At 48.8% G+C, this 58153-nt stretch overlaps 2 protein-coding genes across 8 annotated transcripts; one reads left to right on the top strand and one right to left on the bottom strand.

The window, feature by feature from the left end:
* Nucleotides 1-5212: 5212 nt before the first annotated feature.
* Nucleotides 5213-26124, top strand: RAB3IL1 (RAB3A interacting protein like 1). Of its 7 annotated transcripts, none has more exons than XM_076343731.1 (11): nucleotides 5213-5526; nucleotides 11978-12212; nucleotides 12729-12824; nucleotides 14404-14481; nucleotides 15118-15333; nucleotides 17356-17475; nucleotides 18724-18852; nucleotides 18966-19078; nucleotides 21813-21912; nucleotides 22937-23003; nucleotides 23427-26124. In XM_076343731.1, exons 1-11 carry the CDS (start codon nucleotides 5384-5386, stop codon nucleotides 23507-23509), a joined length of 1380 nt encoding a protein of 459 aa, XP_076199846.1. In that variant the 5' UTR covers nucleotides 5213-5383; the 3' UTR covers nucleotides 23510-26124. The 7 variants fall into 7 exon arrangements, with proteins under 7 accessions (XP_076199846.1, XP_076199847.1, XP_076199852.1 ...); XM_076343734.1 differs by lacking the exon at nucleotides 5213-5526 and adding an exon at nucleotides 7349-7420; XM_076343733.1 differs by lacking the exon at nucleotides 5213-5526 and adding an exon at nucleotides 7708-9355.
* Nucleotides 26125-38587: 12463 nt separating this feature from the next.
* On the bottom strand, nucleotides 38588-53898 carry LOC143163077 (acyl-CoA 6-desaturase-like; the record flags this gene model as incomplete). The annotated part of the gene is given in 11 exon segments (XM_076343740.1): nucleotides 38588-41212; nucleotides 42608-42733; nucleotides 43573-43652; nucleotides 45224-45320; nucleotides 47338-47435; nucleotides 47631-47707; nucleotides 48192-48252; nucleotides 50512-50637; nucleotides 51587-51688; nucleotides 52155-52352; nucleotides 53788-53898. Coding segments are annotated over 11 exon segments (1128 nt in total), but the record flags the coding sequence as incomplete, so codon positions are not given.
* Between the last annotated feature and the right edge of the window lie 4255 nt (nucleotides 53899-58153).

The following is a 58153-nucleotide window of genomic DNA, read 5'->3' on the forward strand; positions in this document are numbered from 1 at the left end:
GTTATGGGGCTGGGCTTGCTACGAGGTCCCTGAAACTTTGCTCCTAGGTTGCAGCTGCTCCCAAAGGGCCTTTTTATGGCCAGGATCACAGGGTTGGGACAGGGTCTCCAAAGGACTCAGGATCATGACAACGTCTCGAAACGCCAAAGAGCCCTGTGAATGGGGGTAAAGCTGGGAGAGCACAGGGATGGACCCTCTCTGAAGGCAAGGTGGTCCACGCAAGGCGCCTGCTCCACGGTTTGGTCCTCCCCTTTGGGGAGGTATCCAGAGAGAAGGAATTAGTGGACAAGCAGGCTGAGACAGTTCTTAAGGGTCTCGGTGCCTGAGCCCTCATCCCCATACGTGGCAGGGGGAGAAAAATGGTTCAGGTGAGACATTTGCTGGAGCTGTTCAGGTACCCCTGGAGACTAACACGAAACAGCAAAACCTCAAGTGTTTTGCTCTTTGTGGAGGGATGTGCTGGCATGCGGGGGACTCTGCTGCCCTCCTCTGAGAGTAGCTCAGCTGGCAGCTCGTGTGGTTCAGAGCTGCTGTTAGGACAGCATGAAATATTTGTGGAATTTAATATGAAAGTAAATAACTCAGGGGCTACCAGCGTGGCAGCGCTGCTTGGATCTCTTTTCACGTCCCCTGTGGCCTCAGTCCTTGCAGGCCTTGAGGAAGATGCCGGTCTGAAAGCCTGCCTTGCACAGAAGCAGAGGAGGAAGCAAGGAGGTGCTGACATCCATCCTCAGTCTCACAGCCCTGGAATCATTCTCATTTTCTCCATTTTACAGATGCAGAGATTGAGTTACTGTGATGGGAAGTGAATCCCCGCTTTCGGAACCCCAAAGGGCCACTCTCTGGGCTGAGTTAACTGCAGCTGTCTCTGGGAAAGGCATGGTGCCCTCCTTGCAGTCTCCCAGGGAATAACAAGTGCTTTTCTCAGAAGGACGCCGTGGGTCCCAAAGCTTGGTGAAATCCCTTTCCCTTCTCCAGTTTCAGTGCTGAGATAGACACAGAGGCAGCTGGCATGAGGGGTGTCTCTCAAGCTGACACTCTTCCCTGGAATCTGATGTAATAAAAAAAAAAATTAAAAAGAAAAAAAAAGTGGAAAGTATCTGAGGAGGTGCTGTTTTGCACAGACAGGATTTACTCTGAGGTTTGAGCTGGCCATGAATGTTTGAAGAGGATGCAGTGACCATCAGTGCTTTTGTGAGGACCCCCAGACTTCTTCCCCACGTGTTGCAGGATTCATCACTAATTCTGCACCATCCTGGGTGGGGGCCCTGAGAGCTGGGGGCATGCTAAGGGTGCTGCCTGCCCCCCCCCCCCCCCCATAGCACTCGACTCAGTGTGGTAATTTCTTTCCTCGTGGACTATGACATAGGGAGGGGGTAACTTGCTGCTCTAGTGGAAGAAGCCGTGTCCCTGCCAGCTCTACTGCTTCTTACAAGTGTCTTTGTATTTTTTCCAGCTCTGTGGCAAATCAAGAGCCATCTGGTAGCACTAGGCTTCCAAATCCTGTGAGGCAGAGTTGGCGTGTGTGTGTATAAGCAGCCATTTGGGATGGGACGGACCAAGCTGCAGGACGCCTGGGAATCCTGGACAAACAGCTCAGTACACAACAACCCCATGCAGCGCTACAGGCTTGGGGAAGAGTGGCTGGAAAGCTGCCTGTCGGAAAAGGACCTGGGGGTGCTGGTCGACAGCCGGCTGAACATGAGCCGGCAGTGTGCCCAGGCGGCCAAGAAGGCCAATGGCATCCCGGCCTGTATCAGAAATTGTGTGGCCAGCAGGAGCAGGGAAGTGATCGTGCCCCTGTACTCGGCCCTGGTGAGGCTGCACCTCCAATACTGTGTTCAGTTTTGGGCCCCTCACTACAAGAAGGACGTCGAGGTGCTGGAGCGTGTCCAGAGAAGGGCAACGAGGCTGGTGAGGGGTCTGGAGAACAAGTCTGATGAGGAGCGGCTGAGGGAACTGGGGTTGTTCAGCCTGGAGAAAAGGAGGCTGAGGGGAGACCTCATCGCTCTCTACAACTCCCTGAAAGGAGGTTGTAGCGAGGTGGGGGTCGGTCTCTTCTCCCAAGTAACAAGCGATAGGACGAGAGGAAATGGCCTCAAGTTGCGGCAGGGGAGGTTTAGATTGGACGTGAGGAAAAATGTCTTTACTGAAAGAGTGGTGAAACATTGGGACAGGCTGCCCAGGGAAGTGGTTGAGTGACCATCCCTGGAAGTATTTAAAAGACGTGTAGATGCGGCACTTAGGGACATGGTTTAGTGGGCATGGTGGTGTTGGGTCGACGGTTGGACTCGATGATCTTAGAGGTCTTTTCCAACCTCAGTGATTCTATGATTCTATGATTCTACACGGACAGACTGACTGTACCTCATAGCCTTTTTTTTGCCATCCCTCCCTGACACATCTAGATATGTCTTTGCCCAGGAGAGATCAGCAGTATATGAGCACGACATCTCTCTATTGCTTTGAGGTTTCAGTGCCAAGCTCTGTATCTCCCTGCAAATGCGAGTGCCAATCTCCGTCTGACCTGCTGCATTTTATTTTCAGGGGCCTGGAGGGTGACAAATCTCTCCCTCTTCCTCTGATGTTGCATAGCTCAGTTTGTACAGACATGAAAAGGAGGGAAGAGTCCTTAGCGAGGTCTCCCTTTTCTTGCCTTAGCCACCACGGTGGGGATTAGGTTCCAAAGGGAGGACCAAATGTGTTGGTCCCGGACGTCACTTCTAGGGACTGCCTGCTACCTCCTTGCAGATGTTGTGGGAAGGATGCAGGACTGAGAAGTTTCTGGTTGGATAAACAGTGACCAAATCAGCCAGCAGAAAGGAAGACCTTCCTAAAAAGCTGAGGCACAGCCCTCCTTCTGGTCTGAGTTTCCCAGCCGCTCCTCTTCCTTTTCCGTCTGGTGTCTCTTCCCCTGGGTTCAGGCTGAACTCTTCCTTCAAAGGATGTTGCTGAGCGTGAGGTTGCTCTCCGTCAGCTGTCTGCAGCTGAGAACTGGCAGGAACAGCAGCGTCTCTGGTGGGTCTCTGCTCCGTGCCACAGTGTGACTGCTCTTAGCAGCATCCGTCCGAGCAATACGGCACTGCTGCCCCAGCAGGCTAGCCCCCCCTGCTCTTCTGGCTCTCAGTCAGGAGCTGAGCATTACGCTTTTTCAGTCTTTTCCTTTTTACCCTGTTGCCCTGGAACAGGGGCTGCACTTTGTTGGGTGGTCAAGGCAGATCCCCTCCATGAAATCAGAGGTCTTAGACCCGGAGATCCCAGAGGACCCTTGCTGAAGCCCTTCCAGCCAGTTGAGCAAACATGCTGCACAGCTGGCCAAGACAGGCGAAAGGGAGGGGAGCGAGTGGGTGGATGAAGCCTGGAGTTTTAGGCCGTTTGTTTTCATTCTCATTTTCATGGCAATAACATCCAGTCTGGGTTTGCTGGGTCAGGGGTGTAGTCCTGCTTTCCAGGCTCTAAGGTAATCCCTGTTTCTCCTTCCCTTCCCAGCCTGGGCCTGTTTTTTTCTTTTTTTTTTCTTTTTTTCTTTTTTTTTCTTTTTTTATTGCAGTAGGATCTGAATCCATGAGCAGACAAGGCAGCCCAGAGGAGGCTTGAGCCCCCTCCCATGACTGGGAAGCATCTGTGCTGGGCAGGGTGTCCTAGCTGAGAGCTGCTTTTGCTCTGCAGGGTGGTTTTGAACTTTGTTTGAACCAAACTCAGGATTTTGAGTCTTGCTCTTCATTTATGACCCATTCAGAGGAAGATGTGGGCACTTTGGGAGGGAATATGAAGGATCAGGATGATGCGGCGGCAGAGAGCTTGCCGCCTACAGGAGGCAATTAGGACCACCAGAAAGAGATCCCACCAAATGTCTCTGCTTTGCTCTGGTGGTTCCCCAGTTGCTCAGTACATGTGCATTAGCGTCTGCCTCCACATAGCCTGGGCTGAGAGGAGGTCACTGGGGAATGGTGTGGAAGGACTCCAGAAGTGACGGGGCCTCCTCAGGATGCCGGAGGAGGTGTTGAGGCTGGAGATGCAGAGCTGGGTCAGAGGACCCCATGGGGTGCCACAAGTGTATCCCTCCATCTGAGAAACCCAGAGGGTTTCCTTTGTGAAAGAGCTGGGGGGAGCAAGGGATCTGACTGGACCTGACCCTCAAGAAGACACAGAAAGCATTAGCAAGATGCTGCTTTGCCTGGAGGAGATGGGAGGATGAGAAACAAAAGGTGAAGAGTCAGGGAGGTCAGTAGCTTGGCAAGGTGGATCTGCGGGAGGGATGTGAGAGCGGGGAAGGCGAGTGGGTACAAGTGACAGAGCAAAGGCAGTGGAAGTGGGGAAGATACGGGGGGGAAAGGGTGACTAAAAATGCCTGTGGCAGTGGGGAGGTACCACGTCAGGGCCTTCACAACAGGCGTGTGCCATGCTGGGAGACTTGCAGGAGGCAAAGTGGATTTTATGACACTTCATTACCCAGAGGTCAGTGATTTTTTCAGCTTCCATGAAATGTAAATGGGAAATAATGTGGGAGAGAGCAAGGTGCTTCCATGGTGTGAGACGAGGGTGCTGGGTTAGAGCTTCCAACTGCACTGAGACTTTAAGGTTGTCTGGTGGTTTGTTGTCTCTTTAAACCAGAGGTGGGAGATGGGTCTGAGTCTCACCAGCTGCTGGGATGGACGCTTTGGGACACTTCACAACACGGCCTGGGGGACAGCTAGCCGTGTGCAGAGGGCATGGAGAAGGCAGCAGTTTTTCCTGCCACAAGGCAGCTTGCATGATAACCCTCAGCTTGGGAGTGACATGTGCCGAGTTTTGTTCTGCTGGGCCAGCCCATTCATCTGGTTATGGAGAAATCTCAGGGTCTGTCCAGGCTTCCTCACTAGCTCTGCCTGTCCTTTGGGGCTGGGAGTGAGGGGGAGCACGTGCCACTCTCCCCCTGTGACAAGTTGTTTTTGCAAGTGGCTGGGATTCAGCATCTCCAGCACATCCCCTCTTAATGCTGCCTGTCTGCACTATCAATTCTCGTTCTTCCTGCCTTTGCTGGACCCTGGGAGCAGTTCTACCTTTCGAACCTGAGGACCCTCCGTCCCTGCCAGCCAGGCCTTGGGAGTTAATAATTTCAAAGACTAATTACTTCTGGTGCTGCCTTGCAAAGCTGAAGATCTTTCCCCTCCTCCCAAAAGTTCCTTGAAGATAACAAAGGTTACAGCCATCGACACAAACCTCTCGGACACTTCGCTCCGAGACTTCAGAGCATGGGGTTGGCCTCTGTTGTCACCGTGGATCCTGGCCATGAGGCAGGGCAGGGCTGCAGATGACATGGACACCCAGGAGAAGCTGGGACAGGGAATTGCTCCCCGTGTAGTATCTACAGCGGCGCTCTGCCGTGGATACAAGGATCACCATGTCTAACTCGCCTGCCTTTGGTGTTGTGTCTGGCAGCGAGGCAGAGGATGGGGCAGCTGAGACCAGGGGGGGAGCTGCCCCTGTGTGCGAAGGCTCGGAGGGGATACCACCGCTTAGAGGAAAGCCCAGGGCAATGGCAAGGTAAGGCGCAATGGGAAATGTTGGGGAAGGACCGACGTGGAAAACATACTCTGAGGGTGGCCTGCGAGGGCAGGGGCAGTTTTTGGTCCAACGGAGGCACTGTCGCCAAAATTGCAGTTGCTGTCAATCCAGAGGTGGTTGTGGGATCCGCTGTGGGACTGGGGTGACAGCAGGAGCGTTTTGTCCTTTTTGTCCCAGCGGGTAGACATGCCCCAGGGACAGGGAAAACGGGCTGTGCATTCCCTGGAGCACTTTCTGGGGAGGTGGGAACCCCACAGAGCTGTGAGTGGCAGTTGTCTCTCTGCCTGTAGGTAATGCCCCAGTGAGAGGATGAACTCCCCAGAACTGTAGCTCCTCTTGATTTCAGTGGTGGGCTGTGGAGCGGACTGGTCATTTCCAAATGCCCCAGGAATCACCTGGGGCTGACCCTTTTTGCCCCTCTGTGCTAGCAGAGCAGAGCAAGCAAGGAAAAAGCTTTCAGGATGAGTATGCTCCGGGCAAAGGGGCTCCTCCATGCACGGGTGGTGATGCAGAGGGGGAGGAGAATGGGTGGACAGAAAACTGCGTGTTCCCGCTGCTTTGCAGGGAGATTGTAAATCAGCACGGCCACATGACTGCTCTCATCTAACTGGGAGAGCCGCCCCACTCCCTCAGCCTCCTGGAGACAGCGAATGCAAGGATGAGCCAGCTAAAAATTGGAGCCACAAGCATCCAAAGTCCAAAGCTCAGTAACAACGAGACTGCCTTATCTCATTCATGTAAGGGTATGGAAAGCCCAGTGCTTTCCCTGAATGCCGAGTTTAAAAATCCCGGTCCAGTCCCACTGTTGCCCACCACTAACAAGGACAGTCATTTCTCCCACCGGCCAGATTTTCCCCATCCTTTCACTTTCCTGTATAATATCACTTCTTTACATCCCAGGCTTCCCACAGAGCTGTTTCAGCGGCAGCCTGAGGGCATGCTGCATGCCAGGGAGGGATGATGCGTTTACGGGGAGCGTAAGGGTGTCACCAGTTGCTGGTATCAGTTTGAATCCCTGGCTGGGCATACATCTTCTCCCAGGGCCCCTCCAGCTATGCAGGCTGTAAATCGTAGTGACCTCTACTTGCATAGAACTGCTTCCCCTGTACCAGGCTCACGGCGGGGGTTGTCTCTCTGCAACCTCAGCTTCGTAGGAAGGCTTTTCGCTCACCCCAGCAGCGCGCATCTCAGACATCGTGAGTCAGGAGCCCCAAATCAGGACACCGACAGTAATTCTGAGGTTTGTGTTTCTAACGTCTATCCCCTAGGCCTTTCACGGGGCTTGCGAACTCTTCCATGCATCACAGGTCTGGAAACGTCCCTGGTTTTACCGCTAAGAGGCGAGACCGGTGTGATTTCCAGTTCGGGCAGCCGCAGCTCCAAGGAAAACACAAAGTACCGTGAGGCTGATAAAACCCTCACACCTGGCGACACGCCGAGGGGACGGGACGCCGGGCCCCAGCTCAGCACCACCCGCCGGAACGGATCCGGGGGTCCCGGGCGGCCCCGCGGGTACGGCCCCTTCCGTCGGCCTCCCAGCGCCGGGCTGCCGGAGAGGCCTGCCGGCCGCGAGGCCGCGAAGGGGCCGGGCTTGGCTCCCCGCCCCGGGACACGGCGGTGGCAAGCGACACGCGTGGCGGAGCCTGCCTGCCGCCCGCCCGCCCCCGGCCCCTGCCGCCGCGCCGGGATCACGTGGTGCCCCCGCCGTTCCTCCCCCGCGGGCGGCGGGAGCGCGTCCTTCAGGCGGTGCCGCAGCGCCGGGCACGGCTCCGGCTCCGGCTCCGGGCATGGGGGAGGCGGCGGCGGCGGCGGCGGCGGGTGCTCCTCTGCCTCCGCCGTGAGCGGCGGCGTCGGGACCCAGCATGAGGCGGGGGTAGGTCCGGGAGCCCGGCCCCGCGGGCTGGGAGGCTCTGGGCGGCGGGGCAGCCGTTAGCGGCGGGGCTGGGACCGGGACCGGGACCAGGACCGGGACGCGGGGCCTGGCCGGTGGCGGGGGGGGGGGGGGGGGGCGGTTAGGCAGGCGGCCGGGCTCTGCGGTCCCGCCGCGTCTGGCGCCCGGACCTACCCCCCCGCCCCGCTCCCGCTCCCGCCCCGAGCAGGCAGGGGTGGGAGCCGGCGGCTCCGCGGGGGCCGGGCCGCCCCCGAGCCTCGCCGCCTGCGGGTGTTGGGACAAGGGCGTCTCGCCGGGACGAAGCCGGGCTGAGTTTCCCCTTGGGTTCCCGTTGGGGTTGCTTGTTGTGTTGTTAACGCCTCGCGTCCTGGCGGCCCAAAGCCTCCCGGCTCGGTCTGGTCTCAAGGCTCCGCAGGCGTGTGTTTGTGCGTGCGGTTGTATGGAAGTCAAGGAGACGGCTAAGGAGATACCGTGTCCACCAGCGACATAAGGACACGGTGGGTGATTGCTGTCTGCTGAGGCAAATACAAGAAGTACAAATTGCATGTTACGCTGTAATAAAATGCTACCGTATGCTTTGCCCAAAGCTTTTGAGAGGCATGTCACCGAGCGCCTGGTGGGGCGGCGAGCGGGTTGTGGACCGATGCCGCTTCATGGCGGCGCGGAACGGCGGCAGCAGTCGGGCTTGTGTCCGGATCGGGATGGAAAAGTCGGGTCCTCTTCGCAAGCCTGAGGGCAAGAGTTTAACCTGGAGGGACCCACAGAGCTGTTCGTATGGGAAATAACCCTGTCAGATCAGCACTGCAGGAAACATGTGGGGCCCGCTGGAAAAAGTGCAGAGCCTGCACATTTATTTGCTTTTTCTACAGAATCCAACTTTAGAAGGTTGTGGCGTGTTGGTTTTTGGTGGGGTTTTTTTTGTATAAGTTTGCATTTCTTGTGTCAGTGTGGGACCTTTAGGATATCATACATTTTTCCGAGAAAGCCACCAGTCAGACCAGCGACAGCAAGAGAGAGTGAGTGTACGTGGTGGTCCTTTGGTCTCGGGGGGGGGTGGTATTTCAAAGCTCCAGCTGGACACTGGAGATTGGGGCTGGGCTGGGCAGAAGCCAGCATAGCCAAGGCTTTTGTGGGGGTTCTGTCTGCACGGCGTGGAGAATGCGCTATTCCGTCGTAGAAGATGGGATGATTTTTCAGGATAGGTTTTTAGGTTCTTTGGCATTACGGCGTGTGGGTGGGACTGTTCCATTCCTACGTGTCCTCCGGTTTTCTTCCGTAGCGCGTGGAAATACACTGGAATACCTATCTCCCGAGACAACCTTCATCTGAGAACTTGAGAGTCATAAAGAAACAACATTTTTTTTTTTTTTGTCTTCCTGTTACGTATGGGTTACATTGGCTGTCTTAGTAGTTTAGTGGGCTGTTGAAATGTCCCTTTTGCTTGCTTGCTTTATTTTTTTTTGCTAGCTGCTTGGTTTTGAATCTAGCTTTCCCTCTATGCTCTGGTTTTGGTTTTTTTCCTTTCTGATCACAGAAGCTGGAGGTGCTGGGGCTGGCTGGGACCCTTCTGGTGTGTTTCTGCTCTAATGCAGGAGAACCTGGAAAAATATGTTCTCCGCACCTTACCCTGTCTAATCTCAAAAGTCCACAGCAGAGAGGGCTTCCACTATGCCACCTGAGAAATGGTTTAACTGTTGAACAGACCTCTCTGTTTGGCATGCTTCCTCTGCTCCCTGGCAAATCCATTGCAGAGAACCTCCCCTGATCTCGGGGATGAATTGGTCTCATTACGTCCCCACCTTCCTGTAATGGATTTAATTCCTTCCTTTGAGTCACTCTCTTGCTCGATCCCTCCCCTTCCTTAGTGTTTGGAGCCTTTGGAGACCTCCTCATCCCGTTAGCGATGTCACTGTTTAGGTAAGTGATCCGTGTTAGCTAGTCTTGACCTTTCTAAACCATTTTATTTCTTCTGTGCAGTTCTGCCTTTCCTCTGATTAACCAAATGTGCCAGCAGAGCAGCCTAACTGGATGGAGCAGGCACTGCACGCTCTGGACACCATGTAGTTCGCACTTGCGCGTTCTCTCGCACCTCAAACTGGAGATGCCTGCCCAGTCTGGGAGTTCCCGTTGGTTGTGGCTCGCTCAGTCAGGCGTATCCCTCCGTGTTTGTGCATACCGCTTTTTATCAAGCAGTCCCAGCATGCTGAATAGCTCAAGATGAATTATCTTTGCTTGGAGGCACTGTCTGTCCTTTTTCCTCCGGCCAAAACTAATTTTATTTTCTTGCCCTTTCCCCAAGGCACCCTTTTATGTTATTTTTCACACTTCCAAATTTAGTAGTATCACCAGGATGAGCCTCCTTTTCTAGATCTTCCCAGTGAATGTTCAGTAAAACCAGGTGAAGTCAATGGGACACAAAGGATAGTTTCTATCCTTTCCTGCCTTCTTAGCACTGCTGTGTGACCGTCCTTCTGGTGCTTTCACTTGTTCTTGCTCAACAGAGAGGTCAGCAAAATCTGTGATACCGACTGCATGTCCCCCTCCCCCAGTTCTGTAGTCAAAAAGCTGTCGGCGTGGCGTGGCGTGGCGTGGTGTGGCATGGCGTGGCAGCAGGGATGAGCCTGTGCTCTTCGTCTGCCAAGGGTTCAGAGAGTTTTCCAGGTGTGCTTTTCCACATGCTTTCCTGTGGTACCTGAGCTGAATTAGCTGGTAGCTGCTGCTTCTTTCCCTCTTCGGAAGATGACTGTGGGCAACTGTTGCTCATGGACAGCTTTGGGGGGGGGGGGACGGGACAGAAAGGGAGCAATTTGAGTAGAAAAGGTGGTAGCACCACGCTGTTGCCAGGTGGCATAGCCTAGGAGAAAAAAAGGCCTGTCAGTAGCTGGGCCTCATGGTTTGACTGCCTTTTGTGTTTGGGTGAGATGAGGGAGAGCAAGGCTCTTCGGAGCTGCAGATGGCTGAGGAGATAAGCCCAGTCTGTGCTCTGTCGTGCAGCATGGGGCTGGAGTCAGAGCGAGGGGCAAGAGTGTGGCCTGGCTGGAGTACAGGAGGTAGGGCAAGTTCAGGAGAGGAAAGGACAGCGATTGGGAACAGGGAAGAAGAGAAAGTGAACCTAACCAAAAGAAGGTGATAGCTTCGCTGCAGGAGGAGGTAGTGGGCAAGAAGCAGTAGCCAGAAGGAGCGTGCGGGAGGAGGGATTGGCGCTGTGCGTGGAAGAGAACAGCACCACAGCTCAGCTAAGGCTTGTGACCCAGAGATAGCTGGCAGCAGGTTAATCTGTGGTGCAGTGCGTGTGTCCTGCTGAGTGGCTGGACATGATAGAAAGCTTCCACGTGTGCAAGGCTTGATCGCGCTCCCGTGGACTTCAAATGGCAAGTGACCACGTGAGGACAGTTCAATGCATGAAGAAGGGGTGATGCGTGTGCTCTAGGCAACGCTGTGGTTGCAGTGCCCCGTCATGCAGGCACTCAAGCCTACGTTTTCCTCTCGTAAGACCCCAGCAGCTGCAAAGCCTACTAAATTCATCAGCCTCTTCCAGGGTCTGTGTTAGTCTGTTGACAGTTGACAAAGTCCTGCTGAGCACTGGGGAACAGTGTCCTGGGTGACTCTTCTGGTTTCCTCTTTCTAGTACATCGCTACTTGCCAGCCACTGAAACTAAAAAATAGGGCTTCATCTCAGCTCAGTGGGAATACAGTGTTTTAGACAGCTCTGTGGAGGACTTTGGTGGGAAACCAGTAGGTTAAAAATAGATCCTTCCCCTCTGAAGCAGGGGTGGGGAGGAGAGGAAGGCTGGGTTTGCAGTGGAGGGGATTAGGGTCTGTATATTGCTGGGCAATAGGAGAGCTGTGCTTGCTTTTTCTTGCTACTTTCCTTCAGTTGGGGAAGCAGTGTCTCTGAACTTAGGTCTACTGGGTGTATACCGGAGTCCGGAACAAGCCAGCTGCCGTCTGTTTCTCTCTGAAAGCAGGCAAGAATGGGATTCCTGGAGCAGCTGTCTTTAGTTCTCCTGCTTTATCTTGAGTTAATAGTATCTGGGATATGCTGGTTGAGAAGGGTAAAACCAGGAGTTACTAATAGCATTGCTCTGCCTACTAAGCTTTGTGTGCTCAGAATTATCTGTGAGGGACTACTCAATGTTGAGAAACCAACCCTTCTTAAAAGCAGTGCAGGCTGGGCATCTCAAACTAGACTTGGTGTGATTCTTAAAGATCCCAGGATAGGAGTGGAGGTTTCCCCCAAAGTCTTTATTTTAGACCGTCATCTCCTCTTCTGTTGCCGGCCTGGAAGCAATCCGTGCCAAAAGGGTGAAGTACTTCAGTAGGGAGGCAGTGCCTGCATGCAGGGTAAAGGAACCGGTGCTGCTGCTGCTGCTGGACACAAAGCAGGTCCTCTAAGCCAATCTTGGCCTCTTCACGCACCATCACCCTCCCTGCCTCACTTCAGTGCCCGTGAGAGGCTGGAGGTGGATGTGTCGCGAGTGTTAGAGGAAGGCTGTGCATTGCCCCCATATAAAGTTTCACTGCGCTGGTACCCCGCAGCCAGGCCAATTTTGAGGAAGACAGCCAGAAGCAACCAGCTGTGGGACGCTGGAAGACACTAATGCCATCCAAAGGCAGCAGGGAGGAGTCAGAGACTGGGTGCCAGGATGCTGGAGGTGTGGATGAGACCCAGTCCACTGAGCAGCTCAACGTGTCACGTCTACGCAGCTCTTCAGTGGAGATCCGTGAAAAGGGGTCTGAATTCCTGAAGGAAGAGCTGCACAAAGCACAAAAGGTAAGGCCCGGAGTTTGTGAGAACACCTGAGGGTGGCGGCACAGATTTGAGCAGTGGGGGTTTTCCTAGAGGTGGTGCTGAGGGGATCAGGGTCTGAATGTGGCTGTGCTGCAGTCTGGAGCAGGCAGAAGAGGAGAGAGATTGAGCTGAGGTGGCCATAAAGTGCTTTGGAGCAGGACATCAGTTGCTAGGTTGACCCAAAGCCTCCATGCCAACATCCAAATTAGTCCTGGAAACCTGCTGCAGAAAGCAGCTTGAGGCAGGCTGTGCTTACTATGGAGCCTCCTTGCTAATGGCAAATGAGCAATTCCAGCCTGAAAAGCCTGCTACAACTTGTGGAAGGATGCCTTTGGTGACGCGGAGCGTGGTACGGAGTTTAGCGACAGGAGTCTTGGGCCGGGGATCCATGCCGTGGTGGGGAGGAAATGTTGTGATTGACAGGTGGGGGGCCAGGCAGGCATCAGCACTACTGGGGCCCGCTATGAGCTCACGCGTTCCTCTCCATTTCCGCAACAGGAGCTGAAGCTGAAGGACAAAGAATGTGAGAGATTGTCAAAAGTCAGAGAACAACTGGAGCAGGAACTAGAGGAGTTAACAGCTAGCCTATTTGAGGTACCACCCTCTTCCTTTTCCCATCATTTCTTAAGCTAAGCTTACATCCAACTCCTTTAAGACAGGCTTTCCCTGAACTTCAAGCCATCTCCTCCCACAGTTTCCTCCTTTCCCCTGTTCTTTCCCACTTGGAGAAGCAGAGCTGGGCAGTGCTGCAGGTGGAGCCTCAGAGCAGGGGCTTGTACCTGCTCCCGGGGAGCGTTTGCATGCATTTCTTTCCCCTTCTAGCAGCTGTGGGGTGGCATAAAGAGCACAGTAGTTATGGGTCTGTACATCTGGTAGCAAAACCAGGTGTGGGGGTGCCCGTAGCTGGAGGTAAGCATGGCTCCCTGTCCCTCTCCCGTGCCTGCTCTGTAGTCTGGGCAGCAGCTGCTGTGTAATAGAGACGATTCCCTGGCTCGTGTCAGCCCTTGCTTGGGGTGGGAGCAAGCTGGATGTCCTCATATACTCTGCTCCAGTGAGTGTTCAGAAGGCCTGTTGGTTGTTGTGGTTTTTTTTTTTTTTCTTTTGTAACGTGATTCTTGCCAAGCTCTATCCTGGCAAAATCCCATTTACCAGCAGCTCTAATATCTGGATCTGGCTGGGCTGTGAGGAAAGCCAGAGCCCATCTGTACCTTTGAAACACAGGCTGGTGCTGAGTGTGAGGGCCAAGAGAGCATCCCCCTCCTGGAGGTTTGGCTGCTTGGGCTCAGGGCAAACTTAGAGATAATGTAGCTGAGGGCTGTCCCCTTCCTTTGGTGGCCTTGGACAGACTGCTTCCAGACAGTGCTGCGGGGAGGCCCTGGCTGGGAGTCACACCGCTCCCCTCTTCCCGTGGGAGATGCTTTTAAGCTAGCCTTTACCATTTGGCCCCCACCTGAGCTACAGCTCTTGCTGTCTTGCAGCCATGCCCAGAGCAGTGAGGGCTGGCTGCTCTGCAAGGGAAGCGGGGAGCAAAGTGCAATAACAAGTCAGGCGAGAGCAGTGACCTCACCAGCGAGGAGCCAAGACGTGGAGCAGCAAGTCTGGATCAGGATCTGTGCCACAGACAGCAATCAGGGTCAGAAAAGAGTCCAGTGATCAACCAGCAAGTCTGCAGTGACAACGCAGGCCTGAGGTCAAGTCAGGAAGCCAAGCCAGTGAGTCTGAGTCAAGGTCAGAGTCACAGAGGCATTGGACTGGGCGCAGACACAGCTGCTACACAGCTGTGATGTAGCACACGTGGGTGCTAATGTTAAAGCCTTAGCTTTAAAGCAATTCCCAAGGGCAAGGAGGGGCAGGCCCTTGCTTCTAGCTTTCTTCACAGCAGCCCATATCAGTGAAAGAGATGACCTTGGACTCAGCCAGCTAAACTCTTTAATTTAGCCAGCTACACTCCTAGAAGGGGGATGCACTCCTGGCTCTGGCACTGAGAGCCTTCTCTGGGAAATCCTGGGGGAAGGCTCTTCACAGCCGACAGAGTAGAACCCTTGGATGTGGCAGTGATGTCTGTCCCCCTGCTTGCTTGCCCAGAGCATGCGATATGGCAGAGCGTTGGCCTGCCCTGGTGGCTTTATGAGTTGGGGCTGCAACAGGCAGAGTAAAATTCTCTCTGGTCCAGGAAGCGCACAAGATGGTGAGAGAAGCAAACACTAAACAGGCGGCGTCGGAGAAACAGCTGAGGGAGGCACGGGGGAAGGTAAGAACTGCACTCTCTGTGACTCGATCTCTGTGCTCGGTTAGTGCCATCCCTGCCCAGCCTGGCCACGGTGCTGTTTGTTGGCTGGAGGAGAGTAAAGTGCCTGCAGCTCCGTCCCTCTGAGATGCTGCATTTGCTCTGTTCGCTCTCCGGCAGACACCGAGTGAGGGGGGGAAAAGGCATCCTTGCAGGCTGCTGCTGGTCCAGCTCCCCTTTGAGAAATGGATGCCAGGGGAACCACAGAGAAGTGACACGCTGTTTAATTGCCACAGCTGTGGGGATGGAGAGAGCAGGGAGCTGGGGAGTTGGAATTGCCTGACGAGGCTGCATCACGGGGCTGCTCAGCTGGTTCCTTCTTGAGGAGAGAGAAATTTCTTCTGGGTTATTGGGGTCTAAAAAGAGCCTGGGGCAAAATGTGCTGAGGCTGAGGAGGAGAGGGATGGGTTCCCAAATAGCTGCGGTTTAGCCCTGCCTGTTTAAAATCCTGGGTGATGGTGCGCATTTGGGAGGATGGGGAGAAGGCTTCATGACTGGGCTTGTAGCTGGTTCCCCGTGGCTTTAGTGTTTGGTGGGGTGCAGCAAGCTCGAGCTCAGCAGGTGCTGAAGGTGCTGTTGACTCTTGCCTTGTCTCCTCAGATCGACATGCTGCAGGCAGAGGTCACAGCTCTGAAGACGCTGGTGATCACATCCACACCTTCCTCTCCGAACCGGGAGCTGCACCCTCAGCTCCAGAGCCCTTCTAAAGCTGTCTTCAGGAAGGGCCATGGGCGAAACAAAAGCACCAGCAGCGCAATGGTCTCAGCTGCCAGCCAGAATGTGACTCCAGAGCCAGTCAGTCATGAGTGCAAAGAGGTGGGTGAGGGCCATTCGCTGCATCGGCCTTGGAGCCACTGCTGTGACCGTGCTCAGGGAGCTGTGCAGCTTCTGACTTGGGCTTCCTGGAGAGCTCTGTGATTTCAGCGTTGGGAGAAGCTGTTTGCGCAGTAATGTGGCTTGTTCCCTAAATTTGTGCTGAGGCAGGCTCTGGAGGGTTTCCATTTGTGGAGGTTTCCTCTTCTGGGAAGCGTGTTGAAGGCTGCGTCAGGACAACTGCTAGAGGAAGCAGTTGAGGGATCCCTGGAGGGCATGGACAGATCCAGGAGTTCCCAGTGCTGAGAGTGGATATGTCAGGAGTTGCTGAGCAGAAGCCAGTTGTTTGCTGCATCTTTGCCAGATTTGCTGTTGTTCCTTCTCTCTGCCTAGTTTGGCTTGGACACCAGGACACCTCCATCGACTTGTAGTCTCTGTCACTTATTCGGTGTTCTTGGGTGTGTCACTGTTCTTCCTCTTTGCAGAGCATATATTTAATTAATTATATTTAATTCCTTCCTCACTGGAAGGAACTGGGCAGAGAAGCATACAAAGCATTTGTGAGTATCTTTCAAACAAACCCTGTTTAGTTCTCTTGGGTGATCCTTTGATAGTCCCCTACCTGCTGTGACCGTGGGTGTAAGTAACGCTTCTTCCTGCTAGCAGGACCTTTCTGGGAACTTTCCACTAGCCAGATGTGTACACAGCTGTCCTGGGGAGCAAAAAGGAGGCAGCTTATGGCACTTGGTCAGGAAGAATGAAAATGAGTGAGAATGTGGGGGGGGAATATGTCTCCCTAGTGATTTTTTTGGGAGCTGCGGCCTCTGTCATGAAGAATTGTTGAGGGAACACGGAGGCACCTGGTCACTTGGCTTGTGCGAGAACGTATGCGGAAGGTCCACTTGTGAAATTCATACTCTCACCAAACAGGACTGTGCTGGCAACACTGCTAACGTCTGCTTTTGGCAGCGGATTCAGTGAATGCGCCTCGTCAGCTTCTGCGCAGTGCTCTTGTTGCTAGAGTTTGGATGAAATGCTTCAGGCAACGTTGGCCATAGCCATTGTCCTGAGACAGCAATAGCAAGGAGAGATGAAGATCTTTAACTGTTCACAGGCAGAGAGGAACAAAGGCTACGTGAGAAAGAAAACCAGAGGAAAAAATCAGTTCAGTAAGTGTGAAGGCCTGATGCACTGGTTTCTCTTGGTCAGGCAGGGAACAGTCCAGATACGCTGGAAGGTGGAGTCAAATGCAGTCAGCTAGAAGCTGCTTTGAGGGCCAGGAAGGAAAAGGTTTTAATCTTTTTAAGGTCCTGTGACCTCTCCCAATGCTAACCATTCCTCCAGTCAGAACAGAGGAGCTCCAGACTGAGAGCCCAGTTCGGTGAACCACTGACTACCGTGTAGAAGTTGCCCTCTGCCTACAGTAAGCAGAGATAACTTTTGCCTACTGGGTAGTTCATTTTGCTGTTCTTGGCTCAGTCTCGGCGAAGCTCGTGTTGACGATCTTCAGAGAAATGCTAGCTCTTGTGACTTGCTTGTTAAAGATTTCGACCTGTCATTTCTTTGTGTAGGTAATTTCCACATGGTGCAGATATCCTGGGGCTTAAAATCCCAGGGCTGCAGCTTCCAAAGTGACTAATAATTTTATACATCAAGGGTGGGGTGGTTTTTTTGTTAACTTGTTAACTTCCGTCTCTCAAATTCCTTAGTGGCCTATGTGAGAGGTGATGAAAGGGAACCTGGCGTTCAGAAAGTTGGTGCTTGGTGCTCTATGGAAAAAACATGCCCCATCTTAAATTGAGCCTAAAAATGACAGAATTTCTGTTCCCTTTTCGCACCTCAAGCTGAAGTCAAAAGGGCTTGTGGCCCTGCGATGTCTTGAGCAGCACGCTTAGTTCCCTGGAAGGGCGGACTTGAGCTTTTCTTTGTATCTTCTGTTTTGTCTCGTGTTTTTTTTACCTCCCTTTCTTGCTTGTCTCTCTAAACCTTTTCCTTCACTGTCTGTCTCTTCCTCTGCCCTCAAAGTCCGGGTTACCCGCTCTCCTCTCTCTGCTCCTCTGTATCATCCCTGGGAAGGCTATCCACATCACCTATGAACCAGGCTGGCAGGCCTTGGGGGCAGATGCTTCCTCATCCTTGCGGCAGGTAACCTTTCTGGACAGCACTGGGGAGGGGTGGGACCCATCTGCCTCTCGCACTTCCAGCCTTTCAGTTCTAGCTTCCTTTTATGCTAATCTCCATTTTTGTTGTTGTTGTTTTGGTTTTGTGTTTTTTCTCAATTTGTTTTTTCCATCTTGTGGCTCTGAAGCTGTCTCCTGGTACCACGTGAGGAGTCTCCGTAGCATAGAGCGAGTGTGCCAGAACCCAGACCTTTTTCAGCTTTGTTCACTTATGTTCTTTGTGTTGCTCAGCAGGGTTTCTTTAGTTTTGTTTTTCCTTTCAGCAGCTTTAACAGGATTTGCTGGCCTTTTAAGGAGATGCCCTGTCAGTCAGGTCGGTGGTTCTGCTAATGATCCATCTGGGGTTTAAATGTCAGGTCCCAGAGAGTCTCCAAGGCTGAAGTATTTTCAGCTGGACAGGGATGGAGGGAACAACCTTCCTGCTGGCTCAGGGGATGGGAGCAAGCTCTGTCCTGGGTCCCTTTCTGCTGAGCAGTGACAATGCTTGCGGGCCCACCTGTAAAAGGCAATGAGCAGACATTAGAATGGGGAAAGCTGTTCCTACTCTGAGTTCCCTTTGAGAGACCTCCTCTCCTACAGTCGGCTTGCTTCTGCAAGCCTGTGTGGCTGCCCAGCGTTCCCATTACTTCTGCGACTCCCCAAACACCAGAGTTCTGGGCTTGGAGTGGTCTTTAAAGGGCTGGCATACCCTGTGAGCTCATGCTTGGGCTCACTGAATGTAGTCCTGCTGGTGGCTGTCCATTAGTAGCTTTTTCCAATTCATCCTCTTCCGTAGCAATCCTTTCCTTACAGAAGGGTTCTGCCTCCTGTGTCCTGGGTGCCATTGCCACTGTGCTTTGCCATTCAGCTGCTCTCGTCATTCCTGCCATGGGCTGAGTGGGCACTTGGCCTGTTTGGGGGCTGTGTGGTGGCTTTCCTGCAGCAGAGCTGCTGCCCTGTCCTGGAGGAAGATGGGGTAGAGAGGTGCCTGCAGGTTTCTGGCAGACTAAACCCAGTATGGCTGCGTCAGTCTGGCACAGAACTGCTGATGGGTGGGAGATGAAAGATCCTTGGAGCAAGCCGGCTTCCCTCAGACAGTTCTGTGATGTCTGAGCCTTTCTAGATGCCAAAGCAGATGTTTCGTAGTTAGGTTACCTGCATAGTAACAGATACCTTCTGATATGATATCTCTCACTCCACCCACCTTCCCGTTCCTCTTGGACACTTGCTGCAGGTCGACTCCATTTTATTTGCTGAGTTCCAGGCCTGGAAGGAATCTCCAACTTTGGATAAATCCTGCTCCTTCCTGGACAGAATTTATCGAGAAGATGTAGGACCTTGTCTGGACTTCACTAAGCAGGAGGTGAGTGCTGGAAAAGGAGGACAAAAACCGCGCAGTCTGGCAGCACCAAAGTTGCACCTTTATGGAGGTGACCTTTGCACATTCATATCTGCGCTCATTTCTCTTTGCCGCAGCTGTCGGAGCTGGTGCGAGTGGCTGTGGAGCAGAATACACTCACCATTGAGCCAGTTGCTTCCCAGACACTGCCTGTGGTGAAGGTGTCAGCAGAAGAGTGCGGTGGGCCAAAGTAAGGAACCGTGCTCTCTTGTCCTCTCCTCGCTACTGGTCTTTTTGAACATCTAGTGGAGTTTGGCCAGGCCTTGCTCAGTCAGAGTTGAACAGTTCAAAGGGCTCAGCTCAGTGTTCACCGAGCCTGTGACCAGTGGTAGTTCAGCTCAACTCTTTACGTGAGGAGGAGGATTAGCTCAGCTGAGCTGATGTACTGTAGTTGACTGTTTTGGGGGATAACCTAGTGAGGTGTTAGTGCCCTTGGCTTGGGAGAGGTTTGTTTTTTTTTCCCTTAAGGTGGCAACTTGTTTAATGTTCTCTGAAGGTGTGTTTGTGCATAATCTAGGGTGAAAGGATTGAGTCAGAGCTGCGTTATCTCATGTTCTTGCATCTTGCAAGGTTTGAGCTCACCTTGTACTCCTGACCTTGCTGGTGCTCCAGGTGGGTTTGAGGCTAGGTCAGAAGAGATCTCCCCTTGCTGCATATCATCTTCCCCACCTGATGCTGTCACCTTGCCATCAGAATTGGGGCTATGGCTGCTCCAGATCTTGCGTGACTCTGTCTGATGTGACAGACAACTTGAGATTGCCTCAAAGAGGAGCACTAGGAGGAGTGACATGATATTCCAGACGAAGATAGGGGATTTTATTCAGCTGTTGAATTTAAGTTCAGTCAGGGCTCGCTCTTTTTGTTCTTCCCTCCCTTACCTTCAAGCAGAGCACCTTCTAAGCGAAGGTGTTCCTGTAACAGTAAATGCTGCTCGCACGCAGGTTTCCTACCACTCTCTTCTGCGTTTTCTGTCATCTCTAGGCAAATTGTTCCATGAGTATGTGTCAGGCCTGTTCCAAGAACAACCCATCCTGTGTTTATCCTTATCGGTTTCCTTCTGATTTTTTTTTTTGTGTGTGTGTGTCTTCACAGCGGGTTCCGGTCACAAATTGTAACGTAAGTGAAGTGTTTATTTTTTAGTCAGTGATCAAAGATCTCAAATCCATTAACGAGTTACTAACTTAGTGCGATTTAGCAGCTCTGAGGCTAGAGCTGAACTAAGCTAACTTTTTAACCCTGTTTAATTTCCACCCGGACAGGATGGTAAGGAATTTTGCTATTGGCCATAAAGGACCCAAAAGGAATTTGTTCCCATTTGTTTCCCAGATGCAAACCACTGATTTTTACGGCAACTTTGGAACGTGCTGTGGACCAGAAAGGACAAAGCTGGGGTCCCTGCCCAAGCTGGGACCTACCAGACCTGCTTGTCTGTACCCTACTGTACAGACCTCAGTGCAACAGTTTGAGGAGCCTAGACAGGCAGGGACTGAGTTGGCCGCTGTGTGACATTGCCAGACGTGCCATCGTGAAAGCCCGTTGTCCTCAGTACCTCCTGGCCAGCATTTTGCTCTGATGCTCTACAGGCAAAGCGCCCTGGGGTGTGTGGAGCGCTGAAGGGCTGGTGTCCGAACGCTGTGGTTTAGGTTACTTCTAGCTACAGCTGTGATAGCTGGGGTTACACCAAGTGGTATCAACCAAGCTAAGAGCGACCAGCAGGAGTCTCTTTTTCAGTGTGCTGCGATGCTCAAATTTAGGACCTCTTAAAGGTATCCCGTTTACAAAGGTATCGGTCATCCTGCACCTTCTGAGGATTTGATCCCCGTAAGTTGTGTTAATATTTGAGCAATGATTACTTCTCATTGCATCTGAACCCTTGCAGCCCGTGCTTCCACTCTTAGCTAATATTTGCCTTGATAGCGGTGGGAAGCAAGCACAGAGATATGCTCAGAAGCTCCCTGAAACATCTGCTCCCGTGTGTTGTCATCTTCCGTGGCCCACAGAGCAGTTTTTTGCAGCAGGCACTAAGTCTCTGGGGAACGTGGTGATGACTATGCAGCAGAAAATTCTGCTCTACTGCTTTAAGTGGTGATAAAGGGAAGGGCAACTGGCTGGTGCTGGGAACCATTTGTCTTGCAAATAGCGGAAGGAAATGGCAAGAAAATAGAGGCAGCTGAGCTGTCTTGAAAAGACTATTTTCTTCACTCGCTCTGAAATCTCCTTACAATTGTGAAGCCAAGCTTCTTCCCCGTCTGTACAAGAAGGGATTGCCTTGTTCTTAGGAACTGCAAGCCTTATCCAAAGCCCCCTGAAGTTAGTACAAAGTCACTCACGTGGCTTCAACTAGAGTAGCTTCGGATCAGGCCCAAATTAATTAATAGGAGCCTAGCATAAAGGCTGCAGTGTGGCTTCTTTTGAGTTCTCAGCATGAGCAAATTCTGCTCAAGTGCTGGATTTACCTGTTTTGAGACTAGGTTTGGTTCCCAGCCAGCATGTTTGCATCCCATCAGGAAAGCTGATACACCTGAGCAGAACTCCTTCAGCAAAAGCCTTGTCTGGAACATGGAGGAGATGTGCAGAGACCAGATGACATTTGTTGTACTCTGCTCCAGCCTCACCTCTTTAATATTTTCTGTGGTTTTGTCTTGGGCTCTCGGCCAGGGAAAGGGTACAGCCTTGGTTTGCTTAGGCACGGAATAATTCATGGTTCTAGATATTTAGCCGAAGGTCTCCTAAACTTGCCATTTATGGAATTTTTCAAGGAGCAAAAGGTTCATATCAGCCAAGGTTTTTTCCTCCTCATGCTGAACTGACACAGCGTCTGGCTTCCGAGCTCCCGCTTCCATCTCCTGGGGATAGTCTTGAGGTTGTTGAATTGCTGTGCCACTAGATTGCTGAAGGCTGAAGTGTTTTTTCTTTGTCTGCAGGAAATGTGCTCTGAGTGGCCTCCCCAGGACCTGCAAGCACCGCATCATGCTGGGGGATTCTGGGAATTACTACTACATTTCACCATCCTGCAGGGCCAGGGTGAGTCCTTCACCTTCCCAGGGTACCTCCGCCCTCCAAAATTGTTCCAAGCCCTGAGATGGAAGAGCTCTTGGGTCAGCCCTCAAACTGACAGAGACCTGTGGGGCTTGAGTTTGTTCCTGAAGTCAGGGTGGCTCTTGGTCGGTGACTAGGGTGCAGGTCTCCAGCCCTGCCTCAGGCTCTGGTGCTCTGCCTTAACGTTCCTTCAGGCAACCTGTCTTCAGTGTGTTTGCTTTCCATGGTTTGCTTCAGTACAGGGCTTTGATTGTTTTGCTTTGTTATTATTTTTTAATTCTCCTTTGTAAAACACAGTAATTTTCTGCCTTTTAAATGCTGGCTCTTGTTACTGTTCTGGTACAGATCAGTGACTCAAACGGTTATGAGAACAAGCTGTCCTTTCTTCGGAGGGGAGGGAGAAGGTGAATGATTTGTTGATGTTGCTGTTGGGGCCCTGATTCAACAGAGCATTTTAGAAGTTTATGCTTTCCTGAGTTGCATGTCAGAAGAGCCGATCCTGCAACATGTGACTCTTTCTGAGACAAAAAGTTGGTTTTGTGCATGGACTTAAGTTGGCTAATTTTTGTCACTTGCACCGAAATACTCCAATGTGTCGTGAACGCCCTTACCTCCCTGCACACGCGCTTTCTGCCCAAACCTTCAACTCCAAAGATTCTCATTCGGTCGGAGAACAGCGCTCTTTGAAGGAAGATCACAGACTTTGCTGCCACATTAAGTAGTGATCACTTACGTCTCAAATCTGCAGTAGATTGGAGTTCCTGCACGGTGTGTCTCATGGGTTGTGCAATATCTTGAGATGGGATTGCAGATGCACAGAATTCTGACCTTTTTTTTTTTTTTTTACCACCTTTCTTCCTACCTCTTTCCATCTGGTGGTGTGTAGTACTATTTCTCAGGTGATGAACACCAAGAGCTCTCCTGCTGGGTTGCTGTGCAAGCCTCTGGACGGGCAAAGCAGTTCTGTAGCTGACGACTCCTTTTTTTTTTTTTTGTCTCTCTCCCTCAGATCACAGCGGTGTGCAACTTTTTCACATACATTCGCTATATCCAGCAGGGCTTGGTGAGGCAGGACGGTAAGAGGGGATAGTAGCTGGGTGCGGTGGGGGGTACCTTCTGTGGGACATTGGGAGGAATTAAAAGGTCCTATTCAGCGTGACAGGAATGGGGCCAGCTCGGGGTACCCTGAACTCCCTGTGTCTTTGCGAAACGGTTAAATGACAAAAGAAAGGCATGAGCGGGAGGAATAGATGCACCTATTCCTTGCTCATCAGCTTGTTGGGAGCTTTGCCCTGGGTTGGAGCTGGTAAGGGGTGACCTGATGGGCCTGTCCTGCTGGACCCTCCAGCATGTCTGCTTCCCTCACTTTGGGGATGAGCCTGCCTGGGCTGCACTGAGAGCACAGCGTAACATGAGGTGGTGTCCAGCTGTGCCTTGCTTACTGATTTTGGGTGGGTTTTTTTTCCCCTTCTCTTCCCCACACCCATTTTGCTTTGCAGTGGAGCTGATGTACTGGGAGGTCATGCGGCTCCGGAGGGAGATGTCTCTGGCCAAACTTGGGTTTTATCCCAGTGAGATGTAAGCAGAGGCCTGAGCGTGGAAGGAAACTGCTCCTGTATGAACGGCTTGTCAAACGTAGCCTGCCAAACAGATGAATGCAGTGCCTCTCCTGCAGTGGGCCTTGCTCCCTCCCCACCCTCCCTCTGCCTGAAGCTGATCAAGGAGCAAGAAGCACAAGTTCCACCTTCAGCTGTCCCATTTCCCCAACTGTGACTGGAATGCAGCTGCCAAGCTACCCCCTCGGAGCCGGGCTGGCCCTGGCTGCTTCTGGGGTGGCCGTCTATAGACTGTCCTCTATGGAGTCTCCTATATGCAGTGTATATCCATTTTTTTTTTTTTTTTAAACTTTCGTTTTTATATGCAGTCTGCTTTGGCATAGTCTGCCTTGCACAGGGCTGGCCTCAGGAGTCCTGGACCTTCTTTGTAAGCAAGTCTTTCAGGACAGATGCTGGCTGTCTGTCCATCTGTTCCACTCAGTCTTTGGGGTGGAGGGTGCTGTCCCCAACCATACACCTAGGTCCTGCTGACCACTTACTCCCCTAACGGCCCTGTAAATGCCAGCAGCACACAATAATCTTACGGAGAGCCACGAACAGCCTGTTTCCAAGTACTTCCTTGCTCCTTTTAAAGGAGCCTGCAAGAAGCTTTCTGCCAGCTGAGTCACAAAGAGGGATTCGTTTCTGGGTTTTTTTAGCTTGCGATTTGGCACGGGGGAATCCAGGCTGGGGGAACAGCCGGAGCAGGGGCTGGAGCTGGGCACCTGGGGCTTTCGGCAGAAGAAAGCGAGCAGGGAAATCGCGTAACTCACAGCTGGCCGCAGCTTGGCTGCGGTCTGCAGGATGTTTTCTCCTGGTCTAGAGAATCTGCTGCAGTTGCCACAGGCAGATGCGGACCTTGACGGGCGGTGCCCTGTGACAGTCCTTGGTGCAGAAGTCCCTCCCTCATGGTGCTCTTAGGTACAAAACTCACCCACAAACAGACGCCTTTGAGCTGTTCCTGCTCTGAGGGAGCTTTGGGCAGTACCGTTCCCACCGTTTAGATAGAAACCACGGTCCCAGGCTGGGTTCTTTGTCTCCAGGAGCACGCCCAGGCTGGGAACTGTCTTGACGTCCCGAGATTTCCTCCCCAGTATTACATCAGACCTAGAGATGCACATCCACCGGGAAACCCAGCTTCCCCTGGGCTGCCATCCCCAGTGAGGAAATTTGAGACAACTTTGTGTGAGGGATGTGGCTGCGGTTCCTGTATGCCTCAAAATGTGCTGGGAAGGATGTCGCTAAAGCTTTTGGAAAGCAGAGGCCTGCTATAGCTTGAGCTCAGGCCCAGGCTTGTCTGTACAGAACCGTGTTAAAGCCATTACAGTGTTTTGTAGCCAATTTAGCCTTTTTTTTCAGTGACTGTGGAATCGGCTCAGCCACCACCCACCCTGGAGGTTTCATCTCACGTGGCATTTCTGCGCTCTTGACTGGCATGTCACCCTGTCCCTCTGCCATCATCATAACTCCCATCTTAGCAAGTTGGTGCCCAGAACCAGGTCACCATCCTCAGCTCCATTAAGTTTCATCCTCTGCTGGGAGATGCTACAGTAGGAACTCTGTATCTTCAGTGGAAGAAAATTAACTGAGCTGCTGTGGTTTTGTCCAGGGGAGGGAGGAATAGACGGGGAAGACAAAAGTTTTTGGTTTGGAACCTAATACAGGGACAGCTTCACAGCAGATCTGAGAACCTTCTGTGGAAGACCCCCATGAGCACAAGCTTTCCTGTCACTGCGCACACTTACAGTATGCTGCTGAGTTGCTCCTCGGGGGACTCCTCTCCTTGTAGCTATACTGGCATACGGTATTGTTTGCCAAGGGTTACTAGCTATGTGAAACATGAGTCGTCATCCCCAGAGCTGGGAGAACACGTTCCTGACAATACGTACGGGCTTTGAATCCACCTCCTTCAGCTCAGAAAGGGCTGACCTGCAAGTCCAAGTTGTTAACGCCCCAGTTCTGCTTTTGCTTCCCACAGCTGAGTGCCCCAACTCATGCTGCTCACCCGAGCTAGGTGAGCGCGTACATCTGCTACTCTTCACCAAAGGAATATGTTTCAAATGTGGAGTAAAAGCCCAGAAAATACATCTTTGGGTAAGAGTCTGGCTGGGTCTTGAGCTAGTGATAAACCTGCACCTCTTTGGTGTCTGCAGACTTGTGGCAATTTGACATCAGCTTTTCCAGAGGAGAAAATAGAAATGTCTTTCCCCAGCTGCAGATTTCAGCTCAGGTAAATTCTCTCTCTGGCAGTTTCTCCTTGTATCTGCTCCCCCTGACCTTTTGATCTCTACATGTCATCCTGTGCCATTAGCTGCTACATTGCACAACAGACGTGGCTGCATTGCAGCACTGGGAATGAGATGATCTCTCTGTGTAGGAGATGTTTTGGTTTGTGGGATTTTTCCCCCCCCGCCCCCCGGTGTCACTTTGTAAAGCACTTTGAGGTGAAAGGAATTGGAGAAGTGCATTGTACAAGGTTGTCTTACATTTAAAACAAAGCAGAGAGAACAATTTGTAAATTAATATGAAGTCACTCTGTTAACAGCGGGATGGTTGCACCCTGCTCTTTAATAAAGGAAAATAAACATTTGCTATTAACCTCTTTAAAGGTCTGATTGCAGTTCTAGGGTTGGGTTGGTTGGGGCGTGTGTGCTCGGTAGCCAAGAGAAAAGTCAAGTTTGGCTGGCATTGTGTTCTGTGCTTCTCTTGCCACTGTGCGTTCTAAGGGACTGGGGTTTTAATGCTTTTCTTCATCGGTCTGCCCCTCCTGGAGCTGGCTGCTCCCTGACTTCACCAAGGGACTAAGTGACAGTGTTTTGGTAGCGAGCAGAGTTTTTTTCCACAGGTATTTCTTGCGACAAGGCAGGCCCCTGTGGTTCTTGCTGAGGGAGGCTGAGGTTTCTTCCCGCTCAGTTGCGGTCTGCTTCAGTTTACTAGCTCGAAGCCTTGCATGGGATGTGCTGGCTGTCCCAAAGGCTGGTTAATTCAAGGATCTTCTTCCTTCCTCTTTTCTTGCAGGGCTGAGCAGTCTCCTGCTTTTCCTATCCGCAGGTGGAGGCACAACTGTGGCGGGGACCTTTCGGAAGCTGCCATTACCGAATGGGCCCTTAGGTGGTGTAGAGTGAAAGTTTCTCTTCTCTGGAGGCTTTTGGATCATGGACTCTTCTTTGGCCGGTCTCCCCTTGGCTGCACGGGGGCCTTGGGCTTTGGACGCAAAGGCAGGAGCTGGCAAGCGTGAGTTGTAGCAGCACCGGGGACTGAACTTGCTCCTGCTGTTCAGGTAATTCCCCCTGCTTTTAGCTGCAACTTGGTTTGAAGAAGGCTGCCTTTTCTCATCAAAAGGTAGATCCAGCTCCTGCAGGCCCTTTCTTGTCCTTTGTAGAAGGAGAAGGGGGACTGTGGCTGGGTTCCCCTGGCCACGTGCAGCTCCCCATGCCGCAGCAGAGGCTAAGCGCAAGTGAGAGATGCTAGCTGGTTGTGGGCACAGCGTGCTCCTGCCCTGCAGCAGCAGCAGCTCTCGGACTCTTCAGGTTGGGAAGTTGGGTCGCTCTGGCTTCGCTAAAATCGTTTGCTCTCCTCCCGCGTTTAGCTGTGGACATTACCGTGGAAGATCTCTTGTCATCGTCTCTTGGTGATGGCAGCGGAGGGAAAAAGCAAAACATCAAAGGCCTTTGGGAAGTGAAACAGAGGTACGGCCAGAGCAGAAAATGGCATTAGACCTCATGGTAGTACTGGTTCTGGGACCTGGGGCTGCTCTTTACAGTAAAGGTAAACTTGTCTCTGGGTGAGGCAGGGTGACACCACAGTGCTTCTCCCCAGCATGGGGCAACGAAGCACTGAACCCCCATGGGCTTCCTCTGGATTTGTGCTTGATGCGAAGGTGGTCAGGCCTTCGCCTTTTTTCCGGTTTGCATGCAACCCTGAGACCCAGTCACTGGTGCTTGCTATGACAGTGTGACAGAAACATCACCATGGCCTTCTCCACGCTGTGTTTAAAGCCAGGAACTGTGGTCCTGTGTCCTCCCTGCCCAGAGTGCCCTGAGACACTCTTAGCCGGGCCCCCAAATCTCCCTGTCATCCTTTTCCCTTTCCATTCCTGTGTTAATGTGAGCGTTATTGCCTTCATCTGATGGGATGAGTGGTCCCTCACTGCTGCTCTCAGATTGCCCTGGCCTGTTCAGTGAGGGCGCGTAAGATTTTCCCCGGCTGGATTCGTACTCATTGGCATCTGACATCATGGGAGGGAGAGAAGAAGGGCACCGGAGGCAGCTCAGTTTCAACAAGTGCCCAGAGGAAGGGGCTGCCACCTCTGGGATGTGGAGAACCCCAACAGGTAGCAGTGATGCTTACCCAAAGGTCCTGTGCCTTTTTCTAAAATGATGTTACCTTTTTTCACATGGTGTTACCATTTTATAGGACAAGTCATCTGGGCATGGAGAAGGAAACCAGCTGGCGATCACAAAGCAGGAGCAGAATTGGTGGTGTCTGCCCGTCCTGCTTGTGCCCTCACCGCCAGCGCTGGAGCGGAGCAGGGGCGTGAGCAGAGGGGACCTGCCAGCAGAGACAGAGCAAATTCCCCTGGATGGATGGGGACTTCAGGGAGGAGATGGGAGGCAGCTGCCAGGGCCAACAGCAGATATGATGGAGTAATTAGAAGGGCTGTCCTCTTCCTGCCAAACTCAAAGCTCTGTCTGCATATCCCTTCCCTGGTAGGTCCGGCGTGGGCTGTTGTCTGTGCTCAGGTGACTCGAAAGTTGCTCCGTGCTTTTTGGCTCCTGAGCTGTCCTGCGTTAAGCACCTAAATTTTGAATTGAGAGCTGTCTCCAGAGTGGGATATCAATTTTTTTTTTTTTTTTTTAAGGATCCTACAGAGTCTGTATTAAAAAGTAATACAAGGATCTTCGTTCTTTTCAAGGAAGAGTAGCCTCTCTTTTTCTCCCGAGGTTTGCTCCTACCCCGTGCAGCATGGTCAGGCAGCCACAAGAGGGCAGAGGCAGACCAGGCAGGGACTGTCCTCCCTCGCTGTCCACCCTACGAGAACGGAGCATCTCCAGGGTCCTACCTTGCTTCTGCTCCTGCCTCTGTGAAGGCATCACACCTGCTGACCGGTCTTCTGCAGCCTCTTGGCGGGTGTATTTCTGCAGCCTTCCTCCACCTCTGGCAATGGGAATTGGTGTTAGGTGGGTGCCGTTCTCCTTAGGCAACTGGAGAGTAAGTCTGTGATGTGGAAAGGAAAGGAAGGGTTTGGATTTCTTTAAGGGATTCTTGGTTAAGCCCGAGGAACGTGGCAAAGCAATGAGGATGGCCAGGTGAGAGACTGTGAATGTTTTGCCGTGTCTGGGTCTTTAGGTGTAACGTCCTCACTAGAGTCAGTAGGGATTGCTGTTGAGAAGCTTTCCTGTGGCTGGGAGCTGAACCATGAGGTTGGCTCCTAAGCGTCTATGGTCTGAGAAGACATCAGCCCAGTCCCTTATCCCCATCTGCCCACCTTCTCCACCAGAGCTTTCCTGCTGTTTTCCCTCTCAGAAATAAACCATGGTCCAGTTGCCAGACCCTCTCCATGTCCTTTGAACAGAGTCTCTAGATCTTCTTGTACATGCCGCTGTATGAATAGCGTTTCTCCTTGTGCCCATTTGCCCCACAACGTAGGGCCTGCTAGCCTGTCCTGGGCCAAAAAAGAGCTTCAAAGGGATGGTAGTTCAAACATCTGCCTTCGTAGATGTGTTTGGCTTGCTTGAAGGACAATGAGCAAAACCATCGGAGAGGATTCTGTTTTCCTTCCTCTCTCTTTCCTAAATCCTTTTTCTCTGCCATAAAACATAAAGGTGGTTTTATATCACGTCTGGAGTTCTGTGTCCGTAAATCAGCCTTTGTGGAATCCTCCTTGCATTCTCATGCTCTGTAAGCAGAAAAGCATGTGTGTGCGACCTCGATCTCTTCTTGGAGCTGGTGAGGGAGAGGGCAAGCGGGAGCGGACTGCCTGTTTGCCCTGGAGATGCCCTAGTAAGTGTAGGACCGGAGAAGGGTGTGCTGTGAAGGACAGTGGTCCTCAGTCGTCCGTGTGACAATTCATGCAGAGGGGCTTGGCCAGCTTGAGTAATGATATTTTCTAGTAGCACTACAGATGTATATAAATGCACCAGGACAAATGTACACGCAGCTTGATAGTGTGTCCGTTGTGCCGCCAGCATCTTCAGCAGCAGCCTCTGACGTTTGTTAGTATTGCCAACAACCAAATTTGCAGGATGTGAGGCATTTTGGCGTGGCACCAAAACACGAATAGTCTGGCAGTTCCAGCAAAAGGGACCAGAGATCTTCCTGTGGGGTTTTTTTTTTTTTTTTCCTACACCAGTTCTAGTGTAGATTATCCTGGGTGGTATCAGTTCGGCCACCTGCCTTGGAGCTTCGCTTTCCTCATCTGTCAAACTGGGAGATGATTAGTTTCCACCAGGAGGTGGGTATTTGGGGCACACCGTTTAGGACAGCTTCTATCTAGAGCTCTGGTAGGAGTGATAAGGTGTGTATGTATGCTTGGTATATTTGGTCGACTCGTATTTGGGGCTCTGAGTATTGTGCATGTATTCGTGGCTGGGAGGTATAAGGGTCTGCAGGTCCAAAATGAGGCATCTTAACCCAGACTGCAAAGGAGCTTGGGTTTGGAGCAGAACAGGGATATTTTACATCTCTGATGGAGGTTAGTGTTGTGCACAATGAGGTGCTTTTAGGCACTTAGATGTTAATACGTGTTTAAGTGCAGAATCTAGCAGACTTTGAATGGCGAGAGAAACCAGGATAAGGGACTTTGAGATTTGGTTGCTCGTGGCAATTCCCTGCATCTGCTGGTGCTGTCCTTTACCCTGCCTTCAAAATTACTCAAGGTTTGCACAGGGCTGTAAATCAGGCTGTCTTTGCGCAGGCAATCAGGCTGTCCCCACATGCACAGAGAGATGTATGTTTCCAGGAACCAACAAATGGAAGATTTTTTTGTTTGCTTCAGGTGCAGACAAGGAGAAGGGAGGAGGTAAGCAGATGGCCTCAAAAAAGTCATCTATTTCAAAGCTTTCATGATGACTAGTAACCTTCTTTTACGACAAATGTATCAAACCAGTGAGGGTTACTGCAGAATAGACAATACTATATCGGCCGTGGGGAAATTCCAGTCATTTCAGAAATTCGGGGAGCGTGGCCCTGCCAGGAAGAAGTCAATGTCCTGGCACAACTCTAAATGTGCATGTGGCACTGAAGGCTGGGGCTGGTCAGCTCTGCCAAGGCAACACGTTCCTTATAGGAGCAGTCCCTGTGGTGCCACTGCTGCTGGAAGCCAAGAGGTCGGTTTTGCTGTTTATCATATCAATATTTCCATGTTATAGAATCATAGATTTGGGTTGGAAGGGACCTTTAGAGGTCATCTAGTCCAACCCCCCCCCCTGCAATGAGCAGGGACATCTTCAACTAGATCAGGTTGCTCAGAGCCTTGTCCAACCTGGCCTTGAATGTTTCCAGGGATGGCACAACTTGTTCCAGTGCTTCACCACCCCCATTGTAAAAAATTCTTCCTTAGGTCTGGTCTGAATCTCCCCTCTTTTAGTTTAAAACCATAACCCCTTGTCCTGTCGCAACAGGCCCTGCTAAAAAGTCTGCCCCCATCTTTCTTATAAGCCCCCTTTAAGTATTGAAAGGCTGCTATAAGGTCTCCTCTCTCCTCTCTCCTCTCTCCTCTTCTCAACAACCCCAACTCTCTCAGCCTTTCTTCACAGGAGAGGTGTTCCATCCCCCTGATCGTTTTCGTCTGAGTGCAAGGTGACTGAAGTCAATTAAAGGAATCAGACAAGTAAGCCGGCCACACCCATTTCAACTAGGATGTGTGCAATCACAAGCAATTACTGTGATTAATCTTCTCATTGTCACGTACAAATTCAGCACCTGGCCAATAAGTTGCATAGTTGTCTAATTGTGCGAAGAACGATGCTTCAGGCAAGGGCGGTGCTTCTACGTGAGGATCCTTCTCGTTGACCTCTTTCCCACTCATTTCCCAAGAGTCTTGGATTTCTGCTGAGCTTCCCTTGGCTTCTTTGGCTTGACCCGAGTAACCTGTGCTTGAGACGCAAACAGTTGTCCCGGAGTGGGTGGTAGAGCTCTGTTACAAAAACCTAGGGTATTTAAGAAAACAGTCATCGTTCACACCAGTGGAGCTCCTCATGTTTGCAGCCAAGCAACCTCCACGGGGGCTAGATAGCACCTTTATTTACAACACAGCTTGCTGACTTGGGTGGAGTCCCCAGGTATAGGTACAGCCCAGGAATAGTGTCTTTTGTCTCAGGATCAGCACTATGCATAGTTGTAGCAGGGTATTGTCATTCATGTTATCGTCTTGAGTACCTTATCGTACCTTATCTTTTGGTAGATCACAATTAACCCCAGGCTAAAAAAAAAAAAACAACCTTTCTTCCAAACTGACTGGCTAATTCTGATCAAGAAATGCAACAGAAATTATTGTGAGCTCCTGCAAGTATTTCTCCAACAAAACTGGGCTTCTCACCAGACATCTGGAACTGGGTACACGTGCTGTTTAATTCTGCAGCAGGCTGAGGGACAGTTTGTCTCCCTGAGGTGCTAGGAAAGGCATTTCGATACGGAGCAAAGCTGTAATCCAGGACTTGTTCAGCGACTAGAGAAGGCTTTGAATCTAGTGCCTGATTGACAGGGAGTCCATTCTCTCACTGAGTCTAGAAAAAACACTGACCGAAGGTAAGAAGTTAGAACGTCTTAATTTTATGGTTCAATTTTATATATCTGTCAACACACAGCACTCATTACCATGAAAGTCAACTTATCGTCAATAATGCATAATCCACAACCCATAATCATCAAACTTGCACCAAGATATTTCAGGAAACAACCTTAACTTTCCATAGGCATCGTGAGTTGGCCTGCTATCATAGAATAGGATCCCAGATTGGAGGATTTTTCTGCGTTTCGTCTTGCTGGTCACAGCTGGGTGTTTGTGGTTTGGTTTTGCTGGAATGCATTTTAGTAGTTGTTCCCCTTGCCAACAGGCTTTCCGCCTCTGTTCCCGTTCCCAGGAGTTAATTTTACTGTTCAGCACCGATATTTCTAACACTGGTTCTTAGCACAGGGCTGAATGGTCGTCTGTGAGGAGCTGGAGTGACTTTATGAAAAAAAAACCCCCTCATTTCAAAAAATGCACTGTTTGATAGTGCACTGCTCACAGATAGATTTACGTGTTTGTTAATAGAACTGATATGCTATCGTAATAATTGGACCGACACTTTGGTCATTTCCCTACGAGTATAATGCAAAAAGAGAAGTATATGGTGAATATATTGAAGCTGTTCTTCTGGATCTGTGAACTTTTGGACTACTATCGCTGTATTTTCATATAAACCCATATCGAAATGAAGTCTGCTACATACCTTTATTCAGGATTATGGAAGACTGTTTTTTAAATTAAACCTTTTATATGACTTAGATTCTTAGCTTGAGTACACTGCTGTTGCTCAAAGAAACAAGGTGAATTTAGATAATTCATGGACCAGTCCATAATCCACATGGAAAAGATTCCTTTGTGGAAAAGATTCCTTTGTAGAAAAGATAAATCGCCTACACTGCAACCTCAGTAACGTGTTTATGTTCAGACTCGGTAGATTTCTCACTCTGAAATGGGAAATAAATGAGCTTATCCTGTAGCTCTTATTAGAGTAATTGTTTTCATGTTGTTTCTGGTCAGTGTTTAGGAAACAAAAGTCCACACCTGTCCTAATTCTGTCAGCAAGGGAAATGTGAAAATAATAACTTCTGTACACAAATGAGACCTTTTCATAATTATCTCCTCCTCCCTGTCTCATTCATCAGCGAGAGGCTGAGCAGCATCATAAACTTCATCCTCTTTGAAAGGCTTCTTACCACCTTTCTGAAAGGACTCTGTAATGTCTTGTCTTGTCTTCTCTGTCTAGTCCGAATTCTGCAAAATGTTCCTCGTGTGTCTTGCTTGACCCTCCTGGCTAAGCTCCTGGCTTAGGTGGTGACTCCCTCCAACTGAATCACTGGATTCCTGCGGTGGCTGGGGCTCGCGGTGCTTCTAAAAACACACACTTTCAGTAGAAAGCGACTTCAGATTGTTGAACAACTGACGTGTCTGGGGGTCACGGGGGGTGTGAACGTCTTCCTGAAGAAGAGGAATGACACCTTGATTCAGACCTTAGTATGCTGGAATGGCGAAATTGCTGGGATGCTGGCAGTGGTGTGCACCGTGCCGTGCAAAGCAAAATCATGTTGCGTTAAATCGATCTGTCCCAGGACAGCGTTAGGGTTGCCATTGTTAGGGGGAGTGATTCACCTCCCGGCTTGCTTTTGAATTCTGGAATTCTGTATTATTCCCTTAATACTATTTATAACGGTTTTCAAACGATGATTCTCTGGAAACGTGAATGAAATATTTGCTTTACAAGAAGCTAGCAAGGTCACCTATACCCTATTCTGTAGAAACTGCAAAGCAGCCAGGAGAGAGGGACAGTGTAAGTAGGATGCACTACGGAAATGTTTCTATATTATATCTCAGGAATTCAGAGAGATTTTTCAAGCTGCCCGGTAAAATATACGTTAATATGATATAACCCCAGCACAAATGCTGAACTAAAAACGGAGTTTCTTCAGAGGCTGAACTTGTCGTTGACTTTTCTGGACAGAATTTTAAAAACCTGTTGCGAGGAGGGAACTATGTGACAACATACCTTCTTGCACTGTCTGGGTGAAAACTATGGATGTGCACCAGGGACACATTTCTTACCATGTTGATGCCGCATACTAGGTACGTTGGGAAACGTACAGTTTCCCGAGACTTCTGGAATTGGGCCATTATAGAGTAAGTAAAACAGATTTTTTTTTTTTTTTTTTAAAGCAATATTGCTCCTGGATGAAGGCTTCTTTATAGATCTTGCCAATCATAAATCTCTATTTTTTAGGCCATTAAGTAGCTTAAAATAGAGTTGGAACTGGTGAGCTCAATGCCTGGCATATGAGTATTTAACATAAGAATATTAGGAGCATTTTATGTTGATTTAATGCCTTAAATTCCTTACCATCCATGTGCTAATTTCAAGGGAGGGAGGGAATTGAAAAGGCTTAATTTCAGCTAGCCCATGGAAAGTTTAGTCTGTCACAACTTACTGACGCTTAAAGCCAGATAAATTAAAAAAAAAAAAAAAAAAAGACAACCCAGCCACTTGTCCTACTGGGTTCGCCGGGGCAGTATGTTTCCCAAGCTCCCAGCTGAAGGATGAGCTGAACTTTGGATAAGCTGAGCCTAAGCTTGTGGAAAATAAAACTTGGAAAACTGGCTAGCTTGCCACCTTTCAACTAATGCCTGTGGATTCCCAGCAGAGGTACAAGCCCTGTGTAAAAGCAGAGAGCGTTTTAGCATGTCTGTGAGGTGTGGCTGGAGTGTAGGCATCTTAATCCAGAATGTGAACTCGGAACTATCAGGTCCTTGCTCCCCTTCAAGCCATGTCGCGTTGGGATGCTCAGAGGCTCAAGCTATGTTGCATTGGGATGCTCAGAGGTTCTGGGAACAGTTGTACTCCCAGGGACGAAAGCCAGGTGATGTATCAATTTGGAACAGCTTATTTTTGTGTAAGAACTTCCTCTGTTTGTATTAGGGGAATGTGTTTATTCTAGGATTGCATAAAAGTCCTAATAATGGGGCAAGGGAGGCTCACTTTCTGTTTTGAGTTCTATGACTTCTCATAGAGGGCTTTCTGTGCAGAATGAGTTTACCTATGAAGCAATTAATGTGTACTCTGGAAAACTGTAGTATCGATCTAAGGTTACAGATAACCATAGACTGGCCTTCCCCAGCTATCGTTTTGTCGCCTGACCTAGGACGGCCTATGCATTTCCTACTCACGGCCGCTGCCCATTGTCATGTGCTCCTCTACCTGGTGATACGGCTCAAATGGGTTTATCTGCAAGAACTAACAGTCTCACGGTTCTGTTAAAGCCTCTGGGCTGACCTAAAGCCCGCTGAAGCATTGGATCAAGTTGTCGGTTAGAAAAGCTGCTGCAAGCTGCTTTACCATACCTCTGGATGAGCCATGAATGGCAGAAAAATGAGTTTTAGACCAATTGTTAGAAGCTTCTACGGAAGTTTTCACGTCAGTTTTGTTCTCAGCTGCCTCCCCGAATGGCCTGGAGACTGAGTTTGAATGGCCGGGCGAGCCTTTTTACAGGAAGATCTCCTTTCCTTTGGTGCTTGTTCCCAAGATGAAGGTAAGCAGTGCCATTGTTCCTGGGCTGTGGGAAGGCTGATAAAGAAATCCTTCTATGCTATAGAAGTCAATGCTATAAAAGTCAATGCTATAAAAGTCAATGCTATAAAAGTCAATGCTATAAAAGTAATTTCAGTAATTTCACCCTGTGAAGTGGAAAAAGGACTTTCTACAATCCCTAGCTAACAGCTCCTCTATGCAAAAAACATAGTTAGGAAAAACAAGGGAGGCCATAATCAGCAAGTCTGATCCCAAGTCCTTTTCTAGAGCTTGCTTCCACAGTGTTCTTACAGTTCTTGGTCTGGGATCTGATTTTGAACTGATAAGAACAGCAATTACAAGACTAAAGCTGAAATTCAGGCTTGAATCACCCTTTATGCCAAACCCTACCCTGACCCATTAAGAATTCTGAGTTTGAACGTATGTTCTTGATCTCAGAGCCAGACCTGGATGGCGACATTCACGCCCTAAAATGTCCTAGCTAGCTTAGTTGGCTTCTCCATGCTACAAGCTAGTGGGTTTGTATTTCAGGAGGTGCTCCGAGAGGAAAGATTCCTTGAGCACTGCAGTGACTCTGGATGTGACTGGAAAAAACACATAAAGCATTTTTATGGTCAACAAATAGGTATGATTTTATTGAGCAGTAGAATACACAAGAAAAAAATTGTTCTTTTTGAGTTACTGAAATATTTTTTTTTTTTTTAAGAATGAAATAACCGAGAGCTGTCCTATAGGGAATGTGGTTTTGATGTTTTAACAACTCCTAGAAAACATTTGAAATGTTAGGGCTCCCTTAGGAAGGCTTTCTTAGGAAGCATCTACTGGAAGAGGCCATGGCTAGGACACGGCAGCTTGTTACAGAAAGAAAAGGATGTCTTTGCCCCAATGAAGACCTAAAATCCAGCCAGCGTGATCAGCCCCTGTAGCAAGGAGCGATGGTACCTGGAGATAAGTCCTGATGAGGCTCTGCTGGTGTTCTGAGCCTCCCAAGCCCTATTTCAGTAAGCAGTTGGGATCTTAGACTCCTCAAATCCATGCTTAAAGGAAAAATCTCAGTGCAAATCCCCTAATTTCCATTGTGCCTCTGCCTGGAAACACGGGGCTAGATTTCATGTTAGTTCACAAAGCTGGCGCAGACCCACGGCCTTCAGTGGAGTTAATTTTTGTTGCTGAAGGTCTAGGCTACAGCTTTAACCTACTTTAGCCAGAGTGCAGGAGAAGCACGTGCTTTGCAGGGGACTGAAATGCAGTATTGAAGGGCACTGTGTGTGTTACCCCTGTACCGTCCCTGCTCTCAGAACTGGGGGAGGGTGAGCTCAATGCAAGATCCAGCTCGCTACTAGATGCCTAGTGATGTTGCCAGCCTCTGCCGTCGCCTTCGAGCCTGTGCTCTGCCCTTTCTGGCCTCGTGTCTCCAGCACAAGCTGTTGTCCGGGCAGATACTAGCGGTGAATGGGAGAACATGGGGCACCTGATTTCCAGTTGCTTTTTCTTCTCTCTCCACCCCCTCGGTATTTTTTCTCCCACTCTGTCATGCACCCCTCTCCAGCCGGTTCCCTTCCCACATTTCTCCCATCTCTGTACTTCTCCTCCCAAAACACATGCCCATCTCTCTCCCGCGCGGAGGCTTCTCTTGCCTTCGCTGCACTTGCTTCAGTTAATGCCTTTCTCTGCCAACTGTCTTTGACCATCCTGGTCCTCCAGCTTCTACTCCAGTCCCTGCTAACAAGGGACTGAAGAGAAGCAAAGCCAGTCCTTTCCTGCCTATTGTTTTATTATCTGCCCTGAAACGAACTCTCTGTTTCCAACTTGTGGCCTCTCTCCGTTGCCACGGGCTCATGTGGCCAATGATGTGGTTTAGCTGGGTTAAATAAACCCTGGCAGGCTCCCAGCATGTTTTACAGAGTATTTTTTTGTGTGTTTGTGTCTCGTTACAGCGCAACTGAATGACCTTTATCAAGAGAGAAAGCGTACAAGATTTCACCTCATTATTTTCAGAGGAACTAGTTAGTCACGGTCCTCAGAAAGCTGGGCAAACCTGTACTTCAATTTCTGTGTTGGAACTATTTTGCCGGCTAATTGTAACCTGCAAAGGGACGCTCATCTGTGATTGATTGCTGCATTTTGCCCACGTTGGAGACAAAGCCAAGCAAGGTCATGTGAACTCCATATCCACGTAAGTTTGCAGTTTTACTGAAACTTCTGGAACATCTCCTGTAAACCTAATTTCACTTTGGTGCTACTCAAAATTATAACAAAGCAGACTGCTCCAGACTTCCAGGGCTCTTTGTCAGGGATCTGTTTGACCTGCTCCAGTTAAAGGATGGAGAACTTATACATCAAGGCACGTGCGAAACAGCTTGAATTCCAAGATAGAGGGCTGGGATTTTTTGGAGGGAGGGGAAGAAACTATATGAGCCGGAGAGGCTTTGCCTGAAAAAGTAACCAGCATCTTACATTTTCACCAGACAAACTATTTGCACATATAAACACAACGAAAAATACACTGCTAATTACAAAGGGTTGGTGACCTATTCTTTGCAGAACAGACCTTTTTATCTTGCAATAGCAAGGACAATGCGTGACCCTTGGAAATCACTTCTGACTATAACATTGCACGGTTTTTGTTTCTGGATTTGGGCAACTGAACATTTTTCATGAAAAGGGAATTTTTCGAGAGTCTGAAAGAAGCAAGTAGCTGGGGAAAAGTTAATATCGAGATCTCTCCTGTCCCCCCTTTCTTCCCTTTGGTATCTTCTGCTAAGGTCTTGGGAAAAAAAATTGCCCATTTGCCTAAGAGCTGGTCTTTCCTTCCGCAGATCGTTGCAGCACGGTTGCTCTCCTCGAACGTTTCAAGTTCTTTCAGCCATCATCAGCAGTAGCTGCTGTCTCCTGTTAGGCCAGGCCGTTGTGTTGGCAGTACTTTGGGTTTTTAGCAGAAAAACAGGCCTTGCAGTAGACTGGTCAGTGGCAAGCAGGAAAGGCAAGCTGCTAAAGCAGGACTATTTACTTAGGCTGAGCTACCAGTTTTCTGCATTTTCTCTAGGTGTTAAAAAGCAAACAGTTTCCCAAGAAGAAAGGTAAGAGAGAGAAGAGGGGACAGCGCTAAGGAGGAGGAGGCGTGTGCATTGAGAAAATATTTGCTCTGGAAATAAGAACTGGAGGGGTAACAAAAATATGAACTGTCGGAAAAATAAGCTGAATATTTAAAAGATTGCAATGCTGATGCTACTGTGTGCTTGTGGTCATCCTTGCTGGAGCAGAGACGGTGAGATACATTCAAGGAGTCAGAAAGAGATGCACATATTAAGGCAGTCGTAACAACGTTAGCCGCAATTCCAGGCTAGCTCGTTACTACCTGTCTGGGAAATTACAGCATCCAGAAGGACGTTATTGTTTATGCTATTAGAAATCAACTATAAAATTTGCTCAAAGTCTGTTCGAGTTTCAGACACCCCGGAGACAGTAGCTTTTCATCCTAACCATTCATAGTGATATTCAGGTATTGCCAGCTTAGGGGTGGGCAAGAACACCAGAACAGGCCCTTTACAAACCTTAAGTATTACTCGCTAGCTTAAGTTGCAGTCCTGCCTACGAATTTCCCGCCTGTAAGCAAAGAAACATTCTCATCTTATTCTCCCAAGCGGGCGGGGGGGGTGGTGGAATACATTTCTTTTTTGAAGTGGCTGGCCACAGTCCTGGAGTTGCCTCTGTGCACAAAGAACCTTGCTGATTTTGTGGGACTCTGTTGGGATTTCGTAGAGAGGATCCAGTTTCAGAGCTGAGCAAAGTAACGAGGCGTGCAAAGTCATTGCCTAATTAGACTATAACTAGTATTGGGTGTTTTGAGCGAGCAACGAGATAGCTGTTGGAACTGGAGGCTGCTTTTGGAACCATGGCCCTTTATCATAAACTGAAGGGTATGTCTCTTCGGTTGTATTGCAATCAAATCTAAAGCCCTTGATTTAGTCGGGATCAGGTTGCGTGTTACAGAAGCACCTTGAAGCTGTTCAACCATATCTCCTGATAAGGCGTTAATGGATTTTGGTAATTAGGTGTTGGGCAGAAAATAGAGTTTTAGACAACTTGTAAGAGGGTTCTCCAGAAGGTTTCATATCACCAGCATGTCCTGGTCAGTTCTGTTTTCAGCCGCCTCCCCGAAGGGCCGGGGGACCAAGTGAAATGATTGGGCAGCTCCTCCTTTTGCAGGGAGAACTCATTTTCTTCGCTGATTGTTCCCAAGAGAAGGGTAGACAGTGCCATTGCTCCTGGCCTCTGACAAGCAGAAAGAGGCTTGGTTTCTGCCAGGCACGTGCAGACAGGCAGAAGCGTGTGTTTTTGCAGCACGCTGCCTAACTGCTCTGCTGAAAAGACCATTTGTGGTTACACTGGAGCACTCACGAGCAATTAGTAAGTTTTGCCTCTGTAACTTATTTTGGTCCTTTGTGTAATTTACTGACAACCATAGTGCTATGGCAGACCTGTTGCTCATTAAAGAGAAAATAGACCCTCTCCTAAAGGAGATGTTTTGCTGTTTAAGCCCGAAGATCTTCCACGGACCCCTGGAAATAGGGGCTGGTCATAAAAATACAGCTATATTAACCCTGCTGAGAGGTGGTTAGACATTAGTTGTGCAGGGTCAGTATCACACCTTTTACTAAAGTGATGCTCTGATTAGAGAAAGGAAGGAGGGAGAGGAAGGAGGGAGCCCAAGGCAGCGGGGGTCCAGGCAGGGCTGAAAGCCCCGTCACGGTACAGCAGCTGCGGGTCCCCGTGGGGTGCGATTCCTGCAGGCAGAGCTGACGGGCATCGCAGCCCACCTGAGCTCCCTGTTGCAATGGGCATCACGGACCGCGTTATTTTTTTCCTTGGTAGCAAAATGAAACTCTGTGCCGAGCTCTTTTACACAAACATGGGAAAGAGGAAAGAGGCGTAAGATGACTGGGGTGTCCTTGGATTGTAAATACTCACGAAAGCCTAACAAGTCTTATGCATCTGTGAATCGGGGACTTGTGTGGTTTAGGTAGAACTGGAATGAATCTTGTGAAGAGAAGGTCAAGGTCGGATATTAATGCCCCTTTTTTAAACACTCCTTCTCTCCCTCCTCTCCCAACCCTCCGTTTTGTGCAATACTGGCATCGCTTTTCATCCTCTGAAGCACATTTTAAATCTGTCTGGATTAAACAGGTTGCCTGAGCCCGTACCAGTAGCAGTTCACAAGACAGGAAAATCCCCTCCAGCTGTGCACGTAGATATAGACTGAAATCTGAGAGTAAGAGACACACGTGTGATTTCCCCCCCGCGCACCCCCCCATCCCTCCCTGTCACTCACACCTCCCCATTAAGATTCATCTTCACTTATGGAGGTAAGCATCCAGCCATAGATCTCCAGATTTCTTTAGGGACCTGTGGAAAGAAAATGAAGATAAGTTTGTTTGGCATGTGAATCTTCCCTCTGTCGGTTTTTTTCCTACAAAGAAGCATGTTACTGAATTTGAATATGAATTCTTAGGACACTGAATGTCTTTCCCCAGTATAGCAGATACAGCAAGAAGAGCTACCTATTTTGTTCTTTAGAGCCCCAAAGTGACCAGTTTGAGACTCAGCGAGCAAGAACTTCACCTGATGCCCACTGTGTTACCTGTAGTCCCTCTGGCCCTGAATAAACAGCAGAGCAGAATTGCCTGGGCTCACCACGTTGCATCTCTGAAGGAGTTTCCCCACTTGCCCCCAGGAATTCTCCTGCAGAATTTTCCCATTTGCCTCAGCTCCGCAAATCTTATGTGACAGATCTGAGCTGGTTTGGGCCCAAAAGTCCTCTGACAAACAAACAGAATGCAGTCTGGGAATGTAGCTTTATATGGCTTACGGGAGATGATCCTTATATTGGGAGGGCAAGTAATTGCTGAGATGGTTTCTGAGAACTCGCGCAGGGACGTGGGCTCTGTATGGTGGGATGCTGGGCATCACCCCCCCCGGCCCTGGGTCTCAGTGTTGCGTGCATTTTCCTGTGCTAATTGGGTAAGAGGACCAAAGGAGGTTTTGAAACAGTTTTCAGCCCTTCTGCATGATGGGGCCAATCTGCTTTAATTTGCATTTGCTTAGAATCGTTTGAGAGTGGAGATCCCTGGCCTGCGGAATACTTTCTCATGTTCCCCGTCATGAATTATTCCCCTTGGAGTAACTGAGACAGAAACGTTAACCCAGAGTCTGCCTGACAAAGACTATTAGACTAGGCTTCAACTGTGTCTATAGGGAACAGCCCTTTGCTGCTGGCAGGGCTCAAATGGGAAACAGCATGGGCTGTAACCCGACTCATTCCCCTTTGATTCATCTCACTTTGCAGCCTGACGATATGCTGCCAGCTCCCGAAAGCAAGAATCATCAGCTGTCAGAATAGCGTTTAAAAAGGTATTATAAAAAAGGTCCCTATTAGATCAGGTTACCCGTCTAAATGCTAAGTATTTGGTACTTCGATAGCAGTGCTCTGGTTGCAGAAGCTGCTCTGGGGGACAGTTATTGCTTCCCCCACGACGCAGTGAAGCAGCTTCCCATCTGTTGTCACCTGGCGTTAGTCCACTAAATCAGCGGAGCTGTGTCATTTCTGCTGTGGATCAACATTTCTGCAGGTGTTCCTTGGGCTGCAGTATGAAGATTATTAACCAAGTGACACCAGATTACAAAATGTCGACATGGTCTTTCTGAAGGATCTGTAGTGTCCCGAATTCTCTGTACTAGAAAAGATAGGATGATCATGTAAGAACGAATTGCAGGCTGCAGATGGTATTAAAAGGACCTTACCCAACAATGTCTACGAATGCTTTTCCAAGAGGCTTCTCTTCATATTGGACTCCATACTTGGCACATAATGACTTCACCAAAGGCTTCACTTTCCAGAAGTTGTGCCGTGGCATTGTTGGAAACAGGCTTGAACAGAGAAAGAGAAAACAAACCTGAGAAAACTCTATAGAGACTAACCCCAAGGGATGGGCATCTCTGCCTGCCTCCTCTTTGGGGCTAATTATTAATGCCTTCTCCTCAAGCTGTACAAGCAGACAAAAGAAAGAGAGGCACAGAGAGGTAGCCATGCTTTACAGCCCTCTGTTTCAAGGAGGCTTGTGAAAACTGAATGCATTGATTTCCCGCCTCTGGAAGCTCATGGAACAGAGAAGCAGGTAAAGAAGAACTTGGGATCACCTTGCCCTGTGCTGTTCGATGGCGGTTTCCCAAGCTGACTTCCAAACCAGTCAGCCTTACCCTAAATGCCGTCTCTTTTAAATATTGTGTGTTGCCACTGGCAACAGATTGTCCATATGGCCCTGTTTTTAATGTCTTCCCTGGAACCTGGTACCCAGCAGCATACACAGTCCCACACAGCTGTCCCATGCTATAAAACACTGCAGTGCTTTTAGTCAGGGAGAGGAAATTTCTGAAGTGGATACTCAAGTTCAAGTTCTTAGCTTAGGATATGAGTCCATAGCCATTGTACCTGGTAGATTCATACCACTGACTCCTAATTAAACCCCAAATTAATATTGTGAAAGTGAAAGCTGAAGTATTTGGTAGCAAGAGAGAAAGATGCCATGCCTGTAGTAGAAGCAGCCTATGACCCCCAGTAGTCTGGGACTCTCTTTCCTTGGCATGTGGTAGCGCTCCAAAGATCCTGCCCCATCCCACACGTGCGCCTTTAGCAGACTTTTCCCTCGCCTCAAGTCCAGTGTTGTGACAACCCGGTAACGGCCAAATGATTCTGTGCCCATACTCACTGGTGCTCGATTTGAAAATTCAGGTGCCCAGTGAACCAGTCGTTGAAAAAGGACTGCTCGATATTGCAAGTGGCTGCCACCTGTGAAGGCAAGAAAGCAGCTGTGAAGATTAGTGAAGTCTCACCCTAAAATCAGAACGAAGCTCCTCTTGCCTGTGGCAGGGGCTGACGTGTGTCTTACTGCACGGCTGAGCTGTCGGAGTGCGGAAGACTGCCGTGCTGAGATAGCTGGTTGCGGCAAGGGGAGCTTTAATCCTCCTTCGGGGCTTACTGACAACTGTTGTGCTGACCGTGTCTCCACGGGTTTGACCGGTGGTAAAGGGGACAATATCAGGAGGCAGTTTGTGGACGCTTGGTGACGTGTCACATAGCAGTCCAAGTACAGACTCCTAAATCTCAGCCTTTCCCGTTGAAGATCGGACGGTTAACAACAGTACCAAGTGGAAAAGGGGGGAGGAAAAACGCGTGGACACAGGAAGCCTGCTTTCCCCATCCCATCTAGTTATTGCCCCGATTGCCTTAAGTGCAAGATCTGAATATTCTGGAAGTATTTCTTAGCTACTGTTGCTATTAATGATTGTAAAATTGGGTAGTCTTTCCTAAAATCCTCTTACACTCTGAACTGGCTAAGCTGTGATTTCTACATAGTAACCATAGGAGATATGCTCTCCTCACCTCCCCAAGATGCATCATAAAACCACATCGGTGTCAAAGGGGCTTATCTCCCTCTATCGTACGCACATTTTCTCTCCCCCCCCCCCCCCCCCGCCCTCATAATCCCCCTCCCCAAACCTCTCTCTCTCTGTGTCTACAAATTGCAGTTGCATAAAGTGCTTAAACAAAAGCTTAAGGTGAACATCTGAACACACCTTCGACTTCAGTGAATCTAGTCACATGCTTAATTTAAACCAAATGCTTAGGTGCTTTCCTGAATAGTGCTTTTAGCACTTTCTTTTTTAGTGCTTTAGTGGTTTTAGCACAAGGGAGAGAAATTGACTGTCAGCCTTTGAAAGCTCACTTCAAGGCCCCATTAACAACTACAGATGCTAATTATACTAATTAACACATGAGCTGATTTCTTCTCTCAACTCAGTTATTCCAAATTCATACAGCCGGCGTCAAAGTTGCTCTCATTGTCCTCTAGGTTTGAATAGGACTTGGACCACTGTAAATAAGGTGGTCCTTATTAAATAGAGGTATCCTTTCAGCAGGGTGCATTTGTCTGACCAGGCATTAAAAAGATTTAGAAAGCAGCTGGTTTTCATTTCAGTCCTTATTGCTGAAATATAAACTTTAAAAATATATTGAGCTCTCTCTTCAGCTTTGATTTTCTTTGGGGCTCTTCTGTTTGCTCATATGTTTATGCCAAAATACACCACACAGGAAAGCCAAATCATGCTTCTTGAACCCGATGCTGCCTCAAATCTGAAAGAACAAAATATAAACTTTTGATTGTCAAATTCATTACAGAAGCTTGGACTTCCATGTCTTGACTCAGCACTACTGGCTCTGGGGAGATCATCTTTATGGGAGGGATCATGGACAGAGACCGTGTACTAGTACCTGGGGATTGTGGTAACCCATCCGCTCTTTGAGTAAATTTCTACTCTGTTTTGGGGTGTCTCAGGAGTATTCTTTCCCCTCCCGGTTACCTGAGAGCTAAGCCAGTCTCTGTGCTTCTCACAATCAATTTCCATTGGAATGTGATTCATCTGGGTGACCCACACAAACCAGTGACTCTCCAGAAACCTTCAAAAACAAACAGGCAAAAAATATGACATTTTATACTGCAGGCCAGGATATGAGGTAAATAGAGTGGGGGTTTACCGGGAGCAGCAGGAGACGCAACGTGCAAAGAGAGTATTTCTCCCAGGTATGGAAGTAAACACCTCTCTTTCTATGGAAACCAGAGAGAATCACTTCTGTGATGAATTTCCCTTCCCCTCTTTATACCTCTGGGACTAAAGCAATTATGATTAAAGACAAGGAGGACATCCTACTGGGCTATCCCTCTCCCTCTTCCTCAGACGTGGATTGATCTCCCGTGCTACTTTCGCCTTTCGGTAAATAAAGATGACCCAACTCCCCGAAAAAAACCCAAGCCCCTATTTAGAAATTCTCAGAACTGTTTTCATCTTTCCCATTGCTTGCTGGATATACACTGATTGCAAAATCCACCTGCCCATTGGTGTTAGCTTTCTGGGTGTCAAGCTTAGCACACTGGAGCTCCCAGCTTCCCTTTGCTCTCTCAGTACCTTCACCGTAAGTCTCAGCTCTGCACTGGGCTGGGTATTGCTTTAGAGCGGCTTGTTTATCGCTTATAGTATATAACCACATTTTTAGCACCTGTACAGTAGTCTACAGAAATGCCCTTTCTTCTCTTTATTTACCCAAAGTAGTTTCTCTATGCTGAGACTTAGATGTATGTTGACAAGGGAGTTGTCCAGAAGCATCCTTGTCTTTAGGCTTGTTTTCTGAAAGAGCAGATGATCTCAATTTGCAATTTTGCCTTTCTTCTTCCACTTTTAGCTTAATCAAAATACGAAAGTTTTGGAAAGAATAGGTCAGTTGTCATAAGTTTTTCAGCCTGATTTCAGACCGAAAAGGTTGGCTAGGCACTTACACAAATGGATGTCCTTTTGAATCTCCTGTTTTCCTTAGGTCCAAAGTGTTTTGAAACCATGACAACTTAAGTCACGAAGGTTTTTGTACATCTGTCGCCATTTCTTTTTACTCAAAAAATGAGGGTTTTTTTAGAAAATGTTTTTCACTGTGATGAAGTGTTTTCCTAAAACTAATGCTGACTGTGGGACTAAATGCCACCCTTTGGTATTAGCCAGAAGAGTTGCAGCTATTGCATACAGGATAGAAATTCACGAATTTCTATCGTGAATAGAAATTCCTGATAGAAAGCGTGAAGTCAGTGCTGCCATCTGGAATACTGTAACCATTCAGTATGTAAGCATCCCAAGCCCTGCCATGCCCGATTCATTTTGGCAGCTCATGCTTGTAGTTCATGTTTTTAGGTCTCTCACTGAAGTCTCCATGCATCAGTCAAACAGGAGCTGGCTGATTAATACTGTTTCTGTACTAAGAGCAGCAAATCATGAAGCCTGGTAACGATACGGGGCCAGAAGACCAGTCAAAATCAAGAGGCACAAGAAGCACTTCTCCCTAGACTGAAGGAGGTGGCTTTGGAGGGGTCAGACTGGAGGGTAGGAACACTTCGATTTGTGGTGTGAGACAGCTTTCTGAGGTCCAAACCTCTGTGTAGAAGGAATGACGTGTGCATGCAGCGTACAGGCCATGCATCTTCCACACTGGGAGAAGTGGTGAGCTTACAGGGGAAGCACGTACGGTGCTCAGGAGGGCTCATGAATTACCTTCCCGGTAAGCTGGGAAGAGGGTGGCCTGAGGCACGCCGGAAGGGTCCAGCCTTGACCAAAGTGGAAAAAATGCATAAATGTGTTGGGATCGGGCAGCGTGTGAGAACAGGGAACGAGGAAAGAAAGGAGAATCCTGGCAGGACCATTACAAGGGCAGGGGAAGATGCTGAGCACCAGAACCATCTCTGCTGATGGGAGGTAGAACTGGGAGACGATAAGAGGTAAGTGAAGCAGTGGGAATACCCAAGATAACACACAGTGAGGTCAGTGACCGCAGAGAACCTAAATAGGGAAGGCCTGTGGGGCACAGCAGAGCTGAGACTTGGTTCATCTGGCACTGGAGGGAGGGGAGAGCAGCAGGGAGACCCTTTATCCCCTACCTGACAAAAGTGAGGAGAGACAGGGATCCCAGAACGCCATAGAATGGGATGTATGTGATGAAGTAGCGCATGTAGTAGCTGATGGCCCAGGCTAGGTCCTAGGGGAAGAGAGAAGACATTAGGCATCACTTTGCCTATATCTCATATAACGTGTCGTTGCTGGTGATGTTAGGGACGCTGGGTAATTAATACAGCAAAGTGCGATCCCTGCCCACTGGCCTCCCTCCCTACTCAAGTGTGATTTCTTACGAGCCAGCCGGCCCCCGTAAAGATTGAGGGAACGTTTCACTCACCGCCCAGAACCTGCGCCTGATCATGGTCGAGATGATTTGGATTTGGAAATACACAGGGATGAGCAGAGGCGGGAAGACTGCAAAGCAAAGGGAAATGTTTTGGCCATTAGAGGGGTGGAAAGGCGCGTGACATGAGAGCGAGCCAGTGATTTAGGACTGTTTCTAGGTAAAGTCTGCCTAGCACTGGTGAGAGAGGCGAGGTGCTGGTGACGGGGGGTGGTTGCCTTTCTGTGAAGAAAGGCGGCTCTGCTTCACACCCATTCATCTTGACAAAGAGCATTGACTGGCAACATGCATTTTTTCCATGGAGCCTCTCACACAGAGGTTATTTCCCAGTCTCAGCTGTTTGCCTTGCTTTACACGACCGTGCTGGCAACGTTCAAGATGCTTGGATATCGTTGAGAATATACTGAACTGATCTGGGGACCTGCACGGGGGATGGTGGTCCTGAGGAAGGGAAGGATGAGTTGAGACTTAAGGAGTTGCTCTGCTAACACAGTAGGGGCTGGAAAGGTCAACTGGCATTCAGGGAAAGAGGAAGAGTGTAGGGCAGATACTCACTGAGGAAGAAGTACTCGTGCTGGTGATTGTAAGGCAGGTACTTCAGCTTCTTCTTGCCATACTGCAGGACACAGAGGAGAAAGCTCAGGCTTGGATTATGACACTCACATGTAAGAGAAGATTCTCTGCAATACTTCTTTATTGAATGGGGAGTTTTGACTAAATTCCCACACCCCTAAAGGTAAAAAGTGTTTTGGTATGGTTAAATATCTTGACTTTGTAATTGTACTAGGTGTAAATTCCTTTTTAAAGTCTTCTGGCTTGATATTCAGATAATGTCTCTTTACTTGAGGGCCTGATGGCATTTTAATGCATTTCTCCGCCTTCTGCCATGCCTGTGCCTGTGCTAAGAGCTGCTATCATCTCCTTCACTACCAATACAAATGCGATAGGCATAAAGTCTGACCTTTGGTAAGTCGCTACACGGGCTGCCAGCGCAAGACAATGATCCTTGGGTAGTCTTCAATGCAAAATGTCCCAACCTTTGATCCTTTTTGACTTCTGCAGCCATCAGCCCCTACGAACTCCTGCCATTAGCCAGGTCTTGTAAAAGCTTACTTTACCAACAGATGGAAAACTGGAGTGGTCCTTGGCTGTTACTACGGCAAGTCAAACAGACGTGCTTAAATCTATAATGTCGTGTCACTAGTTTGACATGTAAGTGATAGGAAATAAGAGTGCTGTCATTGAGAGCTGTTCTGCACCGATTCCTCTATTACTATCGTCCACCTACAGAGAGCAGATGCAAAGAAGTTTCTCCAAACACAGGTTCGGACCTTGGATTGTTGCATTTTTTGCAGGTGCCCATTTCTTTTCAGTGAAAAGAGGGAGCCAAGAGCACCTGGTCTCCTCACCTCATCTCCTTAGTGAAATATCTAGAGCTATACAGAAGTGTCTTTTTTGAGCTCCAGGAGTGTTCACACAGGGAGCTAATGCATGGAGAATCTGGATTGCTGTGAATTTGCATTTTTGCTTCCGGCATAGCAACTTCCCAATGAAGGTAAGTCTTGTAGCACCAATAAATCAGCCACATCATTCACTCTGGTCTGAGCTCTGAAAGGCTGTGTGCTTAGCATCATCTGGAAAAGGATTATATACAAGTATTGGGATAGACTGATGCCGGCCTAACATTTCAGATATTTTGTAGGATGGAGATCCAGTTTTCCTTGTTGTCATAAATGTTTACATTCTTACTTTTCCCTTTAGGTGGTAGAGCCACGGTCTGCTTTTAAACCCAGTTATCAGACACAAGACTTTCCAATGGGTGGTACCCAGAGATTTAAGAGCGTGATACTGATTTACATCTTCTAGATACTGGCTTTTTTATACCCCAGGAGGCAGCTTTCTTTTTAGTCATCTATAAAAGCCCTTCTGCCTCTTGAAAATTCTGTGCGTGCAAGACATTCTCTATACCTGTCCATATACCAGCATGTATGTCCCCTACATGTGTCTGGAGTTACTTTCTCAGTAGTACAAAAGCTGGCTGAGAAACCATTAACTTTTTAATGTTGTATTCCCCTGTGTTGTACTTGCTGCAGATGTTTGTTTGGTTGGTTTTTTGTTTTCTTTGGTTTGTTTTTTGTTTTTAAAACTAGAAATCCTCGTTCCATTGTAAAAACTACCAAGGATGGTACGTGGTTTACGTCCTTTGTGTAGGTTTTTATACAATAGACAGTAAATATTTTGGCTCTAGAAGGACAGATTGAATTAAAATACCTTAACATAGCCTGTTATTTCATGTGCAGCGTAACAGTACATAGTTAATGTAAGAAAGTACTGCTTATGCAAGCAATATCCCCTCAACTGCACGGGAAAGGCTCCAGTGGAGAGGACCTGTATAGGTTGCCTGGAGCACAGCTGGACTAATATTGGAAGATATTTTCTGTGGAAATGGAAGATCAGTTTTGAAACGTTCTTGATGAAGTACTGAGGAACACCATATTTCCCCCTCATGTTGATATTTCAAGCCAGCAGGATGAAGTTTTCTTTAATGACTTTCTACTTTCTTTCCAGTCCTACCTTGATTGCTTTTCCCAAGCTACCCCAAAACACTTTTTCCTGTGGTCAATATAGTAAGTGGATAGGGAATTATACAGTCTTGCTCTTCAGCCCAAGGTTTGGGAGGGTGCGATGGCCAAACTCCTGTCAGACAACATAGACAGATGAAATCCCTGGATGAAGCATTTCCTTTTTTAGCATTCCCAGAAGTCTTGACTGTGTAAGTCATGTCTACCAATACTAGCCAACTCTTGGTTTTGCACAAGCATTCTCTGAAGCCCTTAGGACAATGGTTTTCCATGTTTTACCCACTTTGGCATACCTCAACAGGCTGTGTATCTCCGAGGACAAAAATATGCAGCATGTTCACATCTGGGTCCTTCTTGAATATGTTGGGCTTGGCGTGGTGTTGGAAGTGACGATGGTTCCACCAGTTGGCAGAGGCACCCTGGGCAGATAAGAATAAGGAGTCAATCCATGGAAAAGTACAGTTCCTCTAACGGTAGGATTCATTTATATAAACTAGAACAGTGCAACTCTGATTATGGCCAAACTGTTACTTGCTTTTGAAATAGCAGTAAGCAGTAAGTGGCTAAGCTGTCAGTTGTGATGAAACTGCTGGTTTCAGAGGGCTGGTTTGCCCTCGCTAAGGATCATCCATATTGAAAGAACAGGGAATAAATATACCTTGAGCGAGTTGCATGTCATCATGTCTTCCCACATGTGAAGTTGTTATCAGTAGCTGAATCATAGAATCATAGCATCATTTAGGTTGGAAAAGACCCTTGAGATCATTGAGTCCAACCATTAACCTAACACTACCAAGTCCACCACTAAACCCCCTTGCTGCCTTACTGATTATACTGGTTTCCCTCTATTGCCTGTGCCTGTGAGGAACCAGACAGGGCGAAGTGGGTTTGGGAGAATGGGCAAAGCTATGTCCCACCCCTTATAAGTTCCTGCTGCGGGTCGATGCTGGAATGCCTGGCCTGCACTGGACTTTGCCCAGGATAGAAGTTCTGAAGGCGTCTTGAATGGATGGGATGTAGCAGGATGGGACATCTGAAAAATACTATACCTTAGTGTGAAGGAGGTGGAGGGCACGGCAAAAATAATGATGTTAAAATAGGGGTTTATGCAATTTAATAAGCTTTGTCCTCAGCTGCTATAAATTGGTGCAGTTGCACTGAAGCCTGCGGAACTACTGTGTTCTCTAACAGCTATGGTTACGCTCTCTTATCTCTTCTGCACAACAGCTCCATGTGCAATGGTCACGAACTTCTCCGTGCATCTGCTCACTGTGGAAAGGCTTAGAGCTGCAGTTTCCTACTTTGACGTACATAGTCAAAGTGACTTCAGCTGTTTCCACAGTGCCCTGGGTCCATAATGTCCTTTACCTTCAGGTGTCCAATGACAAACTTGTGGACGATGTGGTTCCAGGAGGACTTCTTAAAGACAGAGAGGTGTCCAAAATCATGTTGCAGCCAACCTGCCTGGGCCTGGGATGAAGGGAAATAAAGTAGTTACAAAGCTGTTTGAAATCAAAGTTAAGCACAAAAGGAAATGGAGATAGAAGGCAAGTCGTGAGTGTGAGCAAGAGGGGGAATTAATTGGAGTGAGAAGGTGAAGATCTCTCTTTTCGTTGTGGAGGGGAACATAGAATCATAGAATCATTCAGGTTGGAAAAGACCCTTAAGATCATCGAGTCCAACCATAAACCCAACACCACCAAGTCCACCAACATGTGGAAGGAAAGGCCAAAGAGGTGAGAAAAATGTGTGAACCACAATCGGCAGTGGGTAGGGGTGGCCAGAAGGCACCACAGTGGCAGGTGTGTTGTGAATATTTTTCACTGGTCTGAATGTTTTGCACTGGTAATTAATCTAATATGAAAATTTCAGCACACGCTGGCCTTCTCCTGAGTGATTTGCATAGCCAGTACGCTCTGCGCCTACTACTTCTCACCTGGGAAGTTGTAAGGATGCAGGCGAGGATGAAAGTAGTGATCCAGCCAGTACCAAAGTATGAAACCATTAACCAAGCCAAAACTTCCATTGCAATAATATGGCCCAAGTAAAGAGAGAAGAACAAAGGATTTGCTCTGAACAAGTTCATGTCCTCTGCTGTCTTCCTCAGGGTCCGGAAATCCTGCACCAGCTGGGACTGCAAAATAGACATGCAAGACACAGTATGCAGCTTATAAGTAAGTCTGAATGTGTCTGAGGAAGGAAAGCCAAGTTCCGTACTAAGGACCCTGGCTGTTTCTCGCACTGGTTGGCTACTCCAGAAGTAAGGAAGGACCTGCCTCCATATTCACACTGTATTCTAGCTTTTCATAGCACTTTCCTATGAATAAACATCCCGGCTGGTCTGAGCCCACGTCCTGACCTTTTGCACCTTGAGCTGGGAGAGTAATTCAAGCCTGCTGCTGTGAATCAGCGGCACTACCTGGCTCTGTTGAGAGTTCCGTCAGCCGATGACTCTCGTCTGAATGAGCTTTACAAGTATTAAAGAGGCAGCTGGAGAAGCTGAATTCAGTCCTATTACTTATGCATAATTCCAGAGCTCTGATGATGAGCACCCAATATCAGAGCACCCGTCATCTATTTAATATGTGGGTCAGCTACCGTGCAATCATTCATGAAGAGCGTTCCCGGGTTAACGCGGGTTAGCATCATCTCTTCTATTGTGAGTGATACAGATACACCATAATCATGGCCAGTCACAAACAACGGGACAGGATTGAGTTTCGTGGCAAGAGCTAGTCATGCCATGCGCTGTGCCTGAATAATGAATGAACGGAGTGTCTGGGAGGGATACAGAGCTGCCCTGAGGATGCCGAGTGGGTGGAAAAGGTACTTGCTGGGTTGCTGCAACTTAAGAACAGCCACCGAAATGAGACATCTGGTTCACCTCACCCACAGGTGCCTACCGCTCGTGCCATGCACGGCACAAATGTGGCTGCTCCCCAGAGCTTTGCTGGTACTGGGCTCAGCAGGATTAGCCAGTTTGAGTCTCAAAGAGGTATTTCCCTGGGAGTTAACCTGTCAAAGGGAGCTGCAGAGCAAACAGTGAAAGAGATTCAAGTCTTGTTGAGGTGGTGAGCAACTTGTTTGGAAGTCTTTTCAGACTTCTTTGCCTAGTCCTCTCCTTTCCCTGTAACAGGCAAGTGGTGACGTGTGTTTTAGAGCTTGGTCACCAGAGAAGGAATCGCAGAAGGGACACCAGTCATGAGAGCTGGTGCACATCTCCCAGTCCACATGCCTCAGTTCCCATTTCCCTCTAGTATAGGACCTGTCCAGTGTGGGCACAAGGGGCTGCTAGAAATCAGTGGTTGGTGGCTCTACAGGAAAGGAAAGGCTTGTACAGCCAGTCTGAACGTGTCGCCTCCCTCCCACACACATTTTAATCTATACTGGGATGTGCACATTGCTACATGGAGATGTTCAGTCGCTGAGCATTTTTCTCCCTCTCTGGAGCTGCCTGTAGTGAACAGACCTTTATAATCTGCCTGCCTCTGACCTGGAGGACATCCCGAGAGGAAAAAAAATGGTGGAACATACCCATCATAAACCCCAGCTCAGAAACAAATACTCACGTTTTTATCTCGGTCCTGGCTGGGTTCCCCTGGAGCAAGCTCTCCAATAAGTAACGGCTTGAGAAACTTTTGCACCAAGGCGGGATTGATATGGAAGGCCTGGAATGCATCCTGGAGTGGAAATACGAGTAACTGTGTGAGATTCAGGAGTGAGCTGTTGCTTTCTACTCGCTGTGTCATTCCCGTCCGTCTCCAGCACTGTCCTCCTCTGCAGTTGTCCCCCCACCTTACTGTGAAAGAGGGGTGCCAGACAGACGTCCATCTCTGTGATCGCTGTTCAGTGCGGTACTTCTACTAGAGGCTGATGAATTTGCTTATCTAGTAGGAAGTGAGTGGTGAGATCTGGGAAGCTATCTAGACGTATGGTGAAAGGCACCTCAAGAAATTTTTTCTAAGCAACTAAATACCTAAATCCTGTTAATTCCCTTAGAAAGTAGGCAGAGAGGAATTTGTGCAAATCCCCGCTGGGATATAAATACCCTTTGAAAGTCTGCTGCCTGGAGGCAATTCAAGAGAGGGGGTGACCGCGGTGACTGAACCTGGACATGACTGCAGATACAAAAAATATTACTGGCTGTTTTGGCCAGACCTGTAGATCCCAGCACTAACACAGCTGAGGAAAAAGTGGTGACTCTTCAGTTTGGAGACTGCCTTTCTCTTTTTGTTCTGTAAGATGAGTAATTGAATGCTATCTCGACTCTTCTTTATTCTCGAACCATATTCTAGCTATATAGGCAATTCTATCTCCATGGAAGTCCAAGTAAAATGTCTTAGAAAGGAACCAAACCAAAAACTCGGTTGTATACCAGAACTTTAAGCAATTGCTTTAAAGTGCTTGCTATCAAACTTCGCAGTGGCTAGGACCCCATTCAAAAAAGCACTTACATCAAAAGGCAACCTTATTCATTACTCTGAAATACGCTAAGGATTTTAACAGTCTTGAAGACCTGATAGTTATCAATTCATGTGATAAGACTTCTTGTCATTTCTACTGTGCTGTGGTATACGGCTGCTTGTCCCTACAAGAGGCCCATTAATCTTTTGCGAGACTGCTTGCGTATTTTCTGTTCAGTACATGCCTTGAACGTTGGGTATATTTTACTGAAGTCTCTCAAACGTGTGATAATAGACATAAATAGCTTGTTAAATTTCAGCATCAGAATCTAATTGAGGGATGAAACTTGTGAAATAAATCCTATCCCATATACTCCTGAGGCTGGGAAAGCAGGAAACCCACCTGGAATAGTATTTTTCTTACACATTTTCAAGACTTCTTCTAATATGGAAGGACAGTGCCTTGTTTGTAGAGTCTTTTTGATCCTGGCATTCTTGAGTTTGCCTGGCTCTTCTTTTTCTGTACTTCTTCCCCTTTCCACACGTTTTTGTCTACCTATGTCCTACAAATGCCTGATGGGAGCATATATTGGATGCACTACTGCTAGTAGTGAGATCTTGCGCACCCCTCCTTTCACTTGGCATGGCTTGAATTTTAACCCCAAAGATAGTGGTAGGGACAGAGAGCTGATGAAGGTCAGAAACTCTTACTCTGTCCTTGCCCTTTTCTTACTGCACAGAACTGGAGTTAACTCTAGAAAAGCACCTAGGAGAGCTGTAAAGATGTAATTACATGAAGTGCTAAGACTGGTACAGAAAAAACAGTCAAAAATAGGAGTACTTCAGGAGTACCATGCTTCAGCCTTTCCACCTTTGTCCCATTGCCTAACAATAGTAGGGACCAACTAAAATCTCACTTCTGGCTCTAAACAGAAAGGGCAGGCTGGAAAGTGCTCACTGTGTCCAGCTGACCCTTCTGGGAGTTGACCTCCATCAAAAGTTTAGCTCTGGTGTTCAAAAATACCAGCCAACAACCTTGGTCCCAAAGTCCACCAAAATCAATAGAAACTTTCACCTGATTCCAAGACTTCGGACTGAGCTTCAGAATAATACTCTGACCACAGAAGTTTTGCTGTGGGAGGCATAGAAGGAGGGAGAGTGAAAGCTGACCCGAGCCATTTAACTTGAAGTTAAAGAAATGATGTATGAGAAGTTAGAGAGGTAGCATTGGCGGGGGGGTGGAGGGGGAGAGACGAGCTAGCTGCAGGTGCAGGAGAGAAATAAAACTCTGTGGAATGATTTAAAGATTATAAAAGCCCTAAAATGCCAGAGGCTATGGGGGAAGAAGTAAGGAAGGGAGGGAAAAAAAGTCCTTTCAATGGGGGAGGCAAACCAAAATGCCAGAAATGAAACTGAGGTGCACTTCTTCTGTAAAGCACCAGAATTTCCTAGTTACTCTCAGCTCAGCTCTCATGCCAGTACCGAAGTGCCCAGTCTGTCCCCTTTTGTAACCAATTTCAGGGACGAAGCGATCCCTGTTACCACAGGGGGAAGTTTGGATCAAATTGTCCAGGTCCACTCATGAAGACTGCATCACTGGCAAAACTTACCCCAGCGTGAGTGAGACCAGTGCTTTCTGACTGCATTGGGTTAGCCGCTGGTTGTTACTTTATTGGTGCCAAAATGAAGGTAAAACTCTAGGTAAAACAGCAAAGCTGTTTCTACAGCCCTGTGCTGCAGACAGTTTGGAGTTTGCCATGCAAAGAAATACTTGTCCTGAATCATCAGCTTCCTTCTCTGCTTTGAGGAATTTAATTTGCTTTACCGTAATTCATGCATACTTCACCCTCTGGTGCCATCCTCACAGCCCATCTGAGGTTAAAAAATACCGTCCTCTCCCTTCTACAGACAGGGAATGACACACTTAAGGACTGACTTGCCTGAAGTCTGGTCTGGTTGCTAGTTTCCTTCCCTGGCACAATTTGCAGATGATTTGCAGATGATGTGAAAGAGGAGGGAAGAGCAGAACGAGCGGGGAAGTGAGTGGCTGACTGTACCTGCTGCCAGGTTTTGCAATTTCAGGGCAAAAAAAGGGGAAGAAGGGGAAAGAGGGAGAGGGTGAACACATAAGAAGCATTAAAGAATGTTGGCTCAATGTTATTTAAACTAATGGGGGAAAAAAAAAGTCTTTGGAGGTCTGACTGGGTACCGCCTGATCACCGTGCTGGAGATCTCGCTGATTGGCGTTGTATTCATTGGGGGGTGACTCAGAACAGCAGCTTCTGCCTGACCACCTAGAAGGTATTTTTGTCTACCTGGGGCTTCCCTGCCAGTAGCCTATCAGTTTTCTAAACATGCTTATACATTCTCTGTCATGACTTTCCCCGGCAGAGTTCTCCTCTGCCTCTGAACTTAATAGCCTCACTTCTTTCTGGATGGAATGAGAAGTAAAGGTTGGAACTGGTCAGAAATGCAATCATGCGTGTCAAAACGCAGTTGTTACACAAAACCACACTACCTATCTTCCACTTCACTGCTATCGCAAGCCTAAGCCATGAAGGAAATACTGGCAGCAGGCAAGTTTTACCTTCACTGAGAAGTAATACACATCTATGTCATTGGCATATGTGGAGAACGGGCTTCTTCAGTATAGCCTCCAAGCAGGAGAGAGAATAACATCTCCTGAATACTCTTACCCTCATCAGACAGAAAGCTACAGTGATGGAAGGACTGCTTTTTTATTAGCTATGTCTCATGCATCTCCTTTACTAATAGGTCCCGAATGTAAGATACTACCTGAATTTTGGAATCATCCTCGGTTCTGTACTAGAGGAGATAAAAAGCAAAAGGCAAAAGATACTCTCTGGGAAGTACCATGTGATATTTACACCTGACCTCCCAACTTCGTGGTCTATTGGCCAAATAAGCTGAAGTGTCTTACGGGAAGTGGGCAAGTGGGAGTTATTCCAGCTGCTTTTGGTGAAAAAAAGCTTCATATTATTGAGGTATGAACTGTACCTGAGCACTGAAGTCCTTAGTGCAGTCAGTACAAGGATGTTCTTTCACATCCTTGAACGTCTCTGAAACAGAGAAACTGCGAGGTGCCTTTGCATGCTCTTGCCTTCATTTTCTGAAGGCAACCGTGCATGATGTGATACCAGAACAGGTTGTCCCAGACGAGTATGCTGTCTCAGCATGTTGAAAGTATGGCCTAAAACGAATGAATGCTCAGTGTAGGGGAAATTCGTGCGTAAGCTAGCCTGGGCACTCCTAACCTGACTGGCATGAGCTGAGCATGCTGAACATAACTGTCATAGAAGCTTCTGTTAGCTGTCTTGTGAGCACCCCGAGATGAATTAGCTCACACATCACCAAGCAGGGGGCCTGGCATAGATGTGGAGTTCAGTGAGTCTGTCAGTGGGCAGCTCATGGTAGACGGATACACATGATCCTCTAGAGGATTCGTCCAAGATAAATGGACGAGATGCTGAGGTTCCTTTGGTGCATGTTTGCTGGGCTGGAGGTCCTAACT

This window comes from Aptenodytes patagonicus, chromosome 7 (genome assembly GCF_965638725.1).
Source record: "Aptenodytes patagonicus chromosome 7, bAptPat1.pri.cur, whole genome shotgun sequence".
NCBI classification, from domain to species: domain Eukaryota; kingdom Metazoa; phylum Chordata; class Aves; order Sphenisciformes; family Spheniscidae; genus Aptenodytes; species Aptenodytes patagonicus.

What these genes read in the sequence shown, in the direction of transcription:
- RAB3IL1 (XM_076343731.1), top strand. Translation starts at nt 5,384, where the DNA reads ATGTCTAACTCGCCTGCCTTTGGTGTTGTGTCTGGCAGCGAGGCAGAG. An exon ending in AAGCCCAGGGCAATGGCAAG is followed by an intron (nt 5,527 to 11,977) that starts GTAAGGCGCAAT and finishes GGTACCCCGCAG; the next exon opens with CCAGGCCAATTTTGAGGAAG. An exon ending in TCAGTCATGAGTGCAAAGAG is followed by an intron (nt 15,334 to 17,355) that starts GTGGGTGAGGGC and finishes CTGCCCTCAAAG; the next exon opens with TCCGGGTTACCCGCTCTCCT.